General features: G+C 44.0%; 2 protein-coding genes across 4 annotated transcripts; both read left to right on the top strand.

The window, feature by feature from the left end:
* Positions 1-12375: 12375 nt before the first annotated feature.
* Positions 12376-51051, top strand: CLSPN (claspin). The gene is made up of 25 exons (XM_039473998.2): positions 12376-12509; positions 17313-17421; positions 18243-18691; positions 19910-20071; positions 20752-20829; positions 21163-21235; positions 22324-22432; positions 22620-23197; positions 31781-31972; positions 33926-34170; positions 35620-35798; positions 35902-35966; positions 36846-37045; positions 37389-37543; positions 38140-38366; positions 39250-39361; positions 41610-41685; positions 41900-42003; positions 45922-46086; positions 46194-46315; positions 46561-46688; positions 47632-47737; positions 48310-48392; positions 48643-48804; positions 49110-51051. Exons 1-25 carry the CDS (start codon positions 12486-12488, stop codon positions 49221-49223), a joined length of 4017 nt encoding a protein of 1338 aa, XP_039329932.1. The 5' UTR covers positions 12376-12485; the 3' UTR covers positions 49224-51051.
* Positions 51052-65750: 14699 nt separating this feature from the next.
* On the top strand, positions 65751-70673 carry C11H1orf216 (chromosome 11 C1orf216 homolog). 3 transcript variants are annotated; one of them, XM_074380510.1, is made up of 3 exons: positions 65751-65951; positions 68236-68956; positions 69423-70673. In XM_074380510.1, exon 2 carries the CDS (start codon positions 68241-68243, stop codon positions 68928-68930), a length of 690 nt encoding a protein of 229 aa, XP_074236611.1. In that variant the 5' UTR covers positions 65751-65951; positions 68236-68240; the 3' UTR covers positions 68931-68956; positions 69423-70673. The 3 variants fall into 3 exon arrangements, with proteins under 3 accessions (XP_074236611.1, XP_074236610.1, XP_003937564.1); XM_074380509.1 differs by adding an exon at positions 67881-68055 and having other exon boundaries at positions 68236-70673; XM_003937515.4 differs by having other exon boundaries at positions 68236-70673.
* Positions 70674-71084: the final 411 nt, after the last annotated feature.

The following is a 71084-nucleotide window of genomic DNA, read 5'->3' as shown; positions in this document are numbered from 1 at the left end:
ATTATGTAATCCTAAAAATAAAAAACAAAAAAGTTTTTAAAAAAAGATGATGATAGACAAACTCAAGCACATTAATAATTATATTAGATGTACAAGCACTCCAATTAAACAAGATTTTCATATTGGGAGAAAAAAAATCAAGAAGGATTTCCAAGTAAAGAAACTTTGATTCAGTAACACGGTGAGGGGGAAAAAAAAAAAAGAAACTTTAAGAAAGGCATTTTCGGCCAATTGCTGTGGCTCATGCCTGTAAATCTCAGCACCTTGGGAGGCTGACGCAGGTGTATCCCTTGAGCTTAGGAGTTCTAGGCCAACCTGGGCAACATGGCAAAAACCTGTCTCTACAAAAAATTCAAAAATTAGCCAAGCATTGTGTCACATTCCTGTAGTCCCAGCTACTTCGGAGGCTGAGGTAGGAGGCAGGCTTGAACCCAGGAGGCGGAAGTTGTAGTGAGCCAATATCATGCCACTGCACTCCAACCTGGGCAACCCAATCTCAAAAAGAAAAAAAATGTAAAAAGAGCATTTGCATTCATTCACCCTTCCCTCTCAATACTGACATGTAGGTATTGCATAAGAAATAGCATACAAAATTTAGCCGGGTGTGGTGGTGTGTGTCTATAATCCTAGCTATTTGGGAGGCTGAGGCAGGAGAATACGTTGAACCAGGGTGTTGGAAGTTGCAGTGAGCCAAGATCACACCACTGTACTCCAGCCTGGTGATAGAGCAAAGCTTCATTTCAAAAAAAGAAAAAAAAATGGCAGAGAGATTGCAATAACCATACTGTATTTAATGGTCACAATATGTAAGTGATTTGCTTCCATTAGAAGGAAAAATTATAGTATCGTTGTGTCAGGCATTACATTTGGTGATTTTCTGAGTATTATTGGTAGCATCTGGGCTTATTGAGCAAATACATATTCTTATACTGGGAACTCTTATATCTAACATCCTTCTAAAAACTTGGCATTCTGAACAAGAGTTGGTATCTGTCTTTTAAGAATATAACAGGACCATGCCTCTGTAAATACAGCAAAGAAGCATCCTGGAGCAGTGAAAAGATCACTGGATCTGGAGTTAGAGAGATGAGACTGAAATCCTAGCTAAGCTATTAATTAGCTCTGTGGTCCTGAATAATAAACTCTCTTTCCTTCTCTGGGCCTCAGTTTCCATTTATAAAAAAGGGGATAATAAGAATTACTACTCTATAGGTTTGTTGTGTCAGCCAAACAATATATATGGAAGGTCTCATTCAAACAATGTCTAACCCATGATAGGAGCTTCTTTTAATTATCTATTACTTCATAACAAATTATACTAAAATGTCTGGCCGGGCGCGATGGCTCAAGCCTGTAATCCCAGCACTTTGGGAGGCCGAGGCGGGTGGATCATGAGGTCAAGAGATGGAGACCATCCTGGTCAACAAGGTGAAACCGCGTCTCTACTAAAAATACAAAAAGTTAAAATATATATATATATATATATATATATATATATATATATATATATATATACACTAAAATGTAGTAGCTTACAACAACAATCATTTATTTGTCCATAATTCTGTAATTTTTTTTCATATGGAGTCTTGCTCTGTCACCCAGGTTGGAGTGCAGTGGTGTCATCTTGGCTCACTGCAACCTCCACCTCCCAGGTTTCAAGAGATTCTCCTGCCTTGGCTTCCCAAGTAGCTGGGACTACAGGCATGTGCCACCATGCCCAGCTCATTTTTGTATTTTTAGTAGAGGCAGAGTTCCACCATGTTGGCCAGGCTGGTCTCGAATTCTTGACCTCAGGTGATCCGCCTGCCTCGGGCTCCCAAAGTGCTGTGATTATAGGCGTGAGCCACCATGCCCACCTCATAATTCTGTAATTTGGTTGGGCTTAGCTGGCTGATTCTTCTCTTGGTCTCATCTTTGGTCACTCATGTGGTTGTATTCATCTGGTGGCTAAATGGGGCTGGGTGGTCCAGGATGGTCATGGCTGACAATTAGCTGTTGGCTGAGGTGTCTTGATTCTCTTCCATGTGGCCCATTTAATGGGTTAACTTGGTTTCTTAAATAGTGGCTGCAGTGTTCTGAGATAATGAAACTAAAAGCTGCAAAGTCCTTTAAGACTTAGCCTCAGAAACTATACAATGCTACCTTCTTGGGTTTTGTTTATTTGTTTTTGAGACAAAGTCTCATTCTGTAGTCCAGGCTGGAGTGCAGTGGCATGATCACAGCTCACTGCATCCTTGACCTCCTGGGCTCAAGTGATCCTCCTACCTCAGCCTCTTGAGTAGCTGGGATTACCGACAGGAGCCACTGTGCCCAGTACAAAGCTACTTGCAATACATTCTGTTAATTTTGGGGGGCAGCGGAGTAGGGGAAAGGGTCTTGCTGTGTTGCCCAGGCTTGAGTGCAGTGGTGCAATCATGGCTCACTATAGCTTGACCTCACTGGGCTCAGGTGATCCTCCTACCTGAGTAGCTGGTGCCACAGGCATGCATCACCAGCCCTGGCTAATTTTTGTATTTTTTTGTAGAGATGAGGTTTCGCCATGTTGCCCAGGCTGGTCTCGATCCTCCTCCTGAGTAGTTGGGACCACAGGCATGCACCACCAGCCCTGGCTAATTTTTGTATTTTTTGTAGAGATGAGGTTTTGCCGTGTTGCCCAGGCTGGTTTCGATCCTCCTCCTAAGTAGCTGGGACCACAGGCATGTACCACCAGCCTTGGCTAATTTTTGTATTTTTTGTAGAGATGGGGCTTTGCCATGTTTCCCAGGCTGGTCTTGAACTCCTGGGCTCAAGCAGTCCGCCTGCCTCAGCCTCCCAAAGTGTTGGGTTTACAGCAACCACACTAAGCCTATTCTGTTGATAAATGCAAGTAACTAGGAAAGCTCAGATTTAAGAGATGTTGAATTAGATGGGAGGTACAGCAAAATCACATTGAAAAAAGGAGAGGACATAGCCATGATTATTCTGAGTCTACCACAATGTTCAATAAAGGTTTGTGTGGTGAATGAATGGTCGTATGTCTTATAACAAGACTAAAGTTCTATTCTACATATTCAAGGTCTGCTATGATCCTGCTTCTGAAGCACAAATCTTATATCTTTTCTGTAACACTCATCACAGTCTACTCCACAATTTAGTTATTTGTAATGATATTTTATCCTCAGAGAAAGGTAATTTGTGTTGTTTTCTCTTAAATCTCATGAGTCTAGCAGATATTCAGGCTCCAAACAGACACTCTGTAGATGCTTATTGAGTTAGATTTAATTAAACAACCTTTAGATCTTATTCCCTACTTTCCTTACCATCATCACCTACCAGTCCCCTCTAAAGTCATTAGTTAGACATTTCCCTTAATATCTTACTATCATTCCTGTCTTCGTGCCTTTACACATTCTATTTTCTCTGCCTAAAACACTTCTCATTTTCCTGTTTGCCTATTTCTTACTGATATTTAGCAACCTTGGTCTCACCCACAAAATGCCAATAGAGTCTGGGCCATTCTGACAATCATGATAAATCCCCTGGTTGAATACCACTAGTAAAACCATCCTTTGGGCCTATAATAGGCAAAACATATATTGTCTGTCTGATACCACCTGTCTTAGAAGTTCCTAAGTGTTCCCCTATCCCAACTATATTGTGTTTGAAGAAGTTACTGTATTCTTATAAGGCTTTACCCTTCTAGGTATAGTTGAATGATCTGGCATGCCTGAAGGGAGTCAAATATTAGCCAATCTATAAGCAGGTGCTGAAATATAATAGAAAGGAGAAATGGGCTGGGTGTGGTGGCTCACTCTGTTACCCTAATACTTTGGGAGGCCAAGGTGGGCAGGTCATGAGTTCAAGAGGCATGAATTCAAGACCAGCCTGGCCAATATGGCAAAACCCTATCTCTACTAAAAATACAAAAATTAGCCAGGCATGGTGGCAGGGTCTGTAGTCCCAGCTACTTGGAAGGCAGAGGCAGGAGAATTGCTTGAACCCAGGAGGCAGACGTTGCAGTGAGCCGAGATCACGCCACTGCACTCCAGCCTGGACAACAGAGCAAAACTCCCTCTTGAAAAAAAAAAAAAAAAAAAAAGGAATGAACCAGACTCTGTTTGTCCTTATGTGGTAGAATTATTTTTCCCCAAGCATACATAAATTGTCTCCTTAGACTGGATGAGGCATATGTAATTGAAGTATAATTGACAAGTGCTAGGGATACTAATGTCTAAATAAACACTACTGTCACCACCAAGCCATTAAGTTTCTTTAATGAAGATGGGAGTCGTGAAAACACTGAGTTTTTTTCTAAAAACTGAAGTAAAAAGCTTGAGAAAATAACTGAATACAGCAGGGCAGAAGAATTTCTCTTATTCACTTTTCCTGGCTAGGTAGGCAGAACGAAAAGGGGAATTGAGGAGAAAATATGTGAACTGAATACAAAAGAGTTTAGGTTTTGGGTGCTATAGGGATAGCAGTTTGGAAATAGAATGGAAAGAAGAGCTGAGCCTGGGGATCGTCTCTTTAGTCACCAGAAGTGACCACAATTTGGACAAATGTAGACGGGTGAGCTAGGAAACTCATTCATTCTACACATTAATTTGCACCAAGGTAAAGTGAGTCTGTAGTTGGAATTAGTGACCTGCATTCTTAATTTTGGTGAATGGCAAAAATCCACCACTCACTAGTCCAGAGATGTGGGTGTCATTGGAGTCACATCGACTCCACTGTCCCTTGCCCCTCAAGGTTAATCATCTATCAAGCCCTGTCAACTTTGCCTCTTTTTTCAATCTATTCTCTCCTCTTCATTGTTACCACCATTGACCTAGTTCAGGTTCCCATAATCTCCCACTTAGACAAATGGTCTTCCTGCCTCCAGTCTAATCCTCTTCCAATCCACGCTTCATATGCTGCTAGAATAATCTATCTCAAGCATATATCTGTTCATATCACTCTCCTTAACAAAGCCCCTCCCCACACCCCAGCTGATCCATTCATACTGTTGAAAAGCTAAACTTTTAGACACAGCATTCCAGACCTTTTGCTCCTGGTTTAACCTTCATTACCTAACCTGTTCATAACCTGTTTAGCTTTTACTCTGGCCACACCCTCACACCATGCTCTAGTCATACTGACCTACTTTTAGTTCCCCAAACATAACATGCTTTTTCAAGCCCCCGCATATACCTGGAACACCTTCTCCTCCCTGTACTAGCCTGGAGAACGTCAATTCATCTTTGAAACTCAGTTCAGGAGTCATCTCCGCCCTGACTTAACCCAGTCACAGCCAGTTGTCCCTCCCTCAGGGACAAGTAGCTCCCTCCAGCAGCTACCTGTACACACTTCCATATCGCTTGCCTGTCTTGTTTGTTCGCCTGTCTCTGACTGCAGGGGGAAGCTCTCTGAGTACAAGATAGTATTTTATTTGTCTTTATATTCTTTGTGTCTAGTACAGGCTTAAAATAGGTGCTCAAGTGGATGACCCTTTTATAGATACTTTAGATTTATTTGCCCAATGGGATAAGGGAATTGCTGCACACAGACTAGCTGATGGTGTGTGCATGTGCTGTTATACCTTGGGAAGAGGCCCTGGCATTTTTTGTTTTGTTTTATTTTTAGTCCCTAGTATTTTAGCCACTTATTCAACAATTATTATTAAGCACCCACTATATTTTAGGACCTTTTTTTTTTTTTTTAGTCAGGGTCTCCCTCTGTCGTCCAGGCTGGAATGCAGAGGTGTGATCATGGCTCATGACAGCCTCAGGATTAAGCAATCCTCCCACCTCAGCCTCCTGAGTGGTTGGGACCACAGGCACTTGTCACCACTGTCAGCTAATTTTTTTTAAAAAAAATTTTACTAAAGATGAGGTCTCATTGTGTTACGCAGGCTGGTCTTAAACTTCTGAGCTCAACCATCCTCTTGTCTCAGCCTCACAAAATGCTGGGATTACAGGCATAAGCCATTGTGCCCAGGCCTGTGCCATGTTCTTTTATTACTTTTCTTTCTTTCTTTTTTGAGACAGAGTCTCGCTCTGTCACACAGGCTGGAGTACAGTGGCATAATCTTGGCTTACTACAGCCTCCGCCTTCCAGTTTCAAGCGACTCTCCTACCTCAGCCTTCCCAAGTAACTGGGATTACAGATGCCTGCTACCACGCCTTGCTAATTTTTGTATTCGTAGCAGAGACAGGGTTTCCCCATTTGGCCAGGCTGGTCTTGAACTTCTGGCCTCAAGTGATCTGCCTGCCTCAGCCTCCCGAAGTGCTGGGATTACAGGCATGAGCCACCATGCCCAGTGTATTATTATTTTTTGAGACAGTCTCACTCTATTGCCCAGGCTGCTGTACAGTGGCGTGATCTTGGCTCACTGCAACCTCTGCTTCCTGGGTTCAAGCGATTCTTGTGCATCGGCCTCCAAGAGTAGCTGGGATTACAGGCGTGTGCCACCACACTGGGTTAATTTTTGCATTTTTAGTAGATAGATACAGAGTTTCACCATCCTCTCCTCTTCATTGTTACTACCATTGATCTATTTCAGGTTCCCATAATCTCCCACTTAAACAACTGGTCTAACTATTCTGGTCAAACTCCTGGCCTCAAGTGATCCACCTGCCTTGGCCTCCCCAAAGTACTGGGATTACAGGCTGAGCCACTGTGTCGAGCCCCTGTACCATTTTAAAGGTCAGAGACTGCTACGATGAGCAAGAAAAACAGCTCTGGCCATCAAGCTACTCTCTAAGAGAAGCTTCTTAATTGTATGGAATGACAATATGAAATTATTTTTAAAACCAGATACTGGGAGATGCAGCTATTTTACCCCACGAAAGGAACCTTTAAATAACTTGAATAATCTTAAAATGACCCCCATGTCTCAAGTGGTTTTAGGATAGTGTGGCATAACCAAGGCCTGCCACATAGTGGCAGTGTTTCTCCAGGGACGAAGGTAATTTAGACGCCTAGGACTGGAAAAGCAGGTAGTTCTCAAACTTAACTCCTGAAGAATAGAGGTCCTAGAAATGCAACATAGTAGCCTTCCTCAATTTGCAGAAAAAGAAACAAAAGAGATAATTGAGTCAATTATCTCCCTCCAAACTCTCTTAAGCCTTTGGTTTCTGCTTTTTTCTGCCAAGGAGCACATATACATAGAGCACTTTTAGAAATGACTGAGCATGTTAAGTTCCATGGCTGATTTTTTCCCAGACTTGTAATTTTAGAATTGCTTTTTGATTTTTTTGGTGACATCATAATATATCCTATTACATAAAAGTGTTTCTTCATTCATATGACCTAATTAACAACATCAGTACTGAAAAATGCTTCCTCTGGAGTGCTATACTTTTGGTGCCCTGCCCATTAAACCTATTTGAGAATCATGATCTCATCCAGTGTTTTCTAGTTACAAAAAAGAAGAACAAGTTTCTTTTCTTTTTTTGAAATGGAGTCTTGCTCTGTCATCCAGGCTGGAGTGGAGTAGCACAATCTTGGCTCACTGCAACCTCTGTCTCCCAGGTTCAAGCGATTCTCCTGCCTCAGCTTCCTGAGTAGCTGGGGCTACAAGTACCTGCCACCATGCCCAGCTAATTTTTATACTTTTAGTAGAGACGGGGTCTCACAATGTTGGTCAGGCTGGTCTCCAACTCCTGGCTTCAAGTGATCTGACTGCCTTGGCTTCCCAAAATGCTGGGATTACAGGCATGAGACACTGTGCCCAGCCTCCAAAAAAGAACAAGTTTCTGAAAAATTAAATTACTTATCTAAGTCCACGAAGCCCTCTATGGGACCGATTCAGGCTTAAACCCCGTCAAGTGAGCACTCCAGATGTTTCCTTCGTTGCCATTTATCAACTTGATAAACAGGGATTGTTGAATTACTACAACAATGAAGAGCCAGAGAGGTCAAAGTAACTCCCAGGTTTCTGAAATGGTGAGTGGATTATGGTTCATTCACCAAAATTGAGAATACAGGTTGCTAATTCTAAATAGGGACTCACTTTATCTTGGCACAAGTTAATGTGTAAAATAAAAGTTTCCCTGCAAATGTGAGGAATGAGAAGTTGTTGTTTAATGGGCATAGAGTTTCAGTTTTGCAAGATGAAAAGTTCTAAGCCAGTAACGTTGGCTCACACCTATAATCCCAGCACATTGGGAGTTCGAGGCAGGGGGATCACTTGAGGTCAGGGATTTGATACCAGCCTGGCCAAGATGGTGAAAACCCATCTCTACTAAAAACACAAAAAATTAGCCAGGCATGGTGGTGGGCGCCTAAATCCTAGCTACTTGGGAGTCTGAGGCAGGAGAATCACTTGAACCCTGGAGGCAGAGGTTGAAGTGAGCGGACATTGCACTGCTGTACTCCAGCCTGGGCAACAAGAGCAAAACTACATCTTAAAAAAAGAAAAGAAAAGAAAAGAATTCTGAAGATTGGTTGCATAACAATGTGAATGATGTGAATGTACTTCTAAACTGCATACTTTACACTTGATCTTAGCCAAAAGGCTGAGAAGTGATGAACTGCATACTTTAAAATGGTTAAGATGGTAAATTTTATGTTTTGTAGGTTTTACCACAATAAACAATGAATAAGAGGTTTTCCTTTCCTAGCTTACCTCTGTCCACCCATTGTTAAAATTGGAGCTTTCTCTATTAGCTACTGTGATGAGTGAAGATGTGAAAATACTAATGTAAGGAATATTATTTCATTTATTCACTTTCAGAGGGAGTTCAAGAAGTTCTCAAGTTGTCAAGTGAATGAATTAATTAATTCAACAAATATTTATCAGTTTCCCTATTTTGAACCTGGGATGTTCTAAGCCCTTTATTTTCAAAGTGTGGTCTCCAGATCAGCAGCACTAGCATCACCAGGGAATTTGTTAGAAATATATATTCCTGTGGGGCATGATGGTTCATGCCTGTAATCCCAGCACTTAGTGAGGCTGAGAAGTACTGCTTGAGTCCAGGAGTTTGAGACCAGCTTGGGCAACACGATGAGATCCTGTCCCTACAAAATAAAAGATTACCTGGGCATGGGGGTGCACAGCCGCAGTCCCATCCATCTGGGAGGCTGAGGTGGAAGAGTTGCTTAAGCCTGGGAGGTTGAGGCTGCAGTGAGCTGTGATCATGCCACTGCACTCTGGGAGGAAAAAAAAAAAAAGAAAAAAGGAAAGAAAAAGCATATGCATTCCTGGACCTCACTTCAGACATATTGAATCAGAAACTTTAGGACCCAACAATTGCTATTTTTACCATCCTTTCAGATTATTCTGATGTGTGCTCAAACTTAAGAAAGACAATTCTAGATAGCACTGATACAGAGGCGAAGAAAACAAGCAGCTATCCTCTTGGAGCAACAACAGACAAACAGATATAAATAAAATGTCAGGCAAAGGTAGGTGTTATCAGGGAAAGCAGCACAGGATAAGAAGGGATAACACGGCTGGGCGCGGTGGCTCAAGCCTGTAATCCCAGCACTTTGGGAGGCCGAGGCGGGTGGATCACGAGGTCAAGAGATCGAGACCAGCCTGGTCAACATGGTGAAACCCCGTATCTACTAAAAATACAAAAAATTAGCTGGGCATGGTGGCGTGTGCCTGTAATCCCAGCTACTCAGGAGGCTGAGGCAGGAGAATTGCCTGAACCCAGGAGGCGGAGGTTGCGGTGAGCCGAGATCGTGCCATTGCACTCCAGCCTGGGTTAACAAGAGCGAAACTCCGTCTCAAAAAAAAAAAAAAAAAAAAAAAAAAAAGAAGGGATAACACAGAGGATGCTCAGGCAGGGTCTCCCTGAGGGGTATGAGCTCTGAAGTCACATAGAGCAGGATCTGAACATTGGTTCCACCAGCTCCTAGCCTTTTAAAAGTTTGGTTTCCTGATCTTCTAAAAAAGAGATAATAATATTACTTACAAGTTTACTCTGAAGATTAAATAAGATAATGCTCATAAAATCCTTGCAATTGTTTCTGCCAGAGAGTAAGACTTCAATAAACATTAGCCCTCCATATATGATGGGAAGTGCCATAGATGTATATTTGGGAATCATCGATGTAGAAATTAATAGTAAAGTGGATGAAAAGGTGGATAAACCAAGACACAAAAAGAGAAGCAGATGGATGATAGGCTCTTGGTGGGGACAGAAGTGGTTTGAGAGATGGTGAGGAGGTAAAGAAATGAAGACGTGGAGAGGGAGCTTTTTCTGAATCCAGCTAAAGCTGGAAACTTAGAAGAGGAGGCCAGTGGATTGGTTGACAAACCAGCCATATGGTATGCCTGTGACTGAGGAGGTTCTCAGGATGCGGGACTTTCAGTGCTAAAACTAGGAAAGTTGGCTGGGTGCAGTGGCTCATGCCTGTAATCCCAGCACTTTGGGAGGCTGAGGCATGCAGATCACGAGGTCAGGAGTTTGAGACCAGCCTAACATGTTGAAACCCCATCTCTACTAAAACCGTAAAACTTAGCCAGGCATGGTGGCACATGCCTGTAATCTCAGTTACTCGGTGAGGCTGAGGCAGAAGAATCGCCTGAATCCGGAAGGCCGAGGTTGCACTGAGCCAAGATTGTGCCATTGCACTCCAGTCTGGGTGACAGAGCAAGACTCCATCTCAGAAAAACAAAAACAAAAACAAAAAACAAAACTAGGAAAGTCCTGGGCAAGCTGGGCCAAGCTGGCCACACTAGCAGTGAATGTGACCATGGAGGGTGAAATCAGCAATAAATCAATAAATACTCTGACTTTTCTTTCCTGGTGGCCTCTGCTCTCCTTACATAACCTTTACATAGGCTGACCCAACCAGAAGCCAGAGGGCAAGGGAGGTGGGATAATACAGTAGAGAGGTCAGTCTTGCCGCGACACACACCAGGGCAAAGAAAGGACAGAGAATTGATGTGGAGGGGCAAAAAATAATGGCTAGCACAGTGGCAGAACTGGGATTAGAACTGTCTCGGCTAAACTTAAGTTTCAATTCTTCTTTTTTTTTGAGACAGAGTCTTGCTCTGTCACCCAGGCTGGAGTGCAGTGGCACGATCTCTGCTCACTACAACCTCCATCTCTCAGGTTCATACAATTCTCTGCCTCAGTCTCTTGAGTAGCTGGGATTACAGGTGCCCGCCAGCACACCCAGTTAATTTTTTGTATTTTTAGTAGAGATGGGGTTTCACCATCTTGGCCAAGCTGATCTTGAACTCCTGACTTCATGATCCACCCGCCTCAGCCTCCCTAAGTGCTGGGATTACAGACGTGAACCACTGCACCCGGCCCAGAGTTTCTTTTCCTAGCCTTGTTTAAAGGTAGCCCTTTAGGAATGTTGAGGGCTTTCTACATCCTCGAATTCACCCTACATAAAATTATAAAGATTTTCCAACTATACTCGTTGGTATCTGAGCAGCCCGCAAAACTTTTTTTCTTTAGAGACAGGGTCTTGCTCTGTCGCCCAGGCTGGATTGCGGTGGCGTGATCATAAATCACTCTAACCTCAAACTCCTGGGCTCAAGCCATCCTCCCACCTCGACCTCCCAAAGCCTTGAGATTACAGGCATGAGCCAAGGCGCCTAGCCCTCTTTAAAAAATAAAAGTGGGCTGGGAGTGGTGGCTAAGGCCTGTAATCCTAGCACTTTGGGAGGCCGAGGCAGGCGGATCATTTGAGGTCAGGAGTTCAAGACCAGCCTGGCCAACATGGTAAAACCCCATATCTACTAAAAATACAAAAATTAGCCGGGCGAGGCGGCGGGTGCCTGTAATCCCAGATACTCGGGAGGCTGAGGCACAAGAATCGCTTGAACCCGGGAAGCGGAGATTGTAGTGAGCTGAGATCACGCCATTGCATTACAGCCTGGGCAACAGAGGGCGACTCCATCTCAAAAAAACAACAGTATGTTTGTGTGTGTGTGTGTGTGTGTGTGTATGTATGTGTATATATATATATATATATATATATATATATATATATATATATACACTCAATGATAAGTGTCATGTGCAAGAGGCAGACCGGATTTAGCTGTTCCAGAAATGAAGTCAGTAGAGAAAATCCCCACGGGGACCCTGGAATCCCTCTGAAAAGGTTCAGATACAGGACACTCCCAGGTGCCCAGGTACGGTTTGCCGGCTCACTTCTTCCTGGAAGACTCACTCCTCCAATCGCACTTGATGTTTAAGCAAGTGTCAATGGTCAAAGACCACTGCTCGCCTAGTACCTATGGCACCGCATCCCGCGCACCTCCAGGTGGCCCGGGCTCCGCGGCCAAGTTACTACCACCCGCCAACCCAGCCCGAGTTAAATGAGATTGGGCGGCCGGAGGCGCTGCGTGATTGGTGGGTCGGATGAGGGCGGGGCCTCGCTCGAAAGCCCTCTCTGGATTGGTGCAAATTATCGGGGTGGGGCCTCCACTCTGGCTGGGCGGGAAAGCTCGAACAGGGCTGCCGGGCTGGAGACTGTGGTAGCCGCTGCGCTCCGGCTGAGGGAACCACAGACTGCTCCATCCCTGGCGCAGCGCTGTGCAGGCAGGAGTCATGACGGGAGAGGTGGGTTCCGAGGTGAGTTTATGCACACGGTTCTCACCGGGGCTGCGAAGGCCCGGCGCCGAGGGGTTAGGTAGGGCTGGGGTAGACCCGGCAGAGCCGGAGCTCCCGGGCGGTACTACTGCGGCTCCTGGCGTTCGCCGCGCCCGCTCCCGCGGCCTGGCGACTCGGCCAGGTTGGTCTCCGAATGGGCGTCCCGTGCCGCCGTCGGGCTTCCGGTGCTTCGGGCCCCTCCAGGTCTCTGCGGCGCGCGGTGCCTAAAGCTCAGCCCTTCCCTGCCGCCCGCCCAGCCCTTTGGCGCGTTTCCTGCCGCGGAAGCTCCTCCCCTCGGGGTGCCCCGAAAACCAGGACTCTCTGGCCGAACCGGGCCGCCAGGGTGCGGGGCGGGATTCTCGGCAAATAGAGGGCGAGAGTGTTCTGCTAGGGAGCGCCACACGGCTTGGGAGCGGGCCTGGAGGTCATCGGGCGCTGGCCCTGCGCGTTTTCCGACGGGGCCCGGAGTGGGGAAGTCACAGTCGGGGCTCCTGGCTGGTGGCTGGCAGCTCTCTGGTGAAACTGGGCATAATAACATACGTTTCCAGACCTGTGTCCTTTCTGGGGCCGGATTCGGGCAAGGCACTCTCGCCTTAGGAGCAAAATTTAAAGGGGTGCCAAAACCCTCAGTAATCAAATGTAACTCATTATTTCAATGCAATATTTTTAAAAAACCAAAATTAATGCAAAACATTTTATGATTTGATATTGAACAAAATATCAGACGTTTAAACAAAGACAAGATCCGACCAGGCTCTTGCAGGACCCTGCCTCACTCACCTCACCCTAATCCCGCCCCTGGTTCCAATACATTTATTTACAGAAGCGGGCGGCTGACCTCATGAGCCATAGATTGTTGATTTTTATTTATTTTCTTATTTTTGGAGACAGCGTCTCACTGTGTGGCCCAGGCTGGAGTACAGTGGCTCGATCTTGCTCACTGCAACCTCCTCCTCTCAGGTTCAAGTGATTCTCTTGCCTCAGCCTCCCAAGTAGCTCAGATTACAGATGTGTGCCACCATGCCCAGGTAATTTTTTTATTTTTAGTAGAGATGGGGTTTCACCATGTTGGCCATGAAGGCTGGTTTTGAACTCCTGACCTCAGGTGATCTGCCCACCTCGGCCTCTCAAAGTGCTGGGATTACAGACGTGAGCCACCACATATGGCCTCTGTTGATTTGATTTTTTTTTTTTTTTAATTATTGGCAGGGGTCTCATGGAGATTTAATTTTTTTTTTTTTTTTTTTTTTTTTCCTGAGACAAAGTCTCACTCTGTCACCAGGCGCCAGGCTGGAGCGCAGTGGCGCGACCTCAGCTCACTGCAACCTCTGCCTCCCGGGTTCAAGCAATTCTCCCGCCTCAGCCTCCTGAGTAGCTGGGGCTACAGGCGTGCCCCACCATGCCCAGCTAATTTTTTTTGTATTTTTAGTAGAGACGGGGTTTCACCATGTTGGCCAGGATGGTCTCGATCGCTTGACCTCATGATCCGCTCGCCTCTGCCTCCCAAAGTGCTGGGATTACAGGCGTGGGAGATTTATTTTTTTGAAAAATAATTGCATTGATGTGTTATTTATTTTGATTACTGAATTTTTTGAGACCTGACCTCACCCTGTTCCTGGCCCTGCCCTTTGACATTGCTGCAAATTGCATAGAAGAGAATCGTGATTAAAAGCAGCCCTATTCCTTAAGCTGTCTGGTTACCTAAAATTGGTTTCCACATTCACAAACAGAAGTAATAGTTTTACTGCTCTGGATTGTTGAGAGGATCATCAGTGAATACATATTAATTCTCAGCAATCCCAGGGCTTTGGGAGGCCAAGGTGATCGGATTGCTTGAGCTCAAGAGTTCAAAACCAGCCTGCATAAGATACATGGCAAAACTCTGTTTCTACAAAACAAACATACAAAAATTAGCTGGGTGTCGCATACGGTTCCAATTTCTCTGGATGCTGAGGTGAGAGGATCCTTTGGGCCTGGGAGGTCAAGGCTGCAGTGAGCCATGATCCTGCCACTGCACTCCAGCCTGGGCGACATAGTGAGGTGCCGTATCAAAAAAAAAAAAAAAAATTGAATACCAAAAATTCAAATCAATTTAATAATTTTTTGAGAAGCCACTAGGGTGAGGCCTTGTGCCCTGTTACATTACTGAAGCTCATATTTCTCCCTTTATTAATAAGTTGATTCAGAGCCTAAAGAACATAAAGGAGGTAGACTTGGCATTTAGGGTAGCTTGGTCACCAACTGATCAAGTCACCTAACATAACCCTGCTCCTTAAATTTTTATTTGTGACTTTTTATACTGTCTTATTTTCAAATCTATACAAACATGGAAAAGCTGGTATAATGAACCCATCACCTTACTTTGACTTCAGTTTTGAGTATCTCTCATCTGAAATGCTTGGGACCAGAAGGGTTTTGAATTTCAGATTTATTTTGGATTTTGGAATATATGCATACACATAATGATATGTCTTAGGGGAGGGACCCAAGTCTAAAAAATGAAATTCAGTTATATTTCATATACACTTTATACACATAGTCTGAAGGTAATTTTATACAGTATTTTAAAATAACTTTGTGCATGAAACAAAGATTTTACTTCAACCCATCATAGGAGATGAGGTGTGGAATTTTCAACCTAGTGGCATCATGTCAGTGCTCAAATGTTTTGGATTTGGGAGATTTCAGATTTTCAGATTAGAGATGTTCAACCTGTATTATCAAATCATGACCAGTCTTGTTTCATTTATACCCCTACCCATTTTTCCTCTCACTGGATTATTTGGAAGAAAGTCCCAGATACCATACTATTTTAACCACAAATATTTTAGCGTGCATATCTAAAAGACAAGGGCTTTCCATAAAAGATAACTACAATATTATTACCACACCTAAGAAGTATCTAGTCAGTGTTTAGATTTATTTGAGTCATAGATATTTCATTTATTTTTATATGCCACTTTAGCATAATTTTTTTATATTTTTCATTTTTTGAATCACCCAAAGTTGGCATATTGCAATTGTTTATATTAATATATATGTGTATATATACACATATATGTATATATTTTAAGATATACATAAATATATGAAACATACATATATGTATGTAGAAGTATACATTACATACATGCATATAGAAATATATGTGTATATATATAACTATAGAAATATACCTATGTACACAGATACATACATTCACTTGTGTATCTCTTGTGTATCAACTTTCTTTATGGGTCCCTCTCCCTCTCTTTTTTTTCTTTACAATATATTGTTAAACTGGCTGGGCAGGGTAGCTCATGTCTGTAATCCCAGCACTTTGGGAGGCCAAGGCTGGTGGATCACCTGAGGTCAGGAGTTCAAAACTGGTCTGGCCAACATGGTGAAACCTCATCTCTACTAAAATACAAAAAATTAGCTGGGTGTGTTGGTGCATGCCTGTAATCCCAGCTGAGATTGTGCCACTGTACTACAGCCTGGGTGACAGAGTGAGACTTCATCTCAAAAAAAGAAAGAAAGAAATTAAAAAGAAAGAAATCACCCAGTTTGACTTGTGGAGTTTCCCACATCTAGATTGCATCTCTGTGGTGTTATTCAACATGTTCCCCTATTCCCTCTAGTTCCTGTAAATAGGTAGTTAGATCTAGAGACTTGATAGGATTCAGAGTTGATTGTTTTGTCAGGAATACTTTATAGCTAGCATTGGGTACTTCTATTGGGCAGCACATAATGTCTGGTTGTTTCTCTTTTGATGATGTTAGCAGCCATTAATGATAATTGCCTAGGTCTGTTGTTTAATAATTGAGGGTTGATAAAATTGTGATAATCTAATTCTATTATTTCTTCATTGATTAGGATATTTCTTTAATCAATGAGAAACTTTCCCTTATCAGTCATTTGGATATTTTGGGGAACAGTTCACACAGAGAAATCATAATAAATGCTTGATCTTTTCTTTTTTTTTCTTTTTTTTTTTTGAGACGGAGTTTCGCTCTTGTTACCCAGGCTAGAGTGCAATGGCGTAATCTCGGCTCACCGCAACCTCCGCCTCCTGGGTTCAGGCAATTCTCCTGCCTCAGCCTCCTGAGTAGCTTGGATTACAGGCACGTGCCACCATGCCCAGCTACTTTTTTGTATTTTTAGTAGAGACGGGGTTTCACCATGTTGACCAGGATGGTCTCGATCTCTTGACCTTGTGATCCACCCGCCTCAGCCTCCCAAAGTGCTGGGATACAGACTTGAGCCATTTTTTTTTTTTTTTTTTAAGACAGAGTTTCGCTCTTGTTACCCAGGCTGGAGTGCAATGGCTCAATCTCGGCTCACTGCAACCTCCGCCTCCTGGGTTCAAGCAATTCTCCTGCCTCAGCCTCCTGAGTAGCTGGGACTACAGGCACTCACCACCATGCCCAGCTAATTTTTTTTTGTATTTTTAGTAGAGACGAGGTTTCACCATGTTGACCAGGACGGTCTCGATCTCTTGACCTCGTGATCCACCCACCTCGGCCTCCCAAAGTGCTGGGATTACAGGTGTGAGCCACCGCACCCGGCGATCTTTTCTTTTTTTTTTTTTTTAATCATTCCTCAAAAAGTTGGCTTTGTTATCATCCTTCAAAGGTGAAAAATGAGTTTGTTGTCCAGTAATTCTAAATGTCATCCTTCAAGGAACCATTGTATTTGATTCTTTCCTTAGTTCAGGTTGATGATCCCATGATGATTTATGTGTCATTATGTACTTGAAGCTTTCGGTTACCTGCTGGTTAACACAAAGTAATTGTCATTTTCTAGGTTCACCTAGAAATCAACAATCCAAAAGTCATTTCACAAGAGGAAGCAGATAGTCCTTCAGATAGTGGACAGGGCAGCTATGAAACAATTGGACCCTTGAGTGAAGGAGGTTTGTAATAGTATTTTCATTTTTAGGAATAGGATGCCAGAGCCTTGGTTGTAAGTAGATTGGATTAATTTCATTATTCTCTTGATTTATTACATTATTAATGCCCCTTCCTTATTGTATGTTTTACTATAAAAGCAAAATAACAGTGCCTGTACCTTTTTGAAACTACGAATTTCTTTTATATTGTTGAATGTCTAATAGCTAACACATTGCCTGGTTAACTGCATTCATCCTATAATAAAAGGAATTCTAACACCTGCCAGAGGATTAGAACAATTTTACACATTAAAATTACATTTCTCGGATGGCCAGGCACGGTGGCTCAAGCCTGTAATCCCAACACTTTGGGAGGCCGAGGCAGGTGAATCATGAGGTCAAGAGATTGAGACCATCCCGGTCAACATGGTGAAACCCCGTCTCTACTAAAAATACAAAAAATTAGCTGGGCATGGTGGCGCGTGCCTGTAATCCCAGCCTCTCAGGAGGCTGAGGCAGGAGAATTGCCTGAACTCAGGAGGCGGAGGTTGCAGTGAGCCGAGATCGTGCCATTGCACTCTAGCCTGGGTAACAAGAGTGAAACTCCGTCTCAAAAAAAAAAAAGTTAAAAAAAGTTACATTTCTCAGTAAGAGACATTTTTTTCAGGGAAAATGTTTTTCAAAATGTATTTTTAGATTTGCTTTGCTACAATCAGTTCTTAATAGTAGTTACATAATTTCACAATGTAATATATCACTTGTATAACTAAATATATTTTTGAGGAGTAGTGGGATTAGGAGAAAGATCAAATGATTATATAATTTGAAAAAAATGTTTCCTTCAGATTCAGATGAAGAGATATTTGTAAGTAAGAAGTTGAAAAACAGGAAGGTTCTACAAGACAGTGATTCTGAAACAGAGGACACAAATGCCTTTCCGGAGAAAACTACCTATGACAGTGCTGAGGAGGAAAATAAAGAGAATTTATATGCTGGGAAAAATACAAAAATCAAAAGGATTTACAAAACTCTGGCAGATAGTGATGAAAGTCACATGGAGAAGTCTTTATATCAGGAAAATCTTGAAGCTCAAGTGAAACCTTGTTTAGAGTTGAGTCTTCATTCTGGAAACTCTATGGACTTTACCACTGACAGAAAGAATTCCAAAAAGCAGACACATGATAAAGCAGGAACTGCAGGAAAAGCAAAAGTAAAATCAAAAAGAAGACTTGAGAAAGAGGAGAGAAAAATGGAAAAAATTAGACAGCTAAAAAAGAAGGAAACAAAAAATCAGGTACATTTTAAAGAATAATTTGCTATTGCTCAGATAGATTAACATTTTAGAAGTGGTTGCTGTTAGTACTTGAGGTTGTTTCTACTCTCCAAATATTGCTTTGAATTGGCTATTTTGTGTTGAGAATAGGGTATGTGATTTAAAATAACTGGTCTTGGCCGGGCGCGGTGGCTCAAGCCTGTAATCCCAGCACTTTGGGAGGCCGAGGCGGGTGGATCACAAGGTCGAGAGATCGAGACCATCCTGGTCAACATGGTGAAACCCCGTCTCTACTAAAAATACAAAAAACTAGCTGGGCGTGGTGGCGCGTGCCTGTAATCCCAGCTACTCAGGAGGCTGAGGCAGGAGAATTGCCTGAACCCAGGAGGCGGAGGTTGCGGTGAGCCAAGATCGCACCATTGCACTCCAGCCTGGAAAGAGCGAAACTCCATCTCAAAAAAAAAAAAAATAAATAAATAACTGGTCTTGGCCAGGTGCAGTGGCGCATGCTTCTAATCCCAGTACTTTGGGAGGCCGAGGCCAGAGGTTCACTTAAGCCCAGGAGTTCAAGACCAGCCTAGGCAATAGCGTGAGATCCTGCCTCTACAAAAAATTTAAAAATTAGCTGGGTGTGATGGCTGTAGTCCCAGTTACTTGGGAGGTTGAGGTAGAAGAATCACTAGAGCCCAGGAGGTTGAGGCTACAATGAGCTGTAATTGTACCATTGCACTCCAGCCTGGACGACAAAGTGAGACCTTGTCTCAAACAACAACAAAAACTTATTGGTCTTAATTCTGTATTTTGGATATACAGAGGACATTTCCAAATAAATAGGTTTCTGATTTTCTTTATGAGCCCATGGAGTAATTCTTTGCTGCCTCTGATCTGATGGAAGTTAACTTTGAAAGAAGGCTTTTTTGTACATCTATCAGTCAGAAGTCTTGTTTGCTAACTAGAAAAACCATCCTTGAATTTATAAACTAATTGCTTAATAGGTATTTGACTTTTCTTTAAAAAAAAAAAAGTTGATTAAGTTAGTTTTGGACAGTTGCATAAAATCACCACTTGGACTTCAAAGGATAAATGTGAGTTACAAACCAGTGAGAATGTTCTAGATTTTATATGCTTGTCTGTTGATGAAACATAGGCTTTTTCTGGCCTGATCCAAACTGCTATATGATGTTGTGAAATAGTGGATTTTGAAATGATTGGATTGTTTTTTGTTTATATGTTACCTAGGAAGATGATGTAGAACAGCCATTTAATGACAGTAGCTGTCTTCTTGTGGATAAAGACCTTTTTGAAACTGGGTTGGAGGATGAAAATAACTCTCCATTGGAAGATGAAGAATCATTAGAATCAATAAGAGCAGCCGTGAAAAACAAAGTAAAAAAGCACAAGGCAAGTAAAGCATGATTGCAGTAAGAGTTAAGCAACTGTTTCTGACGTTCACTATATTTTTAATTTACTGTTGTAACCTTAATTTTTTTTTTAACTGAAGAAAAACATGTGTCAATTGATTTAAGTTTTTCAGCTGTTAATTTTGGAAACTTGCAGTACGAGTGATAGACATGCTAACTTCTTTGGAAACTAGCACTTTGTTATTACCCTTTTAGGAATGTTGGGGAAAAAAAAGTAAGATACTTGATGGTGTAGCAAGATGCAGATAAATAATGGGGAAGAGAGATAAATTTTGCAATCCTATGACCTTTGAGAAATAAACTCTATAGGGTTTCAGGAAGGGTATCAAAAAGAGGCATCAGTCAAAACATTGTCCCAAGTGTTTGGAAGCAAAATTTTTCTTTCTAAGATTTTCTTTAGCTTCCTGGGAGTCATTATCCCTCTTTAGGGAAAGATGTAAGCAGAGGTAAAAGAAATAAGGGTCCAAACTCCATTTGAGATATCTAATTTGTTTTCCAAGCATAATAGAATGCTGTGTGTTTAATAATTTCTATTTGATGATTATTGATTTATTAATGTAGCATGATGTGTTGTTGGACTACAAAAGTAGTCTTTAACTAAAGCATCCTCTTATTTGAATTTTGTTTTTATCTTAATAATCAACCTGCCATTTCTTTTAGAAAAAAGAACCATCTTTGGGGAGTGGGGTCCATTCATTTGAGGAAGAAAGTGAGTTATCAAAAGGAACCATGAGGAAGGTGAGGTAAAGCCCTGTATATTAGTCACATTGATCTCTTCACACAGGAGATTATCGGCTTCTCAGGGATAAATATGTTATTTGGTTATCATGTTTTTCTGTTACCCATCATATTGCTTTGAACATAGTACGAGCACAAATATGAAATGGATTGAACGAGTTCTCTGAGACTTGGGAATAAGTGAGTTCCTTGAGTCTATACTGCATTTAGGCTTACTTGTGCTTACTATTTCCTCTCCTCTTTTCTTGGAGAGAGCAAACTCTTGAGAGATGAATATTTATCTTTCTGGATATTCATATAATTAATGTAGTCTCACTGTTTGTTTTCTTTAAGGAAAGAAAGGCAGCCAAGTTAAGTAAAGAAGCATTAAAACAACTGCATAGTGAGACTCAGCGCCTTATTCGAGGTAATGCAACTCAGTAAACTTTGAGGGAAAGTCACAGTATTTCTTTGTAAGCTCAACTTGGAGACTTATTTTTTTTTTAACACTTCTAATGTGAACTCAGGTTATAATATCAAGTTTAGAATTGATCTTGGTGAATGGCCGTTGTTCTAAAGCCCTTGGAACATTGGTATAAACTGAAGAAATTTTCAGAACTGTAGTGGAAGTAAGGAGGTCTTTTTTTTTTTTTTTTTTGAGACGGAGTCTCGCACTGTCACCCAGGCTGTAGTGCAGTGGCACCGTCTCGGCTCACTGCAATCTCCGCCTCCTGGGTTCAAGCAATTCTGCTTCAGCCTCCTGAGTAGCTGGGACTACAAGCATGCACCACCACTCCCAGCTAATTTTTTTGTATTTTTGGTAGAAACGGGGTTTCACCATGTTGGCCAGGATGGTTTCAATCTCCTGACCTTATGATCGTCCCACCTCGGCCTCCCAAAGTGCTGGGATTACAGGTGTGAGCCACCGCACCCGGCCAGAGGAAATTTTTTAATGGCTGTCTGTGGACTGACTGTGTCAGGATTCTTTTGAGAGGTAGTAATCCCCGCTTAGTCGCAGTTTTGGTTACCTGTGGTCAGCCATGGACCATGGAATTTTAAAATATCATCCCTTTGTCCAGTGTATCATGCCCTATATGCTACCTGCCTGTTAGTAGCCCTCTCAGTCATCAGATCAAAAAAAACCCTGCATGGTTCTGTACTATCCGCAGTTTCAGGCATCCACTGCAGATCTTGGAATGTATCCCTGTGGATAAGGGGGGTGGGGGGCTACTGTATATACATTTTTAGGCTCCAAAGAGATTCTGATTCAGTAGTTTGAAATGGGATCCAAGAATCTGTATTTGTAAAACACTTCCTGGATCATTTTGATTTCACAGCTAGGTTTAAAAGCCACTGGTCTTTGAGGAGTTCTTTTGTACTTAGCTCTTGCCTTTGTTCAAGGGGAGTTTTCTATTTCTAGTGATGGCTTTGGTTATTATGTTTGGTTAACTGAAGATGTAGTGACATCTTAGAATATACAGTATATATGTTTGCTTGTTTTATTTCCTCTTATAGAGTCCGCACTTAATCTTCCATATCATATGCCTGAGAATAAAACCATTCATGATTTCTTCAAACGTAAACCTCGGCCCACTTGCCAGGGAAATGCCATGGCACTATTGAAGTAAGAACCCTCTTTCCTTATGATTATAATTTTCATGAACTTTCAGTTTTGTAGCAAACATATGGGATAAAAAGTTTAGATTTCTCACTCCCTTAAAACTGATTTAACTGATTTATTATATGGTAAGGGATGAGAATGTTTCACATTTAGGATAATTTTCAACTCCAGCTCATTTTCTCTTCTCTAGGTCATCTAAATATCAGTCAAGCCGTCACAAAGAAATCATAGACACTGCAAATACTACTGAAATGAACAGTGATCACCATAGTAAAGGTTCTGAGCAGACAACAGGTGCAGAAAATGAAGTGGAAATTAACGCACTCCCTGTGGCTTCAAAGGAAACTTGGATCACTACTGGATCAGATGAGTCTTGCAGGAAGGATTTGGTAGCAAATGAAGAGCGAGAAATTCAGGAGAAACAGAAGCAGAGTGACATTAGATCTTCACCTGGGAATAGCTCAGTGTTGCAACAGGAATCCAACTTCCTTGGGAACAATCACAGTGAGGAATGTCAGGTTGGAGGGCTTGTAGCATTTGAACCTCATGTCCTGGAGGGCAAAGGCCTCTCAAAACCAGAAGAAACAGATGAGAAAGTGGAAGAGCCTGGGCAGCAAAGTAAATCATCAGTAGTTGTGCCCCCTGAAAAAGTGAGACGGTTTACTCTGGATAGACTTAAGCAACTGGGAGTAGATGTTTCCATTAAACCACGGCTAGGTGCTGATGAAGATTCCTTTGTGATACTTGATGAACCTAAAACCAACAGAGGTAATCCTTTAAATTGTGAGGAGCCTCCCTGGAGTGATTATCCTGGCAGCTTTTGATTGTTGGCCACTGTTGAGGACAGAGAACACAGGAGAAACCAGTAACCACATGTGATCTTATCCTACATTTGTTCCAGATATGGGCAGAGTCCCTTTTAGAGAAATTTGGCAGGGCATGTAAAAGTAAATGAGTACAGTGAATTTGAGCAGTTAGACAGAAAACATTAGAAACAGACTTTTTAAGGTGTGGTTTTTTTTTTTTTTTTTTGAGACGGAGTTTCGCTCTTGTTACCCAGGCTGGAGTGCAATGGCGCGATCTCGGCTCACCGCAACCTCCGCCTCCTGGGTTCAGGCAATTCTCCTGCCTCAGCCTCCTGAGTAGCTGGGATTACAGGCACGCGCCACCATGCCCAGCTAATTTAGGTGTGGTTTAAGTAGTAGGGGCGACTGCATAAAGGTGGAGAAGGCGAGGGGCTGAAAGTGTGTGATGTGTAAAGAGAAAACTTTGGAAGTTGTGAGAGCTAGAGGGTAAATGGGGCATAGCCTGTAATTTTGAGGGATTTTAAGAGTATTAGAGTGGCTGCTGCTGCGCGTTGTCATGAGGGCCAGCCCAGGGCTGTTAGGTTAAGTTGTTTGGATAAAAGGGCTACAGGTGGTGGGCCTGGCTCCTGTGTAAGAATCCCAACTGCACAGTCCTGGATTTTAGCAGTGTATAATGAAAAGTGTTGAGACAAGTTGGGGAGAGCTAGGGAGGGAGCAGTTTTTAGAGCTGTTTTTAAGGAGTGAGGAAAGGATTTAGGATTAATAGGGTTGGATAAGTTTTCTTTAGTGAGTTTATACAATGACTTAGAATAGCAAAACCTGGTATCCAGAGGTGAAAGCAGCAACCACATCCTGGAAAGAGAGAAGATGTTGTTTGGTAGATGGGGTTGGGGTTTGGGAAATTAACTGGATACGGTAGGCAGGGAGAGTGTGTGTATGCTGGCAAAAGATTATAACAGATGGGGAAGAAATTTGGTCTTTGGAAGGGGATACATGATACCCCTTTGAGTATAGATGCTGAAGAAGCAGGAAGGTGAATTAAAAGGCCGTGTTGCAATAGATGGGTGATAACAGGCTTATACCTTTTTTTTTTTTTTTTTTTTTGAGACGGAGTTTCGCTCTTGTTACCCAGGCTGGAGTGCAATGGCGCGATCTCAGCTCACCGCAACCTCCGCCTCCCGGGTTCAGGCAATTCTCCTGCCTCAGCCTCCTGAGTAGCTGGGATTACAGGCACGCACCACCATGCCCAGCTAATTTTTTGTATTTTTAGTAGAGACGGGGTTTCACCAAGTTGACCAGGATGGTCTCGATCTCTTGACCTCGTGATCCACCCGCCTTGGCCTCCCAAAGTGCTGGGATTACAGGCTTGAGCCACCGCGCCCGGCCGTGGCTTATACCTTTTAAAGCCTGTTGTGGAATGGGGTACTGGAGCTGGGCGGGGTAAGGGTGGTTAGGTTTTAAGGGGATGATGAGGGGCAAGTGACTCGTAGCAACAGATCGGAAGGCAGTGTTTGACACCCTAGGATTAAGGTAGGGGGACATAAGGGGAGCTATTGAGGGAGGTACGGGTTCGGGGAAGAGGGAGGCAATGAAGTGTGGCCATAGCCCAGGAATAGTTAAGGAGGCAGACAGTTTTGCTAGGATATCTTGACCTAATAGGGTAACTGGACAGGTGGGGATGATTAGGAAAGAATTTGGAAGGAGTGCTGGCCTAACTGACACCAGACTTGGGGAGTTTTGAGAGGCATGGAGGCCTTGCCATCAATTCCCACAACAGTTATGGAGACCAAGGAGACAGGTCCCTGAAAAGAAGGCATTGTGGAGTGGGTGGCCTCCGTGTTGATTAAGAAGGGGATGGACTTACCCTCCACCATAAGAGTTACTCAAAATTCAGTGTCCATGATGGTCCAGGGGGCTTCTGAGATACTTGGGGCAGCATTAGTCTTTAGACGCCAAGCTGAGGATTGGAGCTTCAGGAGCTCTGGGAGCAGCGATGTGAGTCGACTTTCTGTGGGGGCCCTGCACAGATGGGGCAGGGCTTAGGAGGAATCTCGGGCTTTGGGCATTCCTTGGCCCAGTGGCCAGGTTTCCCACACTTGAAGCAAAGTCCAGGAGGGGCGGCTGGATGTGCTGCAGTCTGGGCGCTTTGAAGTCTTTGTGAGCCGGTGGTATGGCTGGGGTTTGTCTTATGGCAGAGGCAAACATCTGTAGTTCTGAGATGCGCTGCTGGTGGGCCGATTTTTCCCTATTATCAAACACCTTGAAGGTGAGGTTGCTTAATTCTTGTTGTGGGGTTTGAGATTTTAATTTCTGTACCTTTTTGTAATGTTAGGGGCTGATTGGGTGATAAAATGCATATTAAGCATTTTTTAGGGGTGAGAGTAGAAGTAAGGATGACATTTAAGTTACTCCAGGTGAAATTATAGGACTGAGTTAAGTATTGGAGGATTTGATGAAAAGGAGCCTAACCAGTGGCCAATTTGGGAAAAGTTGGACAAAGAGAAAGAAATGTGCACCCTACCTGTGCCTTTGGCTCCAGCCACCTGTGGAAGGAGGAATTGTTGGGAAGGGGCAGAGGATGTAGCCACGGGACTAAACTAAGCTGGGCCGAGTATGAGGTAGAGAGGTGACAGGAGAGGCATAAGGAAGTGGGTTGTGGGCAGAGGAAGAGGAGGAAGACTTTGGGGGGTGAGGTTAGGTCCTGGATTAGGGTCTGGTTTGGACAGGTGGGGAGGAGAAAGGTTGGAAGGGTTGATGGACAAGGAGGATTTTGGCTTACTGGCAGAGGAAGAGGGGCAGATAGAAGGGAAGAGAAGGAGTAGAGATTAGGGAGGGATTGATGTGTTAAAAATGCCTGGACGTAGGGAATTTCAGACCATTTGCCCGGGTTGTGACAAATTTTCTAAATCTTGTAAAATAAAGGGGTCGAAGGTGCCATTTTTTGGCCAGTTGGAGCTGTTGTTTAACTTGTATTGTGGCCATGCAGTATTTCAGAAGATGATGAGACGGTTGAGTTTTTAGGTCAGGAGACAGTTGAAGAGGCTTGAGGTTTTTTAGAACACCGGCCAGCGGAGAGAAGGGAGGGATAGAGGATGGATGATTGCCCATGGTTCTGGAAAGGCAGCAGAGACAAGGAAAATGGGCAGCAACCCAGCCACTTTTGTCTTTTCCTTTCCTCTTCCTCCTCATGAAACCAAAAGAGGGAGGAAGTGGAAAGGGAAAGACAAAAGAATGGGAAAGCAAAAAAGAGAAACTGCTTACCAAAAGAGCCGGTGGTGTGCGTCTGTGGGCAGGTCTGATGACCCCAGGTTCATAGGTAGATCTCTTCATGGAGGGAGCACAAGAACAGGGACGGGCGTTTGGTCTCCCATAGGAGTTCCCCTGTCCCGGTTTTTGGCACCAAATATTAAAAATGTGGGCTTTGAATGAAGAGACCCTCCCCCAAACAGGCTTTGTGTGAGCAACATGGCTATTTATTCACCTGGGTGGAGGTGGGCTAAGGCAGAAAAGGGCATAGCAAAGGGCAGTGGGATAGGAGTTGGTTTTATAGGTTTGGGGTGGGCAGTGGAAAGTTACAAAGTAAGAGCAGTTACAGTGGTGGGGATAGGGGCAAGGAGTATACATTATCAGAAGTTCAGTTACAATGGTGGGTGGGATAAGAGTGTTAAAATAACAGTTAAAATGGTAAAGTTGGGTGAGGAACTTGTCTGGGGAAGCTCCACTGGGCCACTAGGGACAATGGCGAACGCAGGTGGCAGGTGGGAGACGATTAGCTGAGGCAAGCAGGACTTCAGACTTTCAGGCTCCAGGCTTGCATATGGAGACCTGACAAGAGGGTCACTTGAGGCCAGGAGTTTAAGGTCATCCTGGGCAGGATATGAAAGCCCATCTAAGAAAGAAAAGAAAAGAAAAAGAGAGAGAGAGAAAGAGGAGGGATGGAAGAAGAGAGAGAGAAAGCAAGCAAGCGAGCAAGCAAGCAAAGGCTTGATTGTGGGCTATGTGAAGATTTGTTGAAATAATGCATGCAAATGGATAAAGAAGCACTCAAAAAGTGGTTGCTGCTTCTACTATTATTATTATTATTATTATTATTTTTTTTGAGACAGAGTTTCGCTCTTGTTACCCAGGCTGGAGTGCAATGGTGCAATCTCGGCTCACCGCAACCTCCGCCTCCTGGGTTCAGGCAATTCTCCTGTCTCAGCCTCCTGAGTAGCTGGGATTACAGGCACGCGCCACCATGCCCAGCTAATTTTTTGTATTTTTAGTAGAGACGGGGTTTCACCATGTTGACCAGGATGGTCTCGATCTCTCGACCTCGTGATCCACCCGCCTCGGCCTCCCAAAGTGCTGGGATTACAAGCTTGAGCCACCGTGCCCGGCCGCTTCTACTATTATTAGTGAAATGGTTCACATCAAGACTTTTTTTTTTTCTTTTGAGATGGAGTTTTACTCACTCTTGTCACCCAGGCTGGAGTGCAATGCTGCGATCTCAGCTCACTGCAACCTCCACCTCCTGGGTTCAAGCAATTCTCCTGCCTGAGCCTCTTAAGTAGCTTGGATTACAGGCCCCCGCCACTACACCCAGCTAATTTTTGTATTTTTACTAGAGGCAGGGTTTTACCGTGTTGACCAGGCTGGTCTCGAACTCCTGATCTGTCTGCTTTGGCCTCCCAAAGTGTTGGGATTACAGGCGTGAGCCACCTCACCTGGCCAAGACTCTTTCATTAAACCAGGTGCAGTCAGTGGTTTATGCCTGTAATCCCAGCACTTTGGGAGGCTGAGGTGGGTGGATCACTTAAGCCCATGAATATACATATATATATATTCTCTTTCATTAAACAGTTTATTGTTGTCAGGTGCTATGTCAGCCACTATATCTGGTATGTAAAATATGCTCAGTGAATCTGTTAATTGAATGGATTGACTTTGGAGTTGGAGAGGATAGAAAGAACACCTTGTCTCAGAGAAAAAAACATACACACACGAGCTTCTCTTTAATTAAACAGTTTATTGGCAGGTGCTATGTCAGTCACTATATCTGGTATGTAAAATATGCTCAGTAAGTCTGTTAATTGAATGGGTTGACTTTGGAAATGGAGAGAAAGAAAGAGATCTGCATGGTGTGTAATGGGAAGATGTGAAAGTCAGTTTGACCAGGGCTGGAAGTTGTGTTGGCAGAGTTAGCAGAACTAGCATAGCTTCATTAGCAAAGAAGCATGAGAGTAAGCTGTTGTCTGGAACACTGAGGGAGAGATTTTGTTATATGGGACTAAAAGTTACCTAAACAGTCCTAGACTGAAAGGAAAGGGAGAAACCTTTTTTGAGTACCAACTATATTAGACACTGGTACATTCTTTATTAGTTATTCGTTGTCTTTCTTAATTCTTATAGCCCCAGGTATTGTTTTGCAAAATGAAGAGACTGAGGCTCAGAGAGGTTTGGTAATTTTTCCAACATTATATTTGGCTTATAAAGGGACCTAGCACAGTGTCTGGCACATGTTAAGCACTTACTTTTTTAACTTGGAACATATTTTCCTTTGGCAATAGTTGACATGGGCCATGTGCGGTGGCTCACGCCTGTAATTCCAGCACTTTGGGAGGCTGAGGTGGGCAGATTACAGGGTCAGGAGTTCAAGACCAACCTGGCCAACATAGTGAAACCCCATCTCTACTAAAAATACAAAAATTAACTGGGCATGGTGGTGTGTGCCTATAATCCCAGCTACTCTGGAGGCTGAGGCAAGAAAATTGCTTGAACCGGGACCCGAGAGGCAGAGGTTGCAGTGAGCCAAGATTGCGCCACTGTTCTCCAGCCTGGGCTACAGAGCAAGACTCCATCTCAAAAAAAAAAATTAGTCAGGCATGGTGATGCACACTTGCAGTCCCAGCTATTTGGGAGGCTGAGGCAGAAGAATCGCTTGAACCTCGGCAGCAGAGATTGCAGTGAGCCTAGATCACACCACTGCTACACTCCAGCCTGGGTGACAGAGCAAGACTCCGTCTCAAAGAGAGAGAGAAAGAGAGAGAGAGAGAAAGAATTGACATGAAATTTGAGTTTTCAGACCAGCCATAATATACATGAAGTCAGAATCAATATTCATTCATTCATGCAATAAACTTTTATTTAGCACTGTGTTGGGTGCTGTGTATACAGGTAAAACACTCCCTGCTCTCAAAGAAATTAAAGTGTAATAGGTGTGACAGGCAGGCAAACAGACCATTACAGTACTGGATGGTCAGTGCTATGATCAACGTATGTAGATGAGGGTGCATTGGGAAGCAAGAGGAAGGGTACCTTACTTGGAGCCTAGAAATCAGGGAAGTTTCTGAAAGGAGCTCAGTAGAGATACTAAGGCAGGGGGGTGAGGGAGGGGTTTTTTGGTGGAGGAGTTGGACCTGTGAATGTGAGAGACAATAGAAAGCACAGGGTGTTCTGGCTGACTGAAGTGAAGATAGCAAGGACATTGGTCATCAAAGCCCAGATCATTCAGGATTTTTATGCCGTGCTAGGAGCTTGGACTTTAGCTCTTTGTAAGTAGAGGACCATTGAAAGGTTTTCAGCAAAGGAAATGTTCAGTCAGATACTCATTTTAGGAGGTTAAATCTGGTAGCTGGTGTGCTGGATGCATTGGAAGGGGTTAAAAACAGTGGGAACAGCTCAGTTTCCTTACCTCATGTAGAATAAGGTTTCCATGAGAAAATGCATATAAATTTAAATTTTGTGATGTCAGAAATACATAACTTCTGTTGCTTGCAATAGCATATGGAATAATTTCTACCTCTAATTCCTCTGCTTTCTGGACAAGAGCAATGTGAATGAGCAGTTCTCATGCTGCTGGTAGAGACAAACTAGGGCAGAGACTTTTCACTTAAGAAAGGAGATGAGAGGTGATGGACTAATGGAGACTAATGGAGGGAGAGGAACTTGAACAGGAATTTTAGGATGAAGACAGTGATGGTTGTGTCATGTAATAAAGGCCAAAGAAAGTGGTTGATCCAATGGGCTGGGGGAGGAAGAGCTTTGAGGATCCTAGCTTTCTCCAGTTATGAAATGAAGGTACCTCTTGCCTCACTGCTATTTTAAGTCCCAGGTAATCTTCCCACCCAACCATTTCGTTTACTCTATTATTACCCATAATAATCTGCCTATTTCTGTTTCCCTTTTCCCTGCCACCACCTGTTGCTTTCAACTTTACTAAACCACTGCAAAATAGGCAGACTTAACAGCTTGTCTCTTTACTCTTTTGTTTGCCATGTAAACATACCATCCTTTAGAGTTGGGTTTTTGCTGCTGATAATGTTGGGGACCTCAGGATAAAAAGATTTCCTTCATTTTTCTATTTTTCTAGTAAGACATTCTAGGGGGAAAAAAATCTAGATTCTAGTCACAAAAATACTGAAGTATGATTTGAGTGCATTTTAAAAAATTAACCAAAATTTCATGCTTATAGTCCCAGCACTTTGGGAAACTGAGGTGGGAAGATTGCTTTGAGGCCAGGCGTTTGAGACTAGCTAGGGCAACATAGCGAGTTCTTGTCTCTACAAAAAAATTAAAAAGCCAGGTGTGGTGATATGCACCTGTAGTCCTAGCTGCTTGGGAGGCTGAGGTAGAAGGAATGCTTAAACCCAGGAGGTCAAGGTTGCAGTGAGCTGTGACTGTACCATTGCACTCCAGCCTGAGCAATAGAGCAAGACCCTGTCTCTAAAAAGAAAAATGAAAAGTGGCTGGGTATGGTGGCTCATACCTGTAACCCTAGCACTTTGGGAGGCTGAGGAGGGTGGATCACTTAAGTCTAGGAGTTCAAGACCAGCCTGGGCAACACGGCAAAAACCTGCCTCTAAAGAAATACAAAACTTGGCTGGGTGTGGTGGCTCACACCTGTACTTTGGGAGGCTGAGGTGGACAGATCACCTGAGGTCAGGAGTTCAAGACCAGCCTGGGCAACATGGTGAAACCCCGTCGCTACTAAAAATAGAAAAAAATTAGCTGGGCATAGTGGCGCTCTCCTGTAATCTCAGCTACTCAGGAGGCTGAGGCAGGAGAATCACTTGAACCTGGGAGATGGAGGTTGCAGTGAGCTGAGATCGCATCACTGCACTCCAGTCTGGGCCACAGAATGAGACTCCGTCTCAAAACACAAACAACAACAAATAGGGAATTTTAAAAAGGAGACTAAAACCCATGCAAAATTAAGCCCTTGAATAGTTGAGATTTGTAACATTTTTTTCCTACCAGTTTAATACTTTTAAAGAATTTGTAAAGAATGTTCAAGAGAATTGCACATATTTGGAAATTTCAGGTATAAATTTCTGTCTTAAAAGTGATTTTTGAAACATTGAGGAAGAATTGTTGAAACAGTCCATTAGTTTGGGTTAAGACGTATGAATTTGACTCAGGAGTTAGTAGCAAGGGATTTTTTTATTTCTTTTTGTTTGTGGTTTTCCTCATCATTGTTCAGCTAAAAAAAAACTTAGCTAATAAGTCTTAAAGGAAAGAGTTCTGAGCATGGCAAACTGACACACCGGTTGGTATTTGGCTTTAGAACTGGAAGCCTTGAAGCAGCGTTTCTGGAAGCATGCTAATCCAGCAGCCAAACCCAGGGCTGGTCATACAGTGAATGTGAACGTCATAGTGAAAGACGTGGGCACTGATGGAAAGGAAGAGCTAAAAGCAGATGTGGTATCTGTGACTTTGGCACCTAAGAAGTTGGAAGGAGCAAGCCACACAAAACCAGGTATTTGAGCCCACAGGTTTTGTTTTTTGGTTTTTGCTTTGTATTCTAGCAGATCTTCATGGCTATTGAAAACCTTATAATAAAAAGTTGTAGTATATTTTTCCTTCGAGACTTTGGACAGGAGTATCTCTGGCATGATTCACGTGTAGCACATATAGAGGTGTGGAGTGGACAAGCTGGCTTTATTTTTTAAAATATCATTTGTCTTATAAAAAATAATAAATATTATAGAAAAATATATAGAATAAACAAAAAACTTAATCTATCAGAGACAGGTTCTATAACCATATTATGTATCATTTAAACTCTCTTCTTTTCACATATGTATATGTATTTAAAGAAAAACAGGGCCAGGTGCAGTGGCTCACACCTATAGTCCTAGAACTTTGGAAGGCCAAAGCAGGAGGATCACTTGAGCTCAGGAGTTGGAGACCAACCTGGGCAACACAGTGAGCCCTCATCTCTACCAAAAAAAAAAAAAAAAAAAATTATCTAGGCATGGTGGCATGCACATGTGGCCCCAGATACTTGGGAGGCTGAGACGGGAGGATAACTTGAGCCAGGAGGTTGAGGTTGCAATGAATCATGATTGTGGCACTGCACTTCAGCCTAGGTGACAGAGAGAGACCCTGTCTCAAAAAACCCAAAACAAAACAACCCACCTAATAATGTGATCATAACATGCATTCTTCTTTGTAATCTGCTTTTTGTTTTAAAACTGTATTAAGGACAGCTCTCACCCCCACCTTGAAATCATGAGTAATGTATCACATGAAAAACAATTTTAAACACTGAAAAAAAAGATATTAAATGAAAAATTAGTCTTCCCAAAGATAACTATTAACAATTTCTTGTGTGTCCTTATAGGAGTATTTTATCCATGTACCATTTTTTGTGAATGTGTGTACCATTGAACATTTACTTCCTGTCAGGCATTGCTCTAGGTGCTTTATATGTTTTATCTCATTTAATCCTTACAACGCTATGAGGTAAATAACATTAGTATCTTTATTTTGTATATGAAGAAACTGATATGCAGAGCACTTAAGCCATTTGCTCAAGTTTACACAGCTAATAAATGGTAGGACCAGTGGTCTAATCCAGACCACCTAACTCCAGAGCTCAGATCCACCTTATGTTGTTTTTGAGGCTTTTTTTAAATGACCACATAATATTCCATTGACTGAATACAGCATGACTCATTAAACCATACTCCTATTGATGGATGTCTTGTTTGTTCCAGTTTTTGCTATTGCATACCAGTGTTACATGATAGTACCAGATACACGTTGGTATATTAGTTGCAAAATTCCTTATAGTAGAATTGTTGTTATATATATATCACATTCTGATATATGTCATCCAGTTGTCTTTCAGAATGTGGTTCTACCACTCTGAATCACAGTGTATGAGTTCCTGTTTCCTCTTGTTAATAATAGGTATTATCAAACCTAATTTTTGCCGAACATGTTGAAAATGATATCTCATTTTTTTGATTTGTAGCTCTTTAACTAGCGGTGAGGTTAAGCATTACTTTTAATTTGTTTATCAATAATATATGTTTATTTTTCTGTGCACTGCCAGTTCATATCATTTACCCATTTTACTCTTGAGTTGTTTCTCTTTTTCTTTAACATAGGTAAATTTATCAGTGTTTTTCTTCATGGCTTTTGAACCACAGACTTTTGAAGCTCCACTCCCTAACCCCCTTATTCCATATATTTTGAACGACGATTTTATAATCCCTGAGTAGTATACTATCCCAGGGAGCAGAAGTTCTCTTTGATACTTCAATTCATAATCCTCATGTGTTCAAATAGCAAAAAAGCCCAGAATACTAAGGTCTCAGATTTTCCTTTTGGGATGTGACTAGAATACTTCTGGAGGTGCCTAAAATGCATACTTAATTTTAGTTGTATTATGACTAGAGCATTTCTACATATTTCTGTTCAGGTGAAAAGCTTCAGGTGCTAAAAGCTAAACTGCAAGAGGCAATGAAACTCCGAAGGTTTGAGGAACGCCAGAAGCGCCAAGCACTATTTAAATTAGATAATGAAGATGGGTTTGAGGAAGAAGCGGAGGAAGAGGAAGAAATGACAGATGAGTCTGAAGAAGATGGAGAAGAGGAGGTAGAGGAAGAAGAGGAAGAACTAGAGGAAGAGGAGGAGAAAGTGGAGGAAGAAGAAGGAAATCAGGAGGTTTCTGGCAATTATGTTGTTTTGTTACTTGGTCGTGGTGAATATGAGAGAAAAAGTCAGATTTGAATAAGAGTATCATAAGCATGTTTAATTGTATGAGAGGTTTTGGGGCATGGCAAGGGTAACTACCTCATACATGCCTAAATCTTAGTACATTCAGTTCTGTCAGTACCATTGAATATCTTTAGATGTTCAGTACCATTGAATATCATTATTATATATCAATACAGGTATTCAATGGTACTGACAGAATACCATTAGCTTGGCTTCCACCTGTTTGTTTATATGTTTTAATATAATGATGCTAATATTAAAAGTGGCTTTGTATTAGCAGGAAATTTTATCTTTGTTGTTTATTTAGGTTTCTCTATCAGATTAAAAAGCAGTCTTAACCTTGGCCAGATTGAGGTCTAGAGTAAATTCTCAAGGAGGCAGAGGCCTTTCTGAGTTATTTTCATTCTTTGTTGAAGAAGGCATTTGTAGAAGAGCCTCTTGCCCTTATTCCATAGTATTGTTTTCTGCCTAGGGAAGACAGGTGATGATAAGGATTGTTAAGTATTAAAAAACTTTCCTTTTTGGGCCTTGTGCAGTGACTCATGCCTGTGATCCCAGCACTTTGGGAGGCTGAGGTAGGCAGATCATCTGAGGTCAGGAGTTTGAGAACAACCTGGCCAACATGGTGAAGCCCCATTTCTACTAAAAATACAAAAATTAACTGGGTGTGGTGACACACACCTGTAGTACCAGCTACGTGGGAGACTGAGGCAGGAGAATTGCTTGAACTTGGGCAGTGAAGGTTATAGTGAGCCGAGATTGTGCCACTGCATTCTAGCCTGAGTGACAGAGTGAGACTCATCTCAAAAAAAGAGGGGGGAAAAGGCTTTCCTTTTTGTATGCTGGGATCACTTGAGTTAATTTTTAAAAAATTTATGTTTATTTATTTATTTTTTTAAGAGAAGAGGGTCTCGCTATGTTGACCAGGCTGGTCTTGAACTCCTGGCCTCAAGCATTCCTCCCATTGTTGCGACCTCCCAGAGTGCTGAGCTACCACGCCAGCAACTTGACTTAATATTTAATTTGGGGTAAAGGAGAAAGAAAGCAATGGCTGAACTGTACAGCCTGTCCCAGTCTGTGCTTTGTTTGTGATCAGTAGTTAGCCTGCAAACTGACTGTTTAACCTCTTACTGCCTCAATAAAATAATAATGCAGTTGTCCTTCATAATCTTAGCGATTTCTGGAGGGTAAAAGTTAAAAAGCAATACAAAAAAGTTCTAGAAGTATTAGGGAAAATGATGTTGATAATGGTCATATGGAACTTCCTTCAAGTTGACCTTTTTGAATTTAAGATGGGACCTGTAACCAAGCAGCCATATTTCATGCTAACAGTTTATTTGCTTTTAAATTTTTTGACTTGTATTATTTTGTTTTGTGGTGGCATGATTGGTAAAGATTGCAGAGTTCCTTCTTAGTAGTGAAGAAATAGAAACCAAAGATGAAAAAGAAATGGATAAAGAAAATAATGATGGCAGTAGTGAAGTTGGCAAGTCAGTTGGCTTCCTCTCTGTTTCCAAGTCTCTCTCATCAGATTCTACTTTACTTCTATTTAAGGACAGCTCTTCCAAGATGGGGTGAGTGATTCTCTCTAAAAAAATATATTAAATTGCCTTGGATTTGTCCCTCCTGTAAAAAGTAAGAAAAGATACTGAACCCATTTACCTTTTTATTTTGCAGTTACTTCCCTACTGAAGAAAAATCAGAAACAGATGAAAACTCAGGCAAACGGCCTAGCAAACTGGGTAAGTAAGTAGTGATTCTTGTGCAGAACTTGACATTTCTTTCGTCCCTCAGCTTTGATATTTAGGGACTGCAGTACCATAAGTTTCCTTTTTTTTTTTTTTTTTTTTTTTTTGTTCTGGTCACTTCCCAGTCTCATGTGGCAATTAAAGGGGTTTATGAATTAGAATATTTTTCTTGGTCTATTTTTTGAAAACTTGCGGTTTATTTATAGTAGGCCATGGCACATAATGTCCTTAGTGAATATGTGTTGATTGAGTGAGCAATGAAATATTTCTGTATGTAGATCAAAGGAAGACGTATAATTGGATAATGATGAGTGTGATTATAGGCATTAGGCAGGATAAGAGAAAGAAGAGAACTTTTGGCCGGGTGCCATGGATCACATCTGTAATGCCAGCACTTTGGGAGGCTGAGGCCAAGCTGGATTACAAGGTCAGGAAATTGAGACCATCCTGTCTAAGATGGTGAAACCCTGTCTGTACCAAAAGTACTAAAAATTAGCCAGGCATGGTGGCATGCGCCCATTGTACCAGCTACTCGGGAGGCTGAGGCAGGAGAATCGCTTGAACCCAGGAGGCGGAGGTTTCAGTGAGCACTACTGCACTCCAGCCTGAAAGACAGAGCAAGACTGTCTCCAAAAAAAAAAAAAAAAAAAAAAAAAAGAGAACTTTCAAATGTCACTGCTCAGAGTAATAAGCCCTGATTACATAATGCTATCTTAGTACTGTAATTTACCTTTAACTTAATGTTTTGGAACATATAACTCGAGGGGTTTGCCTATGAATTTTATCTGACAGTTTCATCCTCAACTCTTTTTCCTAAACAAATCCACCTTATTTCTGTAATCATGCACTTAAAAGGTGTTTCTCTTTCTTTAGATGAGGATGATTCATGTTCATTGCTAACAAAGGAGAGCAGCCACAATAGCAGCTTTGAGCTGATTGGCTCCACGATTCCATCCTATCAGCCTTGCAACAGACAAACAGGCCGTGGGACCAGTTTTTTACCTACAGCAGGGGGATTCAGATCTCCTTCCCCTGGGCTATTTCGAGCCAGTTTGGTCAGCTCAGCTTCTAAGGTAAGATGGTAATGGTTTTTCTAATCTCCTCCTCTCTTTGCTTCCCACATTGCTAAATAAAGTGTGTCCCAGCCAACCAACTCCCACCGGATTGGTACTGAGCTTATGTGTGTTCAGTTTAAAAAATCCACCCCCTTTGTGTATTAAAAACAAGCTTCATCCAGTATTCTGACTTTCTTGGAGGTATTTTTCTTTATGCTTCTCATGGCTGTGTATTGTCCTCCTCAACTGCAATTGCTGGAGAGTAAATTGAATTTTGCAAATAGCAACTTCTGTTGTTGTCATGACAATGAATGACATTTGTAAAATGTTTTGTTATTGTTTGTTTTTGTTTGGGTACCAGAGTTCAGGGAAACTGTCTGAGCCTTCACTTCCCATAGAGGATTCCCAGGATCTGTATAACGCCTCCCCAGAACCTAAGACACTTTTCCTAGGAGCAGGAGACTTCCAGTTCTGTTTAGAAGATGACACTCAGAGCCAACTGTTGGATGCAGATGGGTAGGTAGTTTTGTGTTTCTGTGGGTGGGAATGGTGCTGGGTACCGCTTAATTTTGTTTAAAAATAAGTGAGCTTCTGTCACTCCATCTGTGCTTTCTCTTCTGAGAAAGAGAAGGTGTACAGACCATTAGTATTACATTCTATAAGTTTGAGCAAAGTCTGTCCAGAGAATAAAACATAAATAGCTCTTGCTGACATTTTGGTCTTTCAGTTTCTGTCTTATTTGAAATGCATAGACCTTGTATTGTAAGGTCATCAAATTTCCCTGTATCCATCCTGCTATGCTATTGTTGGGTATGATTGAGAATTCACAGACTGGTGACACATGACAGGATATGATGCCAAGCCCTGCTCTAGCATCCTCTAAAGCTAAAAGTTATTCTTTACACTTTACCTTTTGAGTAACATTTTATTCTTTCACAAAACTTTTCCCTCCCTCTTTAGATTAACACAAGCCTAAAGATTGAATCTTTTGCTTTCTGGTTTGAGATTCAGCTTTTAACTGGTATTGGAAATGAGTTTAGTGGTTTTTCATCCCCTACTTTGCCATTTCTCTGGGAATATTTATACTATTCATTGTGCTCATTGGCTCGTAGATTCTTAAATGTTAGAAACCACAGGGATCAGTACCAAGCTTTGAAGCCTCGATTGCCATTGGCCAGTATGGATGAGAATGCCATGGATGCCAACATGGATGAGCTGTTGGATTTGTGTACTGGAAAGTTTACATCTCAGGCTGAAAAACAGCTACACAGGAAGAGTGACAAGAAAGAGAACATGGAGGAACTTCTGAACCTTTGTTCAGGAAAATTCACTTTTCAGGGTAAATATCCAACAGAGAGCATCAGGCTTACCACACCCAGGTATCCATGTCCTTGAAAAGAATTCCCTAGCCAGGTGCTGTGGCTCACACCTGTAATCCTAGAACTTTGGGAGGCCAAGTTGGGTGGATCGCTTGAGCTCAGAAGTTTGAGACCAGCCTGGGCAACATGGCAAATCCACATCTCTATTTAAAAAAACAAAAAAAACTAGCTCGGCATGGCAGCACGTTCCTGTGGTCCCAGCTACTTGGGAGGCTGAGGTGGGAGGATCTCTCGAACCCAGAAGGTGGAAGTTGCAGTGAGCCAGGATCACAGCACTGCACTCCAGCCTGGGTGACAGAGACCCTGCCTAAAAAGAAAAAGAAAAGAAGTCCCTTGCCCTCAGATGAAAAGTTCACAGAAAACAGGGCTGTAATGGAGTCTTGTATATAAATTGAATTCACTGCTTAGTGCCCTGACATTTAGAACTCTTACTTTCTTAGAGTGGTAAAGTATCAACTTAAGACAGTTTTAGCTTTGCCCATATGATATGTGATTTATGATTAACATATGTTAAAAGTTTAGAACAGTGTCTGATATATAATAAATTTCATATAAACGTTAATTTATTTCCTGTCTCCTGCCCTCAATGCACACACCTGGTAGACAGAACATAAGCTGTATGAGACCTGGGATAGTTGGTTGTTCATTACTGTATCCTTGGTGGCTTGGCACATATGGCAAATAGTAAGCACTAAATTAGGATTTTTTGAATGAATAGACGGTAGGCTTTTCTTGGCAAGCTTACCTTAGAACTGTATCGAGCTGGCATGACTTTAGATGGTTGGGAAAAGAGTATAAAGCTGTCATTCCTTGGTGACACATCTTATCCTTGTTGTGTTGTAGATGCCTCCACTCCGGGCTCATCAGAATTAAATAAACAGGAGAAGGAGAGCAGCATGGGTGATCCAATGGAAGAAGCACTTGCTCTTTGCTCAGGCTCTTTTCCAACAGACAGGTAAGTCTCAGATTGCTGGGAACTTGGGAAGGCCTGGCCTTTTGATAAAATCTTGAGGTCAGGTTCTCTGGAGTTAGCAATAACTGATCATCTTAAGGGCTTTGTACCTTTTCTGAGAATTTTACAGTGGATTTGAGTTTCATATATGCCTAGTAAGCAAATTATAATGCTTTCATGGGGAACAGGGTAAAAAAGGCAAGAATATGAAAGATATTTAACGTCATTAATAATTAGAAAAATGCCAATCAAAACCACAGTGATGCACCCATTAAGATGACTTTTATATAAAAAAAAAAAAAAAACCCAAAAAGTGTTAGTAAGAATGTGGAGAAATTGGAAACCTTATGTATTATTGGTGAGAAGGTAAAATAGTGCAGCGGCTAGGGAAAGTAGTATGAAGGCTCCTCAAAAATTAAAAATAGAGACAAGCTGCGGTGGCTCACACCTATAATCCCAGCACTTTGGCAGGCCGAGGCAGGTGGATCACTCAAGGTCAGGAGTTTGAGATCAGCCTGACCAACATGGTAAAACCCTGTTTCTACTAACTACAAAAAATTAGCTGGGCATGGTAGTACATACCTGTAATCCCAGCTACTTGGAGGCTGAGGTAGGAGAATTGCTTGAACCTGGGAGGCAGAGGTTGCAGTGAGCTGAGATTGTGCCATTACACTCCAACCTGGGAAACAAGAGCAAAACTCAGTCTAAAAAGAAAAAAAAAAAGAATGACCACATGATTCAGCAATTTCACTTCTTAGTCTATGCCCCAAAAAAGTAAAAGTGGGACTTGAACAGATATTTGTATCCTATGTTCAAAGCAGCATTATTCACAGTAAGTAGTCAAAACATGGAAGCAACCTATGTCTGTTGACAGATGAATAGGTAAACAAAATGTGGTATATACATGCAATGGAATATTCAACCTTAAAATGGAAATTTTGGCTGGGCATGGTGGTTCACACCTGTAATCCCAGCACTTTGGGAGGCTAAGGTGGGTGCATCACTTGAGCCTAGTAGTTGAGACCAGCCTGGACAATATGGCAAAACTCCATCCCTACAAAAAATACTAAAATTAGTTGGACATTCAGGGGTCTGAGGTGAGAACCTGGGAGGTCAATGCTGCAGTGAGCCATGATTGTGCCACTTCACTCTGGGCAACAGAGCAAGATCCTGTCTCAAAAAAAAGGAAATTCTGCCAGGTGCGGTGGCTCACGCCTGTAATCCCAGCACTTTGGGAGGCCGAGGCGGGTGGATCACGAGGTCAAGAGATCAAGACCATCCTGGTCAACATGGTGAAACCTCGTCTCTACTAAATATACAAAAAATTAGCTGGGCATGGTGACGCGTGCCTGTAATCCCAGCTACTCAGGAGGCTGAGGCAGGAGAATTGCCTGAACCCAGGAGATGGAGGTTGCGGTGAGCCGAGATCGCGCCGAGCCGAGATCGCGCCATTGCACTCCAGCCTGGGTAACAAGAGCGAAACTCTGTCTCAAAAAAAAAGAAAAAAAAAACCGGAAATTCTGACACTTACTACAACACGGATGAACCTTAGGATGTTTGCTAAGAGAAATAAGCCAGTCACTAAAAGACAAATACTGTATGAGTTCACTTACATGAGATACTTACTTAGATGCATAGAGACAGAAAGTAGAATGGTGATTGCCAGGGACTGAGGCTATGGGGAAATGGAGAGTTTAATGGGTATAGAGTTTTAGTTTTGCAAGCTGAAAAGAGTTCTGGAGATTGCTTAACAATGCGAATGTACTTAACACTACTGAACTATATACTGTATATTTTACCACAGCTGAAAATTAAAAAATTTTTTTTCCCTGTTTGTTTGAAGAGATCACTGGTGCTAGTAAAAGTTTTAAATTTTGCTGGGCAAGGTGGCTCATACCTGTAATCCCAGTACTTTGGGAGACCAAGGCAAGCGGATTGCTTGAGCCCAGGAATTCAAGATGCACCTGGGCAACATGGTGAAATCTGTCTCTACAAAAATTAGCTGAACATGGTGGCTTGGACCTCTAGTCCCAGCTACTCAGGAGGCTGATGTGGGAGGATCACTTGAACCCTGGAGGTGGAGGTTGCAGTGAGCTGAGATGGTGCCACTGTACTCCAGCTGGTGTAACAGACCAAGAGTGTCTCAGAAAAAAAAAAATCACACACAATTTTTTTTTAATTCCTAACTTGTCTGACTACTTGTAGTTTGCTTTTAACAACTTATTTATTGATTCATTGATTTGCATTTTAGGGAAGAAGAAGATGAGGAGGAGGAATTTGGAGACTTTCGGCTTGTTTCAAATGATAATGAGTTTGATAGTGATGAGGTAAGTTTGAAGGGAACAAAGTAATCATAACTGAGCTTCATGTATTGCTGCCCTTGGGTGTCTTTTTCCCTCAGTTCTTAAGAATTCTAAGTTTAGCATCTTATCAGAAACAATTTTCTAGAATTTTTGGTGTTTGGGCAGATGTTTATAAATCCTGTTTTTGTTGAGGACACATTTTATTCTGCATAATTTGGAAGTGATGCTGATTTTGTAGGATGAACACAGTGACTCTGGTAATGAAGATCTGGCACTAGAAGACCATGAAGATGATGATGAAGAAGAACTCCTGAAGCGATCTGAGAAGTTGAAAAGGCAAATGTAGGTGCCATTACTATGTCCATTCCTCAAGCTGTATTTAAAAGTTAATCACTAGGCTGGCCGTGCTGGCTCGAGCCTATGATCCCAGCACTTTGAATAGGTAAACAAAATGAGGTGTATACATGCAATGGAGTATTCAACCTTAAAATGGAAATTCTGGCTGGGCATGGTGGCTTATACCAGTAATCCCAGCATTTTGGGAAGCTGAGATGAGTGAATCGCCTGAGGTTAGGAGGTTAAGACCAGCCTGGCCAGCATGGTGAAACCCCATCTCTAGTAAAAATATAAAAATTAGCTGGGCATGATGGTGGGCACCTGTAGTCCCAGCTACTTGGGAGGCTAAGGCAGGGAGAATCGCTTGAACCTGGGAGGCAGAGGTTGCAATGAGCCGAGATTATACCATTGCACTCCAGCCTGGGCAACAAAGCAAGACTCTCTCAAAAAAAAAAAAAAAAAAAAAAAAGTTGATCACTTAATATGTACTATGTGCTAATAACTGTGCTTTACAGGCATTAACATATTATCTTAGCCCAGGTGCAGTGGCTCACACCTGTAATCCCAACACTTTGAGAGGCCAAGGAGGGCATATCACTCGAGGTCAGGAGTTTGAGATCAGCGTGACCAACATGGTGAAACCCTGTCTCTACTAAAAACAAAAATTAGCCGGGCGTGGTGGCGGGCGCCTTAGTGCCAGCTACTTGGGAGGTGGAGGTTGCAGTGAGCCTTATTGCACTCCAGCCTGGGTGACAGATCAATACTCTATCTTAAAAAAAAAAAATTATCTTATGAATGGGTACTGTTATTCCCTTCATTTTATAGTTGAAGGTACCGAGCCTTAGAATGATTAAATTTACCCAAGGTCACATAGCTGGAAGGTAGCAGAGCCTGGATTCAACTTAGATTAGGTGAAATTTCCCCTAAGAGTTGAGTTGTAGTTTGCAACCTTTTAACTTAAATCTTCCTACCTCAGCTTCCCAAGTAGCTAGGACTACAGGCATGTGCCACCACACGTAGCTAATTCTTTTTATTTTTCGTAGAGACGGGGCCTTGGTTTGTTCCCAGGATGGTCTTAAACTCCTGGCCTCAAGTGATCCTCCTGCCTCGGCTTCCCAAAGTCTGGGATTACAGGCATGAGCCACCAGGCACAGCTTATTTTTTTCATGATTTGTTGTTCTGGTCATGAAAGTGAAATATTTATTTTAGGATGTTTAAAAGAATACAAGCTGGCCATGGTGGCTCACACCTATAATCTCAGCACTTTGGGAGGCTGAGGCGGGTGGATCACCTGAGGTCAGGAGTTTAATACCAGCCTGGCCAACATGGCAAGACCCTGTCTCTACTGAAAATACAAAATTAGCTGGGTGTGGTGGTGGGCACCTGTAAAATTCCAGCTATTTATGAGGCATGGCTGGAGAATCGCTTGAAAGTGGGAGGTGGAGGTTGCAGTGAGTTGAGATTAGGTCATTGCATTCTAGTCTTGGTGACAAGAGAAAAACTCCATCCCCCCACCCAAAAGAAAAGAATACAGAAATATATGAATAAAAAGTTATCCGTATCCACCATCCAGGATATCAGTGTAAGTTAGTGCTGGGCCAGGTGCCTCACGCCTCTAATCCCAGCACTTTAGAAAGCCAAGGCAGGCGGATCACCAGATCAAGAGATCGAGACCATCCTGGCCAATATGGTGAAACCCCGTCTCTACTAAAAAATATAAAACTTAGCTGGGTGTAATGGTGCGCGCCTATAGTCTCACTACTCAAGAGGCTGAGGCAGGAGAATCGCTTCAACCAAGGAGGTGGAGATTGCAGTGTGCCGAGATGGCACACCGCTGCACTCTAGCCTGGCGGCAGAGTGAGACTCTGTCTCAAAAAAAAAAAAAAAAAAAAGTTAGTTCCTCTTAATCTTTTTATGCATATATTTTTATATAGTTGAGATTTATACAGTCTTTTTATATGTATAATTTTGCATCTTGCTTTTTTCCCTACTTAGCATATCCAGAAACATTTTCCTATGATGTTAAAAAAAAAGTTTTATAAAGACAATTCTAATAGGTATTTAATGTTATATTGTATATGAATGACTTGGAATTCACATATAGGATATCATGTTGATCCCTGTTAGATTTCTATGGTTGTTTTTATCCCATTATTTCATTCTATTAAGATTCATTTTGGGTTTTCATTTGTCACCTGTCAGATTAAGTCTCATTCAGCTTTAGGTCATCCATAGATTTTTCTAAGGTAGTAGTTCCTAACTGCAGAGCTCTTTGTTCAAATAAAATCTTATAAAGAATGACAGATAAAAGTTGCACTGTTCAAAGACGGTAAATGGGAAGTTTTGGAAACCTAGTGACTAGTGGCCCCTGAAGGAATTTTCCAGGAACCCTAAGATTTAGAAGAACTTAGTTTTAACAAAATACAGTATAGACCGGGCATGGTGGCTCACGCCTATAATCTCAGCACTTTGGGAGGCTGAGGCAGATGGATCACCTGAGGTCAGGAGACCAAGACCACCCTGGCCAACATGGTGAAATCCTGTCTCTACTTTAAAAAAAAATACAAAAACAAAAAACAAGGCCAGGCACAGGGGCTCATGCCTGTAATCCCAACACTTTGGAGGCCGAGGTGAGCAGGTCACCTGAGGTCAGGAGTTCAAGACCAGCCTGACCAACATGGAGAAACCCCGTGTCTTCTAAAAATACAAAATTAGCCAGGCATGGTGGGGCATGCTAATCCTAGCTACTCAGGAGGCTGAGGTAGAAGAATCGCTTGAATCCAGGAGGTGGATATTGCGGTGAGCTGAGATTGCATCATTGTACTCCAGCCTGGGCAACAAGAGTGAAACTCTGTCTCAAAAAAAAAAAAAAAAAAAAATTTAGCCAGGCATGGTGGCACACACCTATAATCCCAACTACTCAGGAGGTTGAGGCATGAGAATTGCTTGAACCCAGAAGGCGAAGGTTGCAGTGAGCCAAGATGGTGCCACCGCACTCCAGCCTGGACAACAGAGTGAGACTTCATCTCAAAAGAAAAGAAAATACAGTATAGGTCTTTGATAAAAATCAGTTTTCAGAAAGCCACCAAACTTCTGCCATTTTGGACCACATGAGACCAAGAAGACTTAGAACCCAGGGTGACAGCATATTTGTCCCCAGGGGGAGCTGAAGTCAGAAAAAGTAACTGAGTAGTAACGAGGAGCTCTGAGCCTTAGTCTTCCTTCTAACATGGGGGTCAAGATGTGGTAGACTGTAAGAAGATCCCAGTTTGTTACCTTTCTACACCACATCATCTCCAGTTTCTCTCTTAAAGCTGGTGTGTTCAAATGCAAAACAAAATAGTTTGAACCTTCCAGCAGGTATTCTAATGCATATAGAAGAAATTAAGAGTTTTCTGGCTTTCAAGTCACCCAATCTAAGTTGAATCCAGGCTCTGCTACCTTCTAGCTATGTGACCTTGGATAAATTTAATCTTTCTGAGGCTCAGTTTCCTCAACTGTAAAATGAAGAGAATAATAGTACCCGTTCCTAAGATAAGATGTTAATACTTGTAAAGCACAGTTATTAGCACATAGGACATATTAAGTGATCAACTTTTAAATATAGATGCTCCACATCTTACAATGGAGCTGTACCCTGATCAATCTGTCATAAGTTGAAAATGCACTTTTGGCTTATCCAGATATAACTTCATTATAAATTGAGAAACGTACTAAGTGCAAATCACGTTCATGCCATCGCAAAGTTGAAAAATCATTAAGTCAAACCATCAAGTAGGAGATTATTACCAAAAAAATTTAAATATTATCAAAATGTATGTTTATTATTATTATTAGAAGAGACTCTGTTCTGCTTTTCTCTGCTTCCATATTCTGTGAGTATATTCATTGTTACATTTCCTAATTCTCAAAATTGCTTTCTAGGAGGTTGAGGAAATACCTGGAAGATGAAGCAGAGGTGTCAGGAAGTGATGTGGGAAGTGAAGATGAGTATGACGGGGAAGAGATTGATGAATATGAAGAGGACATAATTGATGAAGTACTTCCTTCTGATGAGGAACTACAGAGTCAAATCAAGAAAATACACATGTCAGTATCCCAGCAAGCCCTTCTGAGTAGCAGGGTATATCATAAGACAGGCCCTATAACCAGCCAGAATGGTCCTTGTTTTGAACACCTTATTTCTCCTGTTATAGGAAAACTATGTTGGATGATGATAAGCGACAGCTACGTTTATACCAAGAGAGGTACCTTGCTGATGGGGATCTGCACAGTGATGGTCCTGGGCGAATGAGGAAGTTTCGATGGAAAAACATAGGTATCTTAGTTGTTGCCTTTAAAAGCAAATAGTTACAGTCTGCTCGTTTGTCCAGTTTCACATGGCAAATGGCAAGCAAAACTAACAGGCTATGGGAAGACCTAGTTGTAGCTATTGTTTTCTGTTAGTGGATGGGAAAAGCTGACATCATTATGTAGTAAACGATAAGGGTTTATTTTTTGTCCGTCCAAGCACCCTCTCCTGTGAAGATTGCTGAATGCTGATTACCTTCACTCTTTGTTTAGATGATGCTTCCCAGATGGACTTGTTCCATAGAGACTCTGATGATGATCAGACCGAAGAACAGCTTGATGAGTCAGAGGCCAGGTGGAGGAAGGAGCGAATTGAACGAGAGCAATGGCTTCGGGACATGGTAGGAATTCACCTACTCTGATCCTAGTTTATGAGGCTGTCACTTAGCTTGTCATGATAGTTTCAAAAACTTGTTGGCTGGGTGCAGTGGCTCACACCTGTAATCCCAGCACTTTGGGAGGTCAAGTGGGGCAGATCATGAGGTCAGGAGTTCAAGACCAGCCTAGCCAACATGGTAAAACTCCATCTCTACTAAAAATAAAAAAATTAGCTGGGTGTGGTGGCACGGGCCTGTAATCCCAGCTGCTCGGGAGGCTGAGGCAGGAGAATTGCTTGAATCAGGACCTGGGAGGCAGAGGTTGCAGTAAGCTGAGATTGCACCACTGCACTCCAGCCTGGGCTAGAGTAAGACTCCATCTCAAAAAAAAAAAAAAAAATCTTAGTTTGGCATAATAGTTTCAAAATCTTAGGCACCATATTGCTATCTCTTTTAATCCTTGAGCTATTTTTTTTTTTGAGACGGAGTTTTGCTCTTGTTACCCAGGCTGGAGTGCAATGGCGCGATCTCGGCTCACCGCAACCTCCGCCTCCTGGGTTCAGGCAATCCTCCTGCCTCAGCCTCCTGAGTAGCTGGGATTACAGGCAAGCGCCACCACGCCCAGCTAATTTTTTGTATTTTTAGTAGAGACGGGGTTTCACCATGTTGACCAGGATGGTCTCAATCTTTCAACCTCGTGATCCACCCGCCTCGGCCTCCCAAAGTGCTGGGATTACAGGCTTGAGCCACCGCGCCCGGCCAAGCTATCTTTTGTATTTTGAGAAGGCTACCATGGACAATTCTCTTCACGTTTGTCTAAGATTAATTTTTTTGTTTAAAGCAGCAAAGTTTGCAAAAAGAAAAACAAATGATACCCCCAGGAACTCTAGTTTCACAATCCAGGCCATGCTAACTATTTAGGAAGGCTATAGGCTTTTTTTTAATGCTGTATAATTTTTATTTTCAGGCACAGCAGGGGAAAATTACAGCTGAAGAAGAAGAAGAAGTTGGGGAGGACAGTCAGTTTATGATAATGGCCAAGAAAGTTACAGCCAAAGCACTGCAGAAGAATGGTGAGCTCTTGTTTCTCCTTAGGGTCTGGCCCCCTGGATTGTTAGTGCTAGAGCTTTGGAGGTGACTCTAACCTTCAGGAGCCGTTGCAGCTTAATCATAAGCTTGTGTCTAATACTGTCTTAAAGAGGCTTCATAGAGACAGTGGGGGACAGTGTATTTAGCTCTTACACTATTGGGCAGTAGAGACTGTACTTGTGAGTATATGTAGCTGGTTTTACTTTATGTTCTAAGGCTCAGAGTAGTTAATTCTGTCTTTCTCTATTTAGTTGCCCAGGATTTTATACCTAAGTGTTAGAGGTGGGATTTTAATCCAGGAATATTTAATTCCAGAAATGAAGCTCTTTACTATTCCACACACTTACCACTTCTGTTTTTCTTAAATGATTACTGTTCAACTTAGCTGTCTCTCTTCTTGGAGACAATTCTTGTAGTTTCAAAGTCACCATTATATAGAACAGGGTTCCCATGGCTTTAGCATATTGATTTAGTTACAAGATGTCTTAGTTTGTTTAGATTTAAAAGTAATTCTAATCAGCTTTTCCCAGAATAGGCCTCTGTCTTTTCTTTCCAGCCAGTCGCCCTGTGGTTATTCAAGAATCAAAGTCTTTGCTCAGAAATCCTTTTGAAGCCATCAGACTGGGAAGTGCTCATCAGGTTAGTTGGGAACCTAGTTAATCTTACATCTAGTCTATGGGTTATTCAGTTTAGGGAATAGTCTCTGTATTTAGAGGAGGGAGGTGGCTGCAGGCAAAAAGTTAATGTTAAAGGAGTCCGCTATTTCTTTTCTACTTGAATAGGGTAGGAATATGTATCCTCAATATCTGGGGGGAGGTAGGGAGGGAAGAACTTTTCATTCTTTAGTTGGCACTTGGGATTTGATACTAGATGACTCGTCTTTCCTCAGGTGAAGACAGGCTCACTGCTAAACCAGCCCAAAGCTGTGCTTCAGAAACTGGCTGCTCTCTCTGATCTTAACCCCAGTGCTCCTCGAAATTCAAGAAACTTTGTCTTTCATACACTTTCTCCTGTCAAGGCTGAGGTGGCAAAGGAATTGTCTAAGTCTCAGGTATGGAATTTGAGAACTAATATGGTGGATTCCCAAACTAGAATTTATTGATTTAAATTTAAAAACAAAAATTCTGACTTAACAGCTTTATGCTGCAGTGTTGAAATCTTGCATTCCCCAATAAAGTACAAGAGAATTGCTACCCCAGTAGGTAATCAACTTTGAAACTTGCCTAGAAAGTTTATCTTTCTTTTTTTCTGTTTTAAATAATCCACGATTTAACTATAAATTGCTTGAGAGCTAGTTGAAGGTAAGTACTTGTATGAAGGTCTTAAGCTGGCCCTGACTCCCTGTCTGCTCTCTAGGTAAAAAGAAGGGGTCCATCTTTCGTGAATTCTCCTTCTCCTAAGCGCCTCAAAACAGATGGTAATAGCACTTCAGGACTGAAGCAAAGCATCTTCAAATACTTGGAGAGCTAACACCATTGAGGGTACCAGAATCTACCATGAGACTGTCTTGACAAGTTTCTAGCACTGAGAGTTGGAATTGACACTCAATCCGATGATCCTTCATAATCAATGCAACAAGATTGCAGACTAAAATTCCAGTTCTTTCTACTGCACAGCTCTGTACATCTCTTTTCCTAGTATTAGTCCCTGGATTGGCCACTGATCTCAATTCTGCAGTATTTACAACATCAACAACTCATGGAATACTTGGGTGAGGTTTCTTTCTTTTTTTTTTAAGGTGGAGTCTCACTCTGTTGCCCAGGCTGGCATGCAATGGTGTGATCTTGGATCACTGCAACCTCCACCTCCCAGGTTCAAGCAAATTTTTGTATTTTTAGTACAGACGGGGTTTTACTATGTTGGCCAGGCTGGTCTCAAAACTCCTGACCTCAAGTGATCCACTCACCTTGGTCCCCCATAGTTCTGGGATTACAGGCATGAGCTACCACACCTGGCCTTGGGTTAGGTGTCACTTCTTTCATTAAACATCTGACATTTTATCCTAGCAGCTTCCTGGGTTAATATCTTTTTGTGATAGAAATGGTTGGAAGAAGAAGAGTAGGGAAAACCGTGACATTACAGATTAGAGAAGACAGTGAAAATCAGTATTATAATGACTGCTTTGCACCCATGAGATACGTACCATGATGACCAGGGTTCGGTGAAAGAAAGTTTTTTGTTTTTTTTGTTTTTGTTTTTGGTTTTTTTTGAGACAGTCTCACTCTGTTGCCCCGGCTGGAGTACAGTGATGCAATCTTGGCTTATGGCAACCGCTGCCTCCTGGGTTCAAGCAATTCTTCTGCCTCAGCCTCCTGAGTAGCCGGGACTACAGGGGTGCTCCACCACAGCCAGCTAATTTTTGTATTGTTAGTGAAGACGGGGTTTCACCGTGTTAACCAGGCTGGTGTTGAACTGACCTCAAGTGATCCAGCCACTTTGGCCTCCCAAAGTGCTGGGATTACAGGCGTGAGCCACTGCGCCCAGCCAAAAGAAAGATTCCTAGAGGACCTAGGAACCAATACATGAGCTGCTGTATTAGTCTTACCCCTTTCATTTTCCTGTATGCGTCTTCCCAAGGCAGCATCACATTTTGAATTAATTTTTGCTGCTTAATAAGGACTTAAACTGGTACCCAAGACAGAAAGACTGTAGCTCTAATTTTCTGGAGCTTGGGGATGAAGATAAAATGTTACACCCAGTGTTCGTTCATCACGGTCTGTGAGGCAGACAGACCTTTCCTGGGACTGAATTCTTAATTTGAAGCACTGTTGTTCAAAGACCTCCCTTCTGGGTCTGACAAGAAGAAACATAACCATTATTTATTTCATTCTCCTGGCTTACAAACATTGCCCTCACTAGTCAATGGACATTTCAGTATTTCATTACTAATTTTGAGAGAAGACCACCATGGAATTTAATAGAAATATTATTGAAGAGAATTGCTATCATTCTCTGTTTTCCCTGAACTACCACAAGCTTCTCAGAATTTCGAACAAATGTTTTTCCCCTCAGAACTGAGCAGCAGTGCTGCTTTGGAAAAACATTCTATGTGAATGTTACGGCTTCCGTGTCAGGAGCTAGACTTGGGAAGCTGGAAGAGAGTGTGCCAGTTTTTTATTGGGAGGTGGGAATACCAATTTAATTGATGAGATTAGGTTGTAGATTTTCTAAAGTTTTCTAATAAGATGCTGACTTTGACAATACTCATGTTTGTATATTTGTAATCTTATAATGGGGAAAATGTATATAAAGATGTTTTAATATGTATGTAGTTTTTCAATAAATCTTAATTCCTTGAAGGGAAGATTTGCTGTTCTGCTTGAATGCTCATTCTTAGGTCAATGCTTGTCTATCATTGAGGAGCATTTCATTTTCAGGTTATCTCCATCCCAGGGAAACCCTCTGGATCTGAAATGAGAGGCTGCTGCAGTTGTCCCCTCACTGGCTTCTCAGTCCTAGTGAATTGATCAAGTCAATTTACCAAGTGGTTTGGGTTCAGCATAGAAGAGGAGAACTGAGTTTACATAAATGGCACCTTCTGTTATAGCTCTTTAAAAAAAAAAAAAAAAGTTATTTTTAGAGACAGTCTCATTCTGTTGTCCAGGTTAGAGTGCAATGGCACAATCATAGCTCACTGTATGTACCCTTGAACTCCTGGGCTTAAGCATCCTCCTTCCTCAACCTTTGGAGTAGCTGGGCCACTTTACAGGTGCATGCCCCCATGCCCAGCTAATTATTTTATTTTTGTAGAGACAGGGTCTTGCTATGTTGCCCTGGCTGATCTTGGAACTCCTGATTTCAAGCAGTCCTCCCACCTTGGCTTCACAAAATGCTGGAGTCACAGGCTCACCTACCAGGCACAGCCTGTTATAGCTCTTTGATTGACCTTTCTTTTTAGATGAGTTTGTATGTACTTCATTTTATCCATGGGTTTAAGATAAGTGTTATTGCCTCTTTTGAGCTCTCTAAACAGTGCCCAAGACAAGAGAGCCCTTGCTGAGCAGGAAGGCTAAATATTTCTCCCCTCTTGTTTCCCTACATGTCTTTTAGGGAAGAGATGGAAAAGACAATTGGAAATGACAACTGGGGGTAAGAAAATTCAGCCAGGCACAGTTTACACTGGGATTACATGACTCACACTGGTAATCCCAGCACTTTAGGAGACTGAGGCGGGTACATTGCTTGAACTCAGGAGTTCAAGAACAGCGGGGGCAACATGGTGAAACCCCGACTTTATTAAAAATGATAATAATAAACAAATAAGAAAATTAGTCCCTGCAAAATCTGGGCAGAAGATGGTTTCTGGGCCAGGCGCAGTGGCTCACGCCTGTAATCCCAGCACTTTGGGAGGCTGAGGTAGGTGGATCACCTGAGGTCAGGAGTTTGAGACCAGCCTGACCAGGAAGGTGAAACCCCATCTCGACTGAAAATACAAAACTTATCTGGGCATGGCGGCAGGTGCCTGTAGTCTCAGCTACTCGGGAGACTGAGACAAGAATATTGCTTGAACCCAGGAGACAGAGGTTGCAGTGAGCCAAGATCGTGCCACTGCACTCCAGTGTGGGTGGAGCAAGACTGTCTCAAAAGAAAAAAAGAAAATGGTTTCTGATTGAGGTACCTGGGAGAAAGCACCCTTTGGAGAAAGAAAACTGGAGTCTTAAATTTCTGGGTTACTTTTCCTTATGCCAGGATAGTTGCTATAAGGTGAGCTAAGCCTTGATCTTGGAAACAGGATTGACATGGACAGTTTTTATCTGACCCACATTCCTGTTGCCCAAGGCACTGAGCCAGCAGCATCAGCTGTGTTTTAATGAAATTGAAGTCCCAGGACCTGCCACTATGGCTTCTAGGAGAACTCAGCTCCACTAGCTTGGAAATTACACATTTGGAGGGATGAGAGCCCATGAGTGTGGAAGATAGAGTGTGCTCAGTGTTGGTCTTTTTGTTTCTTCCTTGTTTCATACACTTGAATAGGGATATGGTATTAGCCTCTTTAAACAGGTCCTTAATCTCATCTCATTAATTCACAGTTGCACAGCCATAGTAGGGTCTCTTCCATAAACCATAAGACTTTATTCACCAAAGCTCTAGAGACAAGGTGCTCAGATCTCTGTAGCATCCCTCGTTTTCTCAATTGCTTCTCTACAAACTTCTCACTTGGAGAGTTTCTAATGCTCAGGCTGGAAGACTTTTTAGGGGGTGTTTTTGGTTTTTATTTCCTAGAGTTATGTCTAATCACTCTTGGGGCATCCTGTCCTAGGACTTGTGTACCTAAGGATAGAAGAGAGTATTTCTGGGAAGAGTGTTGTCATGATACTATTTTATTATATCATCCTTGAAATGGTATTGTATCTTCTACCCTTATTTCCTGCTCATGGCCTGGCACACAGCTTGGAATGTAGTGGTGCCTACCACAGTCTGAATAAATAACACTACACTTTTCACAGTCTCTGTTTATAAAATGAGGATACTAAGTCATGGCTGTCTCAGAGTAGCTGGGGGGCTTAAGTTGGAAAATGTATGTCAGTGCATTATGTCAAGTGCTACTCTGTAAGCATAAGAAATTGCCAGTAGCTCCCAGAAAAAAGAAATTCACCTCCTTTGAGAATGAAAGAAAGAAAGAACCAGTATTGCAATTACATCGTATATTGTAGGTCACTTCTTAAAGGCCCATTGTTTCTCAAATATCTCAAACTTATCCTTGAAAATGTGATCTTCTCTAAAAACCTGCTCTTCCTCCTGTATCTGCCATTTTAGTAAATGACACCTCCATGTACCTAGTCACTCAGACTGGAAACCTGAAGAGCATTCTCGAAACCTTCCTTAATTCTGTAATCAGACAATCTCCAAGTTCTGTTATTTCTACTTCCAAATTGCATCTTGAATCAGCTCATTTCTTCCAGCTCTATGGCCAACGCCCTGGTCCAAGATTCCATATTTTTTTTCCAGGGTACTGCCGTAGCCTCCTGACCTCCCCACTTCTGTTTTTGCTTCCCTTCCATCCAATATGCATAGCAGCCAGAGGTGACCTTTATATAAAGATGATTTGGAGGATGACACTTCCCTACTTATAATCTCTTAATGTCTTCTACTGCACTCAAAAGTTCAAATTTCTCGTGGACAACAAGGCCCTGCATGATACAGCTCTGCCTCCAAACCTCCTGTCTATTTTTCTTTCTCATGACAGGCAGCCTCAGGACCGTCTAAAGGGTCTTTCTCTTTTCCTGGAATGCTCTGACCTCCAACTTCCCTCTTTGTCTGACTAAAGCATAATTCTCAAGGTGTTAGCTTAAGCCTAATTTCTTCAGAGGAGCCTTCTCTGACCATTACCACCCCTTTCTTAATTAGGTTACCTCTGTTTAAGTTTTCTATTTTTTTTTTTTTTTTTTTTTTTTTTTTTGAGATGGATTCTCACTGTCGCCCAGGCTGGCTGGAGTGCAGTGGAGTGATCTCAGCTCATTGAAACCTCTGTCTTCCAGATTCAAGCAATTCTGCCTCAGCCTCCCAAGTACCTGGGGTTACAGCCACATGCCACCACCTCTGGCTAATTTTTGTATTTTAAATAGAGATGGGGTAGGTGTTAGCTTAAGCCTAATTTCTTCATTTCAGAGAAGCCCTCTCTGATTACCACTCCTTTCTTACTTAGGTTACCTCTGTTTATGTTTTCTATTCTTTGTTATTGTTGAAACGGATTCTCGCTCTGTCACCCAGGCTGGAGTGCAGTGAAGTGATCTTGGCTCACTATAACCTCGGCCTCCCAGGCAATCAGTTCTCCTGCCTCAGCCTCCCAACTATCTGGGGTTATAGGTGCTCACCACCACGCCTGGCTAATTTTTGTATTTTTAGTGCCCGGCTAATTTTTGTATTTTTAGTAAGGATAGGTTTTCGCTATGTTGGCCAGGCTGATCTTGAACTTTTGACCTCAAGTGATTCACCTACCTCGGGCTCCCAAAGTGCTGGGATTACAGGCATGAACCACTGCATCCAGCCTTAAGTTTCCTACTCTTGTGGGTCTTGTTATCATGATGTGGTACCTTAATGTTTGTTGAGGCTTTGCCTTCATGTTTTTTTTGTTGAAAAATGTATGCTTTGGGTAGTACCGTGCCTGGCACATAAAATAATTCAACAGATTTTTTGAGCAATGAGTGATGGGGGGCCTGAAGAGCTAATGGTGAAAAGCATGGAGCTGAATGTATACAGAGGAGCTGTATACAGTTCTGTAGTATAGAATAGAGGTGGAGAGCTTTGGTCCTTGCTCTTTCTGCAGCTTGTAAGCATCATGACTTTGGGTAAGTCACTACCTCTTAACTTTTTTCCTCAACTGGAAAATCAGGCTCACGTGAAATAACTTGGTTTAACTCACAGGGTATGGTTAGGATCAAAGGTACAAATTAATGTGAAGTAATTGTGCATATTTAAGAGGCTGTACTAATGCAGGCTAACCCACTGCTGAGGAATGGGTAGAGGAGATGCCTCATTATGCTCTGGTTGAGAGGGAAGGAGAAACCAAACCCCAACAAAGCTCCATAGTCCACCAGTGGCGGCTAGCTGTATGACAAGACATAGCAGTGGAAATGGAGGCCTGCATGTATGCCTGGACTCTCGCAGTGAACTGGGGAGATAGGCAAGGCTTGTGTATGGCTGGTGTCACCTCAGATTTTACCTTTTGAGATCAAGGTACCTGGTTTCTGTCCCCAGTAGTTGTATCGTCTTGGTCTGTACCATCCACGTCCTTCCCATCCCCTCTTTCTGTCCTCTGTCCTCTCACCTTACAGGTTTTTCGTTTTCAGGTTATTGATTTAGTTCTTCCCTGTGGTGGGATTCATAATGGGAAAAGGGGGTTTGAAGTAGCTACAGCCTAAGGGTGATTGGAAGGAGTTGTGGGGCTGGACACCTGAGTTCCTTCCCTTCATTTTAGAGAGAACCATGGTCTGTGGTATTCTTGATGGCTGCTGGGCTAGAGGTAGGGGTGAAGAGGCAGCTCCCAGTGCCAGGCTAGAGAATTATTGCCTAGTCCAAGGGGTAGAAAGTGCTGGGGCAGGGTTGGGAGTGAGCCATGGTTTGGGTTTTTTGGCCCCCATCTGTTTTTCTCAGAGGCTGAGGGAAGGAAAAGAGCTGACTGCCCACCCCTCTGTTTGTCTTGTCTAATTTAACTTACGTTATTTATCAAAAAGACAGGTTATTTGGAAAACCAGATAGACGTAGGCAAAAATCATCTGGGTTTTCCAAACATGAAAAATTAGATTCTGCGGGCCCAGGAGGGAAGGCATATGTGTGTGTGTGTGTGTGTGTGTGTGTGTGTGTGTGTGTGTGTCGTTGCCGGGGTGGGGTAGGGGGGCGAGGTTCAGTGAATGTCTCTGTAGTTAGACCCAGACATTGTTCCATGACGTTCAAGCATACTCCCTCCTTCATTTTCCTTCAAGTTCTTTTAGGATTAGAATCTAAATGAGAAAACTAAAATCATGTTGGTTGCTGGATGTTTTAATTGACCAAGGATGAGAATTCATCAGGGCTATAGAAGAACAGCAGCTGACAGTTTTTTCCTCTTTCCAGCCCTCAGTCTCTTACACAGAGTAGGCAGATGAGTGAGAGGTGCAGGGTTCTGAGAGTTTCTGAAGCAGAAACCTTTACCTCTTGTCTCTTAAATGTTATTGTCCCAAAACAGTTGCAGCAAATATGGAGGTTAGACATTAGAGAAGAACTTAGCATCTCAACTTTCTGATGATCAGATGGCTAAAAGAACACTGAGGATTCAGGGTTGTCTCTCCATCTCATCCAGGGAAGAAGCTAGCTCAGCTTCCTTCTGGACAATGGTGGCTTACTCTGTAGCTACAACCAGGAATTTGTAAAGGTTGTAGTTTTGGGCCGGGCATGGTGGTGCACACCTGTAATCCCAGCGCTTTGGGAGGCTGAGGTGGGAGGATTGCTTGAACTCAGAGGTTTGAGACTGGCTTAGCAAAATGATGTAACCCTGTCTCTACAAAAACTACAAGAATTAGCTATGCATGGTGGCATGTGCCTGTAGTCTCAACTACTTGGGAGGCTGAGGTAGGAGATTCACTTGAGCCCAGAGGTTTTGGCTCCAAAGGGCCAAAATTGCAGCGTTGCACTCCAGCCTGGGCAACAGAATGAGACTGTCTCAAAAGAAAAAAAAAAAGCTTGTGGTTTTGTTACCTTGTGTAGCAACACTTTAAGGAAGGAATTAAAGCAGGAGGCTATTGAGGCACAACTCTTGGCTGACATAGAGGAAATGTTCTGGCTGAAAGCAGAAAGCAAGCCATCCCATTCATACACATATGCACACACACGGAAGACAACCAAGACCTTTTCTGGCCTGAGAAATCTTTGGCGGCTGCAATAGCACTTGTCCCATTGTGAGTGGCATTTTTTCAAAGTGTCATTGGACTGTGAAAGCTACTTAATAACTTGATCTCATTTGAATAATCTGAGTTAATACCAGCTTCACAGTTGTGAGGATTAAATTAAAAAAATTTGTAAAGTGTCTGCCTCAAGGCCTGGCACACAGTAAATCTCAACAAGTGCTTGCTAAATGAATGAATCCACGAATCTGAGCATTCAGATTCTCTCTCCTCACCGTTTCCAAGGATCAGTGCATAACAGCCCCAGTAACTGAGACTTGTAGACTGTCCCAACTGAGCCTGCAGCCTGAGGCGTGATCTAAACCTGCTGTTCATTTAACACATATTTGATGAGTTATGGTGTGGAGGCTGGACCCTTCCATGAAGGCCTTCTTGGCCCAGCTGCTGGAAGCACTATTCAGACAGCCTTCCAATGTGGGAATTGCCTCAGCTGCAGAGAACACCTTGCCCAAGGTCAAGGATAGCCCACATCCAACAGCAACAGGTGTATAAAGGCCCGGCCCTTTTGGCTCATATCAGGTCAACTCTGAAAGGCCACTCTAGCTTCAGAGCTCCCCATGGGATTGGCTGAGGCTGTCACAGGCTTGTATCATAATTCAGCTTTTTCTCTGCTCACTCCTCCTCATTCTTATCCTTCCACAGCTGTTGATCCTAAAGGAGGTTCTTAATGAACATCCTGCACACTAAACAGTCTCAGAGTTGGCTTCCTGGGAAACCCAAGCTGTGAATGTGCTAGTCCTGGTGGCCAAGCCTTTAGAACAACAAAGAACAGAGACTCCTTTGCAATGGAGTTCCGGCATTGGACGTGTGGATACTGTCTCTTTATGCCCACCAGAGGGCAGCAGCATCCTAGCCACCTGCCCGCCTGAGGCTCTGGGAGTGGGCTTGAAGCCTTTTCCCAGGCTACTTCAAGCCCCACACCAGTATTGGGCAGGATCACCTCCCTTAGGGTGTCCACCCTCCTGACCAAAACAACAAAACTTTCTTAAACTGTCCAGGCCTTAGTTATGTTAGCTTCAAGCACCCACACCACCAGCACTGAAGGCCAATCCGTCTTCCTACCGCCCCTTCCCCTGCTCCCCAGCCGGTAACCTCCATGCCTGGGATCTCCCACCTCTCACACTTACCATCCACAATCGATTTGTTTTCTGTGTGACAAGGTAATTACGAGCTTGGGGCCAGTAGGCCCAGGGGCCAGTCTGAGGATGGTCACTTCATTCTGGCTCTCCCTGTTGTGCTAACGGTATCGATTTTTAGTTGTATTTATTATGATGATGTGTGTGTGTGTGTGATCTGGCCCTGGTGACATGACATATGGAGGCCAGAGGGTGACAGCAAATTTCCTCTCGTCACAATTTAACTTCTTGAAACCCCCCACCCAGCATTGTGTATCTACAGGTTTTAACATCTTTGCTCATCCCTCTTTATTCTGTCCACTCATTCCCAAAGATTTCCAAGAGATTCACAGGAGCCAGATAGATATGGCTACAGGAGCGAGGAAAGGGTCTGGGAAGGCGAGTGAGGACAGCAAGAGCACTACCTTTCGTCAGCAGCTATTAACTCATCCGGCAAAGATTTACTACGTTCCCATCACATGCCGGTTACTTCTAGGCTAAGTTCCCCAACTCCCTGCTGGGGGCCATCCTGAGACAGCCGGCTATGCACCTCCTTTTTTTTTTTTTCTGAGGGCGGGGGCTGCATCTGTTTCTGTGGCTGTGAAATGGGTGTGAGGAAAACCTGACCAGGAAGCTTTCAGAGAGAGTGAGACTGAGATTGGGTGCAACCAATTCAAGAATGCTGCTTGCCTGAACTTCAGGCCACTTAAGGCCTCCTGTAACGTAGTCTACTACTTCCTTTCCGGGAAGAGGAAGGGCGAGCTTGAGGCAAAACATTACAAGTGGAAGGGGGCGCTCAGAACTGCAATGATTGCCATGGGAATTAGCTGAGGCTGAGGGCGGTTCGTGGGGCCACGTTTCCCCAGCCTGTCTTCTCTGTGCCAGCCAGGAGAATGAATAAATCATTGTTCGGGGGCGGGATGCAGCTGCCGAGCTCCTCCCCTCGGCACATGCCCCAACTCCAGCTCGTCCATTGAGGGCTGCTGGAGCAGAGCGGTTTATACACCCAGCTCCCCAAATCCTATTGAGGCCTCCCCTTCTGCACGAGCCACCGGCTCCAAGCCCATTCAGCCTGGCCTTTTGTGCTGGGGGTTAAGTGGTTACATGTGGGGGGCACCCAGAAAGGAACTGTCAGGCCTTGAAAGGCTGTGTTGATACAGTGCCCTCCTACTGATGAATGGGGTGGGTGGAGGAGAAGTGGGCGGCCGGAGGGTGGGGTGGGGGAGAGGGCTTGGGGATTATGGAGCCCACAGAGGCAGCTGCTAGGAAGGGGGTGGAGCAGGCACCCCCATCTCTCATTCCTCCTTCAGCTTCTCTGTCTAGCTTATTCCCTCTGTTGTGGGCACTGGATGATCAAGAGTCTTGGGACCTTGGATTTGGCTTTTCTGGTCTCCTGGTGACCACCTGAGTGCACTGGAGAGAAAGAGTTTATATTACCTTTAATTCTTCCAGCAGCTCCGAAAATACCTGTTTCTCCCTTATCCCTTGGAAGGGGTGGGTGAGAAGGAACAGGGTGGGGGACAGGGCGAGGATTCATTTCCTAGGTTCATCTGGTGCAGTGGATTTGCAGCTGTGCCCTGCTGAACTGTAAAAACTTCCCTGAGGTTCCCTCAGAGCCCTTAGGTGGAAGGGTTAGGGGAAGAGAGATCTTGAACTGGGTATAGAGGAAAGATTTTGTTGAGGGGGAAAAAAAATGACTTCAAGGCTCTAAAAATGCTTTAAAACTTCTAATCGAATGTACCTCCCTGTCATTTGACGGCTGGGAAAACAGCCAAAGTGGAGGATAGGTGAATGGGCATATTTTACCTAAGGTAATCACACAGTAATTTCTTGGTAGACTAGAGAGGCACTTTACCTTTAAGAAGCAGTAGAGAAACGGATGAACAAAACAACTAGGTCACCAGCTTCCTAGGCCTTCCTTTTCCAAGATGAACAAATTCTGGGGAACAATTTTCATTCTAATCTGCCTTAAAGGCTCTCTGGCAGGTCAAAGGTCCTCTGGGGCTGTGCCTGGTCTTGGGAGCCCAAGTAACAATGTTCACCATTATAACGTTATTGAACAATGTTCAAGGCATGTTATCTTGTTTAGCCCAAAAGGTTAAAATGATTTGATTTGCCTAAGTTCCCAAAGCCATGTGGGGTAGTTGACAGATGATGTGAGCTCAGGAAGAGAGAAGAAAGCTGGTTAGCCAAGCAGTTTGTAATCCAGGATTGTGCTTTTGTTCTGATGTGGAACCTTCGAGGCTTCCTCAGTTATTTCCCTGCTGCCCCCAGGATGGAGCCCAAGCTCCTCCGGATGGTACTCAAGACCTTTCACAACTGGGCCACCTTTATCTTCTAGCCTCACCTTACCTCCACTATCCACTGAGCTCTAGCCACACTGGCCTATGGGGTGTTTTCTGAACTCACTCTGAAAATGCAGTCTCCCGTGCATTCTCTTGCTTTCTCCTGGTGACCTCCTTTTCATCCCTCAAGGACTGGCTCAAATATCACTGTGCTGGCTGGGTGCAGTGGCTCAAACCTGTCATCCCAGCATATTGGGAGGCCAAGGTGGCAGGATCACTTAAGGCCAGGAGTTTCATACAAGCCTGGGCAACATAGCAAGACTCCATCTCTTTTTTTTGAGACAGAGTCTTGCTCTGTCGCCCAGGCTGGAGTACAGTGGCACGATCTCAGCTTACTGCAACCTCCAACTCCCAATTCAAGTGATTCTCCTGCCTCAGCCTCCAGAGTAGCTGGGACTACAGGCACATGCCACCATGCCAACTATGTTTTTGTATTTTTAGTAGAGACGGGGTTTCACTGTGTTAGCCAGGATGGTCTTGATCTCCTGACCTCACGATCCACGCGCCTCAGCCTCCCAAAGTGCTGGGATTACAGGCATGAGCCACTGTGGCTGGCTGACTCCCATCTCTTAAAAAAATATAATAACCTCTGAGAAGCCTTTCCTTACCCTTCCTGGGGCTCACTAGTTTTACCTCCTGGCTCTGTTGCAGGGCCCATTACATTGTTATTGTTATAGCCCACTCTTCTATTTTTTTCTTTTTTTTTTGAAACAGGTTTTGGCTCTGTCATCCAGGCTGGAGTGCAGTGGTGTGATCTTGGCTCACTGCAGCCTCTGCCTCCCAGGCTCAAGCAATTCTTGTGCCTCAGCCTCCCAAGTAGCTGGGATTATAGGCGTGTACCACCATGCCCTGCTAATTTTTGTATTTTTAGTAGAAACGGGATTTCAGCACATTTATCAGGCTGGTCTCAAACTCCTAGCCTCAAGTGATCTGCCTGCCTTGGCCTCCCAAAGTGCTGGGATTACAGGCGTGAGCCACCACACCAGGCCTTCTGTTTCCCTTTCTAAACAAGGAGCTCCCCAAGACCATGACCAGTTCTGATTCTGTTCTGAATTCCCCACACAGTACCTGACACAAAGTAAGGACTCTGTAACTGTATGATACCTGTGAATGGATGGGAAGGGACAAGGTCTTTGAAGCTGAACCACCTTGATCCTACCCACCCCTTTCTTCCTGAGAATACTGACATTGAGAAATCATCCACCTGTGAATAACTCTTATGCCTGTCCTATTTCCTGGATGAGAAATTCCTCTCATCTTCCCTGGTTACTCACCAGGGAAGTGAAATTCCCTCACCTTCCTGGCTACTCACTGCTAGCCTCTCTTGGCTCTGACATCTGTCTGCTTGCCAAGAGGCTTATCCACTGTCCATAGTTGGGTCTTGATGGCATGGCCTTCTGCAGAGCCCTGTTCAGGGCGATACTGGCCATCTCTGGAGATTTCTGTGTCCCTGCCACTTAAGTCCCTGGCATATATGTGGGTAGGTGAACACAGTCACAGACATCCTTTCACTTGGGGTGAATAATTCTCTGGTGTCCTCACGGGAAAAGCCTCTGGTGAATGAAAAACAGGCATCTCTACAGCTGCTTTTTTGTCTTCCTGCAGACATGGACATCCCTGCCTTCTTGGGGCTTTTTGTTTTTCAGGCTTTAAATTCTGAAGATTATGGAGTGGCCAGGACTGCTGTGTGAGCACTGACTGTATGAATTATACAGTGCTAGAATATTCCATACAACATTACCCTTGATTAAGCCAAGAGGCTGCAGGCTAGGTGTGGTGGCTTACATCTGTAATCTCAGCACTTTGGGAGGCTGAGGCAGGCAGATCACTTGAAGCCAGGAATTCGAGACCAGCCCGGGCAACATGGTGAAACCCCATCTCTATTAAAAATACAAAAATTAGCTAGGTGCAGTGGCACATGCCTGTAGTCCCAGCTACTCAGGAGGCTGAGGCATGAGAATCGCTTGATCCTGGGAGGCAGACATTGCAGTGAGTGGAGATTGCACCAGTGCAATCCAGCCTGGTTGACAGAGTGAGACTCTGTCTCAGAAAAAAAAAAAAAGAAAGAAAGAAAGAAGGAAAGGAGGCTACAATCTGATGCACTTCAAATGAATTCACTTGGCTTAGCAGGTATTACATTATTTAGAAGTAACTAGCTTTAGGCCCGGCGTGGTGACTCACACCTGTAATCCCAGCACTTTGGGAGGCCATAGAGGGCAGATCACCTGAAGTCAGGAGTTTGAGAACAGCCTGGTGTTTGGCCAACTTGGTGAAATACTGTCTCTACTAAAAATACAAAAATTTGCCAAGTGTGGTGGTGGGCACCTGTAATCCCAGCTACTCAGGAGGCTAAGGCAGGAGAATTGCTTAAACCTGGGAGCCGGAGGTTACAGTAAGCTGAGACTATGCCACTGCACTCCAGCCTGGGTGACAAAGAGAGACTCCATGTCAAAAAAAAAAAAAAAAAAAAAAAAAAAGGAATAACTAGCTTTTTAGAACAATGGAATTGATGACTCAGCTATTCCAGGCTGGGGTGCTGCCCTGCAGAACATGATATAGGCTTCACTTTTTTAATTTTTAAAAAAATTTTTTTGAGATAGAGTCTCACTCTATCACCCAGGCTGGAGTGCAGTGGTGCAATCTCAGCTCAGTCCAAACTCTACCTCCTAGGTTCAAGTGATTCTCCTGCTTCAGCCTCCTGTTGGGATTACAGATGTGAACCACCACGCCTGGCTAATTTTTGTATTTTTGAAATGGGGTTTCATCATGTTGGCCAGTCAGGTCTCAAATTCCCAGCCTCAAGTGATCTGCCCGCTTTGGCATCCCAAAGTACTGGGATTACAGGTGTGAGTCACCATGCCAGGCCCAATATAGGCTTTAAATCGATGTATATAATGCTTTGTCCTTTGTGGCCAGAATCCATAGGAAAAGGTAGAAGTAGCACCTTATATGACTGCACCTAAGGACTAAGAGTTTTATTCCTGTCTCTGAGATTCTGGGTATTGCAGGTCAGAAGGTGATAGCATTGGCCAGGCACGGTGGCACACGCCTGTAATCCCAGCATTTTGGGAAGCTGAGACAGGTGTATCATGAGGTCAGGAGTTCAAGACCAGCCTGGCCAACATGGTGAAACCCCCATCTCTACTAAATATACAAAAATTAGCTGGGCGGGTGGCAACCACCTGTAGTCCCAGCTACTCTGGAGGCTGAGGCAAAAGAATCACTTGAACCTGGGAGGCAGAGGTTGCAGTAAGCTGAGATCTCATCACTGCACTCCAGCCTGGATAACAGAGTAAGACTCCGTCTCAAAAAAAAAAAAAAAAAAAACATCCGGGTCCCTTCCATAACATACACAGACAGATCACTCTCTCAGAAAACAAAACAAAACAAAACAAAACAAAAAGACCTTTAGATACTAAGAGATCAGAGAAAATGGAGAGAAGAGACAGGACAGAAATAATAGAAGAACATTTATCAGAGGTAAAAGACATGAGTTTCTAGAACAAAAATCAGCTGGGCATGATGGTGCGTGCCTATAGCCTGAGCTCCTAAGGAGGCTGAGGCACTAGAATCGTGTGAACCTGGGAGGCTGAGGTTGCAGTAAGCTGAGATCTCACCACTGCATCCAGCCTGGGCGAAAGAGGGAGACTGCATCTCAAAAAGAGAGTGAGGATTTGGGTCACCTCAGGCTGAAGGCCAGGGGAACCTGCAGCAGATAAAGGAAGGGAGAAGGCTTAGGTCACAGGATCTGATATAGAAATGGAGCTGAGGTCTCCACTTGTATTTTCTTAGCTGGAGGAGTGTGCAAAATCTGAATTACTTCTGCCTTCTCCTTCTTATTTCTTTTTCCCTCTTAAAATAGTCATCATAATCATAAAAATTTCTTTTCCATTTCCCCTGTTTTTGCATATAGGATTTCTTGGTGTGATTTAATTTGTCAATTAGTCTCTAGGTTGCAGAATGGTGACTTGGAATCAAGTTGAAACTAGAAGGGGATACCTCATATATTAGGGTCAGCAATTACTCTACTCTGTTCTCTTTAATTGCAAACAAGAGTCTCCAACTTCAAATTTCCCCAGGATGCAAAAGAGTGAGCGGGGTCAAGCTTCAGTAGAGTGGGCCTCTGAGAAGAATCTACTGGAGTTTGGAACCCAGGACCCTTTCTTATCACGCTGTTCCTCCTTACCTGGGCAAAAGCACAGGTGCCCACTGTCCACGTGTCATGGATGGGCTCTGTGTCCTGTGGAGAGCGCCCGTCCCGCGTACAGGACATCAGCCCTGGGTCCTGTCCTAGGCCGGATCTTTCTTTCTCTCTCTCTCTCTCTCTTTTTTTTTTTTTTTTTGAGACGGCGTCTCACTCTGTCTCCCAGACTGGAGTGCAGTAGTGCAATCTTGGCTCATTGCAACCCTCACCTCTCAGGTTCAAGCGATTCTCCTGCCTCAGCCTCCTGAGTAGCTGGGATTACAGGCGCCCACCACCATGCCCAGTTAGTTTCTGTATTTTTAGTAGAGACGGGGCTTCACCATGTTGGCCAGGCTGAGTTCAAGTGATCCGCCCGCCTCGGCCTTCCAAAGTGCTGGGATTCCAGGTGTGAGCCACCGTGCTCGGCCTCTTTTGTCTTCTCTTAAAACATAGTTTTCACTAAGCGACTTTAGTCAAATAAGCACAAAAAAGAATATATAATTCCAAATTGTGATCAATGCTCTGAAGGAAAAGAACGTGCCCTGACATAAAAGGGGGAACGAATGTGGTCTAGGGAGTCAGAGATTTCTCTGAGAAGAGATCTGAAAAAGGAGTAAGTGGAGAGGGGGAAGAGCGGAAAGGGGCGTGCTGGAGGGTAGCTTCGGAGAGGGACCGCAGAGGACGAAGCGGGAGAGGCCGCAGGAAGCGCAGAGCCCCGCGGCTGCTGCATTAGGGGACGTCCCAGCAGTGGGGAAGCCGCTGAGGGGTCTAAGGCCGGAAGGTGGTGACTAATCAGATTCCACCTGAAAATGTCACGCTGTCTGCAGTGAGGCGAACTGATCGAAAGGGCCCAGCGAATGCCAATAGGAGCGAGCACCGGACCTGGAAGGCCTGGGTCAAGGCGGCCCCGCGCAGGGGCGAGGCGGTTCCGGCGCGCGGCTCCGCGGAAAACCGAACCGGCCCACGTGAGCCCGGCCGCCCCGCCCCGCCCCGCCGCGCAGACGCCGCCCGACTCTGCAGTCCCCGCCTGGGGGTGGGCGCGCTGCCCGGGAGCCCCGCACCCACGCCTGGACCGCGGAGACGCCCAGGCCGAGGAACCCCCAGCCCAGGGACTGGACATCACCGGGGCCAGGTGGAGCCAGAGCCAGACGCGCCGGAGCCGGCGCCTCTAGGCCGTGAGTCCGAGTCTGGGGCCGGAGGGGGAGAGCTTGGGGCCCAGCCGCGGGAAGCGGGGAGTCACAGCTGCCTCTTCGCGGAGACTAGGGAAGGTTGGGCTCTGTCTCCTGGGACGGTCGCCCACTTCCGCAAGGCCAGGAAAGGAGGATGCCTCCAATCTGGGGGGAGACCTAGTCCTGGGGTGTCGAGGTTCCCCTTTTTCTATCTGTAAGAACCTTGTGATCCCTAGCGCCGCCTCCACTCCATCCCGGCTTTTATCCAAGTATAGGAAAAAAGAAAGCATTAGGGCCAGGGGAGATCTCTAGGCATCTTTCCACAAGCCTTCCTTAGAGGGTGATAACAAAGGAACTGTTCCCACACCCTTCTCCCTAGGACTTCTGCCCATTGCTGGGGGTGGGGAGGGTCCCTGCTACTTAATGGAGCGCCTCCCAGTACCGGCTCCATTTACAGTATCCTTCCCCTTCATGCTCGTCAATTGTTCTAATCCCAGTGCTGTTTGGTCAGTAGAATCCCTTTATCAATTCAAACCCTAATTTTGATTAGAAGCCGGTTACCCGGGAGAGAAGAGTGGTGTGGCATGCCTTCCCTCCAGGGCATCAGGGTCGCACAAGCTAGGGACAGGGACACAAGATAGTGGCCTTGTTCCAGGGGCATTGGGAGGGAAGGGGGCAGGCTCAGAAGAAAAGCTTGTCACTGGAAGAGGCCGGGCTCCTTGGAGCAGAGAGGGAACCGAACCCTGCTCTTCCACAACCCAGCTCTTCCACCCCTGGGGAGTTGGCAGTAGCTTACTGAGTATGGAAATTCACTGCAGTCCCTTCTCCCATTCCTTCACTCAGCAAGTGCCTATATGCAGATAGCCTGGTTCGGAGCTCTGTGCTGGCTCTGGGGAATATAATGGAGGATATACAGAGGAGGTCCAAACCAGAATACGAACTGCTATTACAAGATCATTCAACAAACCAAAAATGCCAGTTGAATAGACATTCGCTGATCGTCCATCATGTATGCCAGGGACAGACACAAAGCTGGATGAGACAGTGTGTACCCAGGGCAATGGGGACCCAGAGGAAGGCTTAAGTAACCATGCTTGTTTATGTAATAGGCAGTATCAAGACAGCTTCATAGACATGGGGACATGGAGACATGGGGATATTACAGCTGAGTTTTGAAGTACAAAAAAGGAATTTGCTGGGTGAAGGGAGGAGCTTTGAGGGGAGAGGATATTGAAGGCCAGAGGAATAGCATAAGAAGAACAATGCTGTGTTTTGAGATCTCTGGGTGGTTTGCTATGATGGGAGGGGCAGAGTGGCAAGAGGCAGGTATGGAGGGGCGAGCAGGGGCCAGATCAAACAGGGCCTTGTAGGCCACGTAGGGGTTTAGCAGGAGTTCAGAGAGGGCACTTGGAGCGGTGACAAGTCAAATTTGCATTTTTAACTGGAGGCAGAGAGATCAGTGGAAACGCTGTGGCAATAATCCAAGTCAGAAATGGCCTGGAAGAGGAAGAATGGTCAGAATGTGGTTATCAATGAGATGGGAGAAGGAAGGAGAGTGAGGAACCCGGATGCTCTCAGCCTTCTGGATGGAGGGCAGAGCCATTTTGCTGAGGATACTGAAGAAGGAGAGTTTGTTTGGTTATGTGGAATTTTGGGGGGGGGAGGTGGGGGACGGAGTCTTGCTCTCACGCAGGCTGGAGAGCAGTGGCACAATCTCAGCTCACTGCAGTCTGTGCCTCCTGGGTTCGAGTGATTCTCCTGCCTCAGCCTCCCAAGTGGCTGGGATTACAGGCACACTGCCACCACGCCTGGCTAATTTAGGTAGAAATGGGGTTTTGCCATGTTGGCCAGGCTGGTCTTGAACTCTTGACCTCAGGTGAGCCACCACACTCAGACTGGTTAAAAAGAATTTGAGGAGCTTATGGTTGGTTGCAGGGTTGGATAGCAGTTAGATCTGAGCCGAAGACAGATCTGAGAGTCACCAGCATATGATGATCCTTGAAGCCACAGCAGAGAATGAGGTCATCTGGAGAGAAATACACAAAATGAGAAGACAGCCTGGCTCTGAGGGCTGAGGAAAAGCCCTCTGCAGGAGGCAGAGAATGAACAGGTAGATGGATGAACAGGGAGGATGAAAACCATGAAGGGAAGTGCTACCAGAGGCAAGAAAGGGCTTGACAGGGAGTGGCCGGGCTCTTGCTCTCAGCCTCGTCCCTGCAGCTAAGTTGCCCTGACTTCAGGCACTCCACCCTGTCCTACTGTGACTCAGTCTCCTGCTTTCCTTTTACAGACCAGATGTTCGCTATCCAGCCAGGGCTAGCTGAAGCGGGGCAATTCCTGGAGGATCCACCTCCTGGAGTATGTCAGCCCGAGCTCCAACAAGACAGCAACTCCAACTTCATGGCAAGTGCCAAGGATGCTAATGAGAATTGGCATGGGATGCCAGGCAGAGCGGAACCGATCCTGATGAGAAGCTCCTCTGAGTCGACCTCTGACAACCAGGCCTTCCGGGCCCCTGGGTCCCCTGAGGAAGGGGTGCGCAGCCCCCCAGAGGGGGCAGAGATTCCCGGGGCTGAGCCTGAGAAGATGGGTGGTGCTGGCACAGTCTGCTCCCCTCTGGAGGACAACGGCTATGCCAGCAGTTCCCTGAGCATCGACAGCCCTAGCAGCAGTCCTGAGCCTGCCTGTGGGACTCTGAGAGGCCCTGGCCCTCCTGATCCCCTTCTGCCCTCAGTGGCCCAGGCTGTGCAGCACTTGCAAGCTCAGGAGCGCTACAAAGAGCAGGAGAAGGAAAAGCACCACGTGCACTTGGTGATGTACCGTCGCCTGGCACTGCTGCAGTGGATCCGGGGCCTGCAGCATCAGTTGATTGATCAGCAGGCCCGACTGCAGGAGAGCTTCGACACCATCCTAGACAACCGGAAGGAGCTTATTCGCTGTCTCCAGCAGAGGGCAGCACCATCCAGGCCCCAGGACCAGGGCTAAGGGTGTGCCTCCACAAGTGTGCAAGGGTATGTGTGTATATTTGCAGACGTGTGAGGTGGTGCCCTAGTAAGTACATAATTATTTGCTGGCATGATTGCAGGTAGGCATGAGTGTGAACGTGCTAACATGTAGGCAAGTGTGTGTAGGCATGTGTGAATAAGCATGTATAAATGAGCTTAAGTGCTGTGTGCACATGTGTACACACAAGCTAACTTATCTGCAGACCTACATGTAAGTGTGTAAGAGTGAACATATGTATGTGTAGTATGTAAGAAGAATGAGGAAATCTGTATATGCGTGTGTAGACAGGTACCCAGCAGTGTGTGTATGTGCACATGAGTGAGGATGTATGTGCAGAATATGTGTGTGTATGTGAGTGAGTTTGAGTGTGCAGGCTTGTGTTGGGTGCATGGGAGGGAGCTCTCATGTGTGCAGGGGTGCATGGGTGTGGGCGCAGGCGTGGGAGGTATAAGAAGCATGTGTGTTTTGCAGGCAGACTCATGAGCAGGTGTGTGCAAATGTATATCCAGCAGTACCTGTGGAGTGTCGACCACACTGTGTCCCTCGTGGCCTACCCCAGCCTTTCTTCTCCACTGGATTCACTAGACAGAGGGCTAGCATGCTGTCGTTTATCTGAGGGTTGCGGCTGATCGTTCTCCTGGGATTTACAGGCCACCTCTCCTCTCCTTTTCCCTCACTAAACCCAGACTTGCTGAGCTACGGCTGTTGTCCCTGAAGTTAGCTTTGCTGTAGGAGGTTTAGTGGCTGCTCTGGCCTGCCATGGCATTTTGGCTGCAATTTTGTCAGGCAGTGGATGGAGAACCGGTGTCAGGAAGGGGAACTGGGAGTAGTGATGGAGATGATGGTGGCACTGGGGACAGAGAAGGACACAGGGGACTGTCCCTCTTGAACTCTGCCTTTGGGCACCTGGGAGATGGGGACAGGGGAGATGTTAATAATGGAACCCAGTGAAGAACAGGAGAATGGGAATTCTAAAATACTAGTTCCCAAATAAACCATTTCTCCATTGGGAAAGGAGCTGTGGCAAACCCTGTTGATTTAAGCTTCTGATGAAAAGCAATGTATAAGTTTGCAAGTAACAGACAGGATGTTCCAAGGCTGATGAGGAAAATATCACTTCCCTGTCTGTGCCTCTGCGTTGCTGTGACTCTCTGGCTTTAGCAGCATTGGATGTCGAATTGGTTTGGTCCATTTCTCTGAAGTCGGACTGTCAAGATGAGCCAGAGGTTGGCTTTCTGGGACAGGAAGGGGACAGTGTCAACGTAAACCTCTGGAAATGCTTAGGACGCTGAGTTTTAACCCCGTCTTTCACTGCATGGCCCTTCAAACAGGGATTGGCAGGCTCCGTGAGTTACAGAGTGGGTGAGTCTTAGAATCAACGCGTAAGGTGGCTAAGCTCTCTGCTTTGTTCCTGGGAGCCAAGAGAATGCAGGATCCTGGTGGGTGAGCAGTGGTATGAAGAGGGGACACTGACGAGTGAACAGTGGCCTGGAAGTCACTGATGCAGCCTCTGGCCCTTAGTCTCCCTGTCAGCAAAGTGGGAGAGCTCTTCCTGTCTATCTCTAAAGAGTTTTGTCCCCGATAGGTGGGTGGGTGAAAGGTCCAGGGAGCAGGGGTGAGGGGTGGGCCCTGAAGACTTTTTGTCTGTAGCTGTTGCATATTGAGTGTGTAAACCCAGCCTTTGGACCAACCCAGAATGAATAAACTGGGCAGAGAATTAAATTTCTTGAGTATGTGTTTTTCTTCGACCTGTTGTCTGGTGGTCTCTTTTGCACACCATCTGAACTCCCCTTTTCAGTATGGTCCTGGATGGGGAGCTGGGGGATGGTTTTGGGGGAAGACACTGGAGAATGTAGACTGCTATGCCTGATGACCCAATGGGGTGGGGAAGTCTCTCGGGGGCCTCCCAGTGTGACAGGGGAGACGGCCTCTATCCTGAGGGCCCCGTTAGGATTGTCCTTGTCCCGTGTCACCTTTGGGCCTAAGTGAATTGTGAGGGACACATACCATACACACTTTCACATACTCAACTGTACCCTGGGCCGTGCACAGTGTAGTCCCAGCACTTTTGGAGGCTCAGACAGGTGGATCACCTGAGGTTGGGAGTTCAAGACCAGCCTGGCCAACATGGTG

Source organism: Saimiri boliviensis, chromosome 11, assembly GCF_048565385.1.
Source record: "Saimiri boliviensis isolate mSaiBol1 chromosome 11, mSaiBol1.pri, whole genome shotgun sequence".
Classification (NCBI taxonomy): domain Eukaryota; kingdom Metazoa; phylum Chordata; class Mammalia; order Primates; family Cebidae; genus Saimiri; species Saimiri boliviensis.
This window is presented reverse-complemented; position numbering and strand designations above follow the sequence as displayed.

Bases quoted from the DNA above. Each gene is read 5' to 3' on its own strand.
- CLSPN (XM_039473998.2), top strand. From the start codon at position 12,486: ATGACGGGAGAGGTGGGTTCCGAG. The intron at 20,830-21,162 runs GTGAGGTAAAGC...GTTTTCTTTAAG, and splicing joins CAAAAGGAACCATGAGGAAG to GAAAGAAAGGCAGCCAAGTT. The intron at 42,004-45,921 runs GTAGGTGCCATT...ATTGCTTTCTAG, and splicing joins GAGAAGTTGAAAAGGCAAAT to GAGGTTGAGGAAATACCTGG.
- C11H1orf216 (XM_074380510.1), top strand. From the start codon at position 68,241: ATGTTCGCTATCCAGCCAGGGCTAGCTGAAGCGGGGCAATTCCTGGAG.